We start from the raw sequence: 72,089 nt of genomic DNA on the forward strand, positions 1-72,089 counted from the left end.
AGAATTTTAATAACAAAGCAAGGCAATGTTTTTTTTTGGGTTCTATTTACTCTCAAGTAGTCAAAACATAACATTACTTACAATTCTCAAGCAATGAATTAATTTAGTTTCTAACATTGTTATTGATTGTTTTTATTTATTGATTAAAAGAAACCCACCAAAACAACAACAAAAAACTGGCCTTGTTATGTAGACTCGCCTTGATAAATATTGAGTTTGACATGTTCATTCCTTCACCACCAACCTACAGTGATAATTCCCTTTCCTTCTTCACGTCTTTTTAAAACAATTCCTTGACAATGATTTTAAAACACTAAGATTTTCACTTTTACATGCACTGCACTTTGTTTTGGCACATCTTTGGTGGCGTTTCACAAGAAACCCTAGCAGGCTTCCTTTCCCCTGACCTCCCTTAGTGGGCAGGGTGACACTTACTGTGTCTTCTATCCTCTGATATCTGTTATTCTACATGCTTTTTGTCTTTGTCTTGGAATGAGATTTCTTGGTTTTATCATGGCCCTGGCCGGATACCCTAGCTGTTTTACTTGTTATTATTTGCAAACATTTGATTGTATTCCTCTTAGTGGGGACTGCTTTTGTCTGGATGAGAAGTTTAGGTGATCTCAAACTAAGTACACTGATAATGATCTTTTGGAATCTACATCTCTTCTCTATTTGAACTAAATCTTCTTTTTTCAATGGGTACTTTAATTGTAATTCTAGAACTTTTGACTATCCCATTTTCTTCCTTTTTACTTTTACTGGCACTGATCTGACTTAAATGTGTCGCAAGCGCTGTAAAACCCCTAAAAACAACAAACAAGCAAACTTCCTTTCCCCCTCAACATTGATACTATCAATTGGAGTTTTGCCTATGTATAGCACACACTTCCAGCCTTTCTTGTCAATTTCAGTTTGGAGTCGGATGGTAACATAGACATGGTAGATACAATCTGACACAGATTATTGGAGTGATTTCCCTTGGTTGGCATGCCACAAATGTTTGAGCCTCTGACGTTGATGGCGTTTCTGACCCATTTATTGTCTCTTTCCTTCCTTCTTCTTGATGTGTTTTGTTCTGTGTTGAATAGAAAGAGAAATATGTCAATTTATTATCCTTGTGTTCAATTTTATCACGATATTTCAGTTCAATCCACAATAATCAAATCTTGTCATCATAAACCATTTATTAAAAAAATAACTTAATACATTTTTCTCCTTTTCCGTTTTTTTTTCTTTTACACTTTTAAAATGCTTTCTTATTGATTTTATAATTTTTTAAATACTGGCTTGGAGAGAGGAAACACATCCCAAAGGTACTAATAAAAAATGAATGCTGCACAACCTGTTCCAATGTTGAATTTCTTCTGTTGTATTTTTTTTTACAAAGCTTTAAGTTGTTGTTTTGTTTGTTTTTTTTTTGTTGGATGGGTGGGGGTGGTTTGTTTTGTTTTGTTTTTTTTTTAATGATTTTTTTTTTCTCAAATTTAGTTCAGATGATCAGATGTTCTGCTTTGTCGACTTAATGCCTGCATTGGTTAATCTAAATAAATCCTTCTGAATTCAGCATTACAGATTTTAAAAATTGTCCTTTTCATTTCACAATTAGAAGTTTTAAGGTGTATCATCAACCAATATTACTGTTTGACTGAATTTCACTTGACCAACGTTCTGTTTACTAGTTTTTTACATTTGTGTTTATGGCAGTTTTAGGTGATGATTTATTATTATAGTTTGTTATTTATTTGTTTATGGATTTGATTCATGGATTGTTTATGGATTTGATTCATGGATTGTTTATGGTTTCAAATGTAACATACGATTTACTTCTTAACAGATGAAAAATAAGCGAGTTTACTGGCAAAAGCAAGCAAGCATATTTCAAGATGTCGCTGTCATTCAAAGTAATTTATAAGATAAAGTGGGATTATTTCTTTTTAAACATTTTTTTGATGTAAATGAAGGATAGTGTAAGACTGTCTAAATTATCTTCCGTTTTACTGGCGCTGATGTGATCTAAATGTGTCGCAAGCACTGTTAAACCCTTTGATACAAATGAACTCCAGGATTCATTTAAGATAGATGATACTACAAATTACTTGGAACTGGGTGGGTTCCTGACCTCTCATAGAGGGCAGTGAGGCACTTACTGTGTCTTCTACCCCCTATATCTGTTTTCCAACATGCTGTCTGTCTTTGTCTTTGAATGAGATTACTTGGTTTTGTCCTGGTCCTGGCCGGATAACAATGACCTTATTGTGTTGCAAGCGCAGTAAAACCCTTAAAAACAAACAAACAATGTGTCTTCTTCCCCCCTATATCTGTTTTCCAACATGCTGTCTGTCTTTGTCTTGGGATGAGATTACTTGGTTTTGTCCTGGCACTGGCCGGAAACCCTAGCTGGGAGGAAAACGGTCAAATGTATAGTTAGAGTTTTGGGAGTTGATATTTTTTGTCTTGTTAATCATCTCTGTTATGCAATGTAGTGTTTTGTTGACATATTATATATGATGTGTAAACATTTGAGTGTATTCCTCTTAGTGGGGACCTGTGCTTGTGTCTGGATGAGACTTTAGGTGATCTCAAATAAGTATAATGATAGAGTGCTCTTGGAATCTACATCTGTTCCCTATTTGAACCAATTCCCCTTTGTATTGCCTTTTCTTGGATGTACTTTAATTGTAATTCTAGAACTTTTTACTATCCCATATTCTTCCTTTTTACTGGCGCTGATATGACCCAAATGTGTTGCAAGCGCTGTAAAACCCTTAAAATGCAAATACAAGCGCGGCAAAATCCTTAAAAGAAAACAAAACAAATGTGTTGCAAGAGCCATAAAGCCATTAAAAACAAACAAAAAATCACCACACAGCACCTACTATACTGTCCTGTCCTTATGATGCATGATTTAGGTGTTTTGGGATTATTTATTATTATTATTATTAGCTTTCATCCTTTGATATGTTATATTTGTATGAATGGTCTTTGTGTGTCTTTGTATTTATTATCAGTTGTAATTTTTTTAAAGTATATAAATTGTTTTTTTCTGACTTCATTATTTTCATGCAATGTGATATCCACATGCCAAAGATATTCTTTGTTGTTGTTTTACAAATGGTGTTGTGTGTCTGTGCTTTGCCAATATATTTGATACTTTCAATATTATGTTAGACAAGACAGATAGACAAACTAACAAAAAGAAATACCAGCATTTGGATTATTGTACATCATAGTCGTCAACTCACTGGCTGTTGATTCAACAAGTAATGAGTCCAATATTTAAATCCATTTTGATTTTTTTTTTTTTTTTTTTGGATTTTTGTTTGATCATGGTTTTGTTTTTGTTTTTTGTTGTTGTTGTTTGTTTTTTTTTGGGTTTTTTTTTTTGTGTTAAGGATGTTGATATCTTATCAGATTGTTGTTATCACTTTGAATTATCAACCAGATCTCATTCTGATCTCTATTTTGACCTGTTAGACATACCTTCACCTACGATTGAATATTTTGTTGTTTGAGAAAAAATTGTTACAATTATATTTAATGCAAAGAAAAGTTTGTACAGGCCGAGATGTTTGCACATGTTAGAGTTACCAGGTAAAGTTGTTTGTTTGTTTATTTATTTCAAATCACTATAAATATATCTAGTGTAATAATGATTTTTTTTTTTTTGGACTGGGCAGGGTCTTGTGTTTTCTAACCCCTTATATCTGTTTTCCGAGTTGCTTTCTGTCTTTGTCTTGGAATGAGATTACTTAGTTTTGTCCCAGCCCTGGCTGGTCCTCGATTGGAAGGGAAATAGTCAAATGTATTGTTATAGTTTTGGGAGATGATATTTTTTTCTCTTGTAAATCATCTCTCTGTTATGTATTGTTAGTTATGTATTCTGTAAACATTTGAGTGTATTCCTCTCAGTGAGATCCTGTGCTGGTGTCTGAATGAGACTTTAAGGTGATCTCAAACTAAGTACAGTGAAAAGTCAGTATTTGGAAAAGGGTTTATTATCGGTGTCAGCAAGGTATTAGTCTTGTTGTTGTTTTGTTTGTTTGTTCCTTTGTCAAGAATTGGGGTTTATTTAGATTTTATTATACTATGAAGTTGTAGTATTTTTTTTACCATCAATAATTTAAAGAACAAAGTCAAAATTCAAAGTGCCATTCGATAGATTATTTTATATTGTTTTTTTTTTTTTTTTAATTTGACATATTCATATCATGATTTACACCATTGTATTGATCATTGAGTGATATTTGCATTTATTATAAATTCCTTGACCCCTTCCATCCCGCCTCTCTAATTCGCCATCCTCTCCCCCCCCTCTTTCCTCTACCCTTCTGCAGCACCAGTATTGTTCCATCATTGCATTATTACTCACGAGGTATTTGTTTTTATATTTTGTACAATTGAGAATTAAGTGGTTGATTTTGGTTGTTTTGTTTTCCTTACAAATTGTGTATTTATTTTGGAAGTATATCCAGTGTACTATTCCCATAGTGGGCAGGGGGGGGGGGGGGGGTACATACTGTGTCTTCTATCCTCTGTTTTCCAACATGCTTTCTGTCTTTGTCTTGGAATGAGATTACTTGGTTTTGTCCTGGCCGGAGTCCTAGCTGGGAGGGAAACAGTCAAATGCATAGTTATTGTATTGGGAGATGATCTTTATTTCCTTGTAAATCATCTCTCTGTTATGTATTATTATATTTGTTATTTTGAATGTATAATGTAAGCATTTGAGTGTATTCCTCTTTGTTGGATTTTGTTGTGTCCGGATGAGACTCAAACTAAGTACATTGGTGATATGCTCTTGGAATCTACATCTGATCCCTATTTGATCCCAGTTCCCGTATGTCTTACTTTTTCTTTGGGTGCTTTAATTGTAATTCTAGAACTTTTTACTATCCCATTTTCTTCCTTTTTACTGCGGTGATATGACATTAATGTGTTGCGAGTGCCGTTAAGCCCTTAAAACAAAAACAAATTCTTTTTTTTTCTTGTCCTGCAATGAGGTGTCGTTCAAGATGGCCACTACAATATTATGATTCATGTAAATATTTCTATACAGCATCGTCAATGCATTTACTCCAATGAGATGCTGGCTGGGTGTGAATTCAGTAAGATGATTTAATCAGAAAGGAAATTTTGAGTCCTTTCATTGTAACTTTTCTTTTACTCCATATGATGGCCAGATTTTACGTAGTTATAATTCAGGGTGCAATGTATTTAACCCTACTCTACGCAGATTGCATTTTGTATAGCAGCAAATTTTTGTTGATGATCATTATGATTTCATTATTTTAACACGAAATATGTGGTGGTGTTAGGACACTGAATACATTGTCCTCCTCCTCCCCCCCCCCCCCCCCCCCCCCCCCCCCAGCACAATAAAGTTATAGAATTCCCTCCCTGATAACTTAAGAAGTTTGAACGTGTATGAGAAATTTACAAGTCAATTAGCAGGGGAAAAAATTCTGTCACAGGAGGAGCCATAACCTTACACCATCCCACACCATCAAAATGTTTTGTCTGTCGTCAGTATTGAAGCTGTAATAGTATGGATGGGATTGGATTGTGATACAGAGTCATAACCTAACACTAACACCATCCCACACCATGCAAATGTTGTGTCTGAATCTGTCGTCAGTATTGAAGCTGTAATAGTATGGATTGGATAGGATTGTGGTACAGAGTCATCACCTAACACTAACACCATCCCACACCATACAAATGTTGTGTCTGAATCTGTCTTCAATATTGAAGTTGTAATAGTATGGATTGGATTGGATTGGATTGTGATACAGAGCCATGGCCTAACACTAACACCATCCCACACCATACAAATGTTGTGTCTGAATCTGTCTTCAATATTGAAGTTGTAATAGTATGGATTGGATTGGATTGGATTGTGATACAGAGCCATGGCCTAACACTAACACCATCCCACACCATACAAATGTTGTGTCTGAATCTGTCTTCAGTATTGAAGTTGTAATAGTATGGATGGAATTTGCAATTTTTGAATGTTTTATTTCGGGGTTGGAGTCACGGCATGTTAATTATTGATTACCCAAGGTTTATTTTTCTCTTGTTTTTTGTCTCGTTTTGTTTTCTGTTCTTGGGGGGGGGGGGGGGGGGGGGGGGGGGTGGAGAGTTGTTTTTTGTTTGTTTGTTTTTAGTTCGATTTTATGATTCTTTATTAATTAGATTTTGAATTTATCATTAATCTTTGTTGGACTTGATGTTTTCTTTTTTGTTTTTCTGTTTTATATTTTATATAAATATTGTTGCTGTTGTTGTTTTAGTCATTTTGTTGGTTTGTGTTTTTTCCAATCCATAATACCGTTTTGCCAGTGTTTTTATCTCTTAAGAATACAGAAATTTATTAATCTACGATAGCTTAAAAAAAAAAAATCATAAAAGGAAATTTTAAAATAACACAGCACCCAAAAGTGAATGTTAAGATAGACACTGGTGGAATTAGTCATTCATATAATTATCCATTTATTTATGGGTAAATGAGAGATGTGGTTTTGAAGTGAGACCCGCTGGGGTTTTTGACTGAGAGGGAAACAGTCATATTTATGAATTTTTATGTGAGGTGATGTTATTTTTCTTTGAAGGCGTCTCTCCGTTATTTATTATTGTTACAATGGTCAGTTATAGATGTGTGTTAAGTTAGCATTTTTGATTGTGCATCTCTCTATGTGGGGATCCTGTGTACGTATCTCGGCGGTACGTTTACGTCATCCCACGCTGGACACATGCATAGGGGGTGGAGTAGGATCTACCTCTGTTTAATATCTGTTAGAACTAGTCTAGTCCTCTTATTATATACAACATTGTATGCTTGTACTTGTAAGCGTTGTCTGTAATCTTTTGACTTTCCCTTTATTATCCCTTATACTTATACTATATCTGAAATAACCTTGACGCGTTTCAACATCTGGAAACAAAACACAAAGCTCATAGTCATAAAATTGAATTTTTTGAAATAGAGAAATAAGATTACATTACATGGATTATTTGGGAATCCAAGGAATTTTTTGTTTGGGTTAGAATAGACAAAAGGCTACACTGTTTGGTTTGTAAGTCAAGCTCACCCTAAAGCCTTTGTATTTCTTTGTTTGTTTGGTGATGTTGTCCATTGATCACGGTTTTAATATATTTGTTACTATATTTATTATTATTATTATTATTATTATTATTATTAATAATAATAATTAATTAATAAATGTGAATTAATTTTTAAAATTATTATTATTGTTATTATTATTATTATCATTATTTTTATAGAGTACTGATTGATTATTGATACTTGCCTAAAGAGTTTGGACGGAGTAAATTAGCCAATTCCTGTGTTGTTGTCACTGTGGAAATAAAATAATTCCCTTAACTTGATCAAAGGAGACCCACCATTCAATCCAGAGCTAACCAGATGTTCAAAAAGGGAATTTAGATTTTAAATGAGTAGAAAAATTTCAATTTAGTTTATGTTTTTTTTGTTGTCTTTTTTGTTGTCTTTTTTTTTTTTTTTTTTTTTAAAGAATTGTCATTGATTTCTTAGGTTTTTATACAGCGTCTTATCCACCAAACCAAGTATGCCCAAAGCGCTTAACAAAAAATCCAAAGCCAACCTCAGCGAGAGACTTCTATGGTTAAACATGTTTATTTTAGCGGTTTAAATGAATTCTAACAAGCAAAACAAATGAAAAATCTGCTCCTTCGACATTGAACGTGGCAGTGAAATGCTTCAATTTACTTTGTTCTTGCCCTTTGTTTTTGTACACACTTTGTATTTATTTTGAGTTTATCATTATAATAATTACAATGAAGATGACGATTATAATAAATTGATTAGGGTTGATTTCAACTAAATTTTCAAAGCGTTTTTCGTCCTGTTGATTTATTTATTGTTTTCATTCATATTTGTATATTTTTAATACAGAGTTATCTCCTTTGGTGGGCGCGATCTTTTGACCTTCCATGGTAGGCAGAGAGAGGTCCTTTGCTGTGTCTTCTTTCCGCCATATCTATTTTCCCTTTCCATGATGCTCTCTGTCTTTGTTCTGGATTATGATTACTCGATTTTTTTCTTTTTCCTCTGGTTTCTGGGCAGGAATCCTGACCTCCCATAGTGGGGTGGGCAGGAGGTCACTTACTGTGTCTGGGTGGGGTTCCTGACCTCCCATAGTGGGAGATTTCTATCCCCTAAATCTGTTTTCCAACATGCTTTCTGTCTTTGTCTTGGAATGAAATTACTTGGTTTTGTCCTTTCCCTTGTCGGAGTCCTTGGCTGAGGGGGAAACAGTTAAATGTATAGTTCAAGTTTTGGAAGGAGATATTTTTTTCTTTGTAAAAATAATCTCTCTGTTATTTATTGTATTATTTTTTGTTTTGAATGTATAATGTAAGCCATTGAGTGTATTCCTCTTAATTGGATCCTGTGCTTGTGGTTTGATGAGACTTTCAAACAATGCAGTTTTGTAGTCACTTTGATTCAGATTTTAATCCCTGGGTGGGGTTCCTGGCCTCCCATAGTGGGCAGGGAGGTACATACTGTGTCTTCTATCCCCCTATCTCTGTTTTCCAACATGCTTTCTGTCTTTGTCTTGGAATAAGATTACTTGGTTTTGTCCTGGCCCTGGCCGGAGTCCTGGCTGGGAGGGAAACAGTCAAATGCATAGTTATTGTTTTGGGAGATGATAATATTTTCCTTGTAAATCATCTCTCTTGTGTTATGTATTATTATATTTGTTATTTTTGTATTATGTATAATGTAAGCATTTGAGTGTATTCCTCTTTGTTGGATTTTGTGCTTGTGTCCGGATGAGACTTATAGGTGATCTCAGACTAAGTACATTGGTGGTATGTTCTTGGAATATACATCTGATCCCTATTTGTTCCCAGCTCCCCTTTGTCTTACTTACTCTTGTGTGCTTTTATTGTAATTCTAGAAGTTTTTACTATCCCATTTTCTTCCTTTATACTGGCGCTGATATAACCTAAATGTGTTGCAAGCGCCGTAAAACCCTTAAAAACAAAACAAAAAAACAGGTTTTAATCCAATCATTAATATAGGGGTTTGCGTGTTGAATTGAGATAAAAATGTGAACAAGTTGCATGTGCAAATGCAAACATGATTAAACTTTTAAAACGAAAATAAACAAAAAGACATACTACTTAATGATCTTCAGGCCTGAAGACTGCTTCCCACTGTACACACCACGAAAATGAATGCTGGCAATCAAGGGACGCAACCTATCCATACAAATTCCTTTAAAATCTAAGAGTTGTATTAACTGGATTATCTCCCCTGCTCATAATAATATCTGATGGGTTGGTTTTCCTCTGTTCTGTTACTGTTACTCAACATAAGTGTCTGCTTCACTCACTTTGTTGGCGCTTTCCTACTCCATTTCTTGTTGTTATCAACACCAGTGCCTGCTCCACTCAATTTCTGAATTACAGCTAGTATCCAGTACATTAAAAAAAAAAAAAATTCTACTTCTACTCCCACCTCTACCTTTTCATAAATAAAACAAAGTAAAAAAAAAAACAAAAAAAAAAACAGATGACAATCAAGTAAGCCAGATAAAGAGTAGATGAATCAATGCTGTATAAGGGATTGTATCCACACAATATGTTTGTCACAATCAAACACATCTAGTCGCTATAATACAACATGGCATTATGTCATATGATGATCATTGCTTTTATAAAATATACATAATATAACAAATCATGATAAAGATTATGATCATCATGACGATGATGATGATGATGATGATAACAATATGATTGTAATATTTTTAAAACAATTAAAAATAAAATTAACACCAACAATTACAACAACAATATAAAAATAAAATATAATAAGAAGAAAGAAATGTATATAATAATAATATAATAATAATAATAATAATAATAATAAAATAATAATAATAATAAATAATAACAAATAATAATAATAAACAATAATAAAATAATAAATAATAATAAATAATAATAATAATGATAATAATAATAATAATAATAATATATAATAATAATAATATAATAATGATAATAATATAATAAAATAACAATAATAATAATAATAATAATAATAATTAATAATGATAATAATAATAAAATAATAATAATAATAATAAAATATAAAAAATAATAATAATAATAATAATGATAATAATGATAATAATAATAATATATAATAATAATAATGATAATAATGATAATAATGATAATAATAATAATAATAATAATAATATATAAAATAAAAATTAATATATAATATAAAAATAATAATAATATAATAATAATAATAATATAATAATAATTAATAATAATAATAATAATAATAATGGTGATGAAGATGGCGATAAATAACTAAAATGAATAAATTGTCTACAGACAAAACAAATAAATGATTGCTTCAGAATTAGAATTAGGTATAATCTAAGTCAAGCTGTCATGGTAAGAATAATTTTCCCCGACCACACCAAGTAGCGACTCAGTGTGCCAGTGACGTGTCATTTGGAGATATTAGGATGGGAATGACTTGAACATGCTAGACAATCACCAAATGAGTGTGTTACTGTAAATGACTGGAGATAGAAAAAAATAGAAAGAAAGAGAGAGAAAGACTCAGAGGGTCCATAATCCACGAGTTTATAATAATTTACAAAGAAAATGAGAAGAAAAATTCTTTGAAAAAAAAAAAAATTAAGAAAACCCCATTTTCCTTTCCAGTGCTTTTCCCACGGAAAAAGAACAGCCGTCATATCATAGCAGGGCTTTGGCAAAGAGCCAGGGATACGTGGACATCGATAAAGTGGGTAGAGAACCTACCACTACCAGAAGCTCCCACCACCAGCTGATGTACATAATTATCATTATAGGATGATATTTGCTTTGGTCAAATTAATATTCTATGGCAAATTATTTTTGACAAAAGTCAATTTTTATAAGAAATGGAAAAATTATGTAATTTTGGCATGTTGGATGGAAATATAATATATACTGTTGTGACCCATAATATTAATATATAATTGTATTGCTTTCATCACAAACTATTATAAACAAAACTCAGCTTTAAAACGTCATTACAAACCAATGTATATAAAACCAATATATCATACAATCTTATTACATGAATTATTTGGATTTGAGCTTTAATACAGAACATAATAACAACTAAGCATCCTGATGGTTTCCATGTCGCCCAAAACAAAACATTAAAAATAAAAAAAGAGAGAGAGAATTCGTTCAAATTCATGCCTTGACAGTTAGTAGAAAAACTGAGTTCTTGGGTTGCAACAAGAAATATTGTGATTGTGCTTTCAATGAGGACATTGAACATAATATTAATATGATAGTGACAGCTTAATGAGATCACCCAGCCCAGGAAGTAATTGACAACCTCAGTTCTGACCCACTCTGGAAAAACACGTATTTAAAATTTGCGCCAGAAAAATTGCCTTAAAATATGGATTGATTTAAATGGCTCATCTTGGCAAATAGTGTTTGACTGGTATAGCACCGGCATATCTCACAGATCACGTGGTCATGTGTAAATTTGAAAATTACACTTTAAGATCATGTAATGACCAAACGAAAATTTCGTAAAAAAGATCAAGAACAAAATTTGGTGATAGATCGTTTGCTTGTTTCGGCCCCAAGATTTGGAATGAACTACCACGTGGTCTGAGGGAGTGTAAGTCTTTACCTGCCTTTAAAAAGAATCTCAAGACACATCTTTACTGTATTTGCTTTTATTGACGCTATGAATCCTTGATTTGGCTATGAATTCATTGCATTGCATTTTTTTCACTCAAAATTGATAATTGATATTGTAAAGTGCCCAGAGCTTGTGTTTTACACGAGAATGACCGCTGTTTGTTTGTTTGTTTGTTGCTTTAGGTCTCTTCCAACACAATTGAGGTTATATGAGAGACCGCTGAAACAAAAAAACAAGCAATCTAACAAAAATAGTACAAATGCAAATCAAAATCATAACCTAAAGATATCATAAGCTAAATTATAAATAACCAAGAACAAACAGGCAGAAGATTTACAGAAAAAAAAATATCCCCAGTCAAAAATACAATCACAAACCAAAGAAGCAGGATAGGCTAGTAAAGAGAAGAAGAAACGACATCACTATCGGATCGTACACCCATGCGAACATCATAGGTATATGATTCAAGGGTGATGCTCCCATCCAACCACCCGCAATGACCGCTGTATAAATGTGTATTATTATTATTATTATTATTATTATTACTCTCAAACCTGGGACTTCATGAAATCCCAGGTTTGAGAGTTTTCAACAAGATGAGGGTCATTTGAATCAATTGATTGATACCAAACAGTAGGATTGTAACACATCAGATATACAGTAGGATTGTAACACATCAGATATACGGTAGGATTGTAACACATCAGATATACAATAGGATTGTAACACATCAAATATACAGAAGGATTGTAACACATCAGATAGACAGTAGGATTGTAACATCAGATATACAGTAGGATTGTAACACATCAGCTATACAGTAGGATTGTAACACATCAGCTATACAGTAGGATTGTAACACATCAGATATACAGTAGGATTGTAACACATCAGATATACAGTAGGATTGTAACACATCAAATATACAGAAGGATTGTAACACATCGGATAGACAGTAGGATTGTAACATCAGATATACAGTAGGATTGTAACACATCAGCTATACAGTAGGATTGTAACACATCAGCTATACAGTAGGATTGTAACACATCAGCTATACAGTAGGATTGTAACACATCAGATATACAGTAGGATTGTAACACATCAGATATACGGTAGGATTGTAACACATCAGATATACAATAGGATTGTAACACATCAAATATACAGAAGGATTGTAACACATCAGATAGACAGTAGGATTGTAACATCAGATATACAGTAGGATTGTAACACATCAGATATACAGTAGGATTGTAACACATCAGATATACAGTAGGATTGTAACACATCAGATGTACAGTAGGATTGTAACACATCAGATAGACAGTAGGATTGTAACACATCAGATATACAGTAGGATTGTAACACATCAGATATACAGTAGGATTGTAACACATCAGATGTACAGTAGGATTGTAACACATCAGATATACAGTAGGATTGTAACACATCAGATATACAGTAGGATTGTAACACATCAGATATACAGTAGGATTGTAACACATCAGATATACAGTAGGATTGTAACACATCAGATATACAGTAGGATTGTAACACATCAGATATACAGTAGGATTGTAACACATCAGATATACAGTAGGATTGTAACACATCAGATATACAGTAGGATTGTAACACATCAGATAGACAGTAGGATTGTAACACATCAGATATACAATAGGATTGTAACACATCAGATAGACAGTAGGATTGTAACACATCAGATATACAATAGGATTGTAACACATCAGATATACAATAGGATTGTAACACATCAGATATACAGTAGGATTGTAACACATCAGATATACAATAGGATTGTAACACATCAGATAGACAGTAGGATTGTAACACATCAGATATACAATAGGATTGTCATCATCATTGCCTTTTTCACCCTGGGTCAGGGTATAGGCCACAGACAAACAGTTTCCATCCTTCTCTATCCTGAGCCAACTTTTTTATCTCATTCCAGGTCTTACCACTTCTCTGTATATCAGCTTCTTTAATTCTTCTCCATGTTCCTCGTGGCCTTCCCTTGATCTTCTGCCCTGAGGGTTCCAGTCCAATACTTTCTTTGTTATAGTTGAGTCATTCTTTCTAAGTGTGTGTCCAATCCACCTCCATCGTCTTCTTCCTATATCCTCTCCCACTGGTTTCTGCTGTGTTCTTTTCCATACTTCTTCATTTTTTATTCTATCCATCCATTTTATTCTGAGTAGCTTACGCATGCACCTGTTTACAAAAATCTGTACCCTCCTTATACATGCCTGTGATGCGTTCCAAGTTTCACATCCATACAGTAGGACAGACTTCACGTTTGAGTTGAAAAGTCTTAGCTTTAGTTGGAGGGAGATATCTTTAGTTCTCCAAACTCTGTTCAAAGATGTGAATGCAGCCTGTGTCTTTCCTATTCGTGCTTTCACCTCTGCTTCCGTGCCTCCATCCTTGTCAATTATACTTCTGAGATAGCAGAAAGTGTCTATATCTTCGAGTTCTTGATCTTTTACTTTGATCTGCTCCCTTTGACGCGTACCTATCCTCAAGACCTTTGACTTTGCAGGGTGAATTCTAAGACCAATTGATTCCGAGAGGCTGTTTATAATTGTGGTTTTTGCTTGCATCTGGTCCTGGGTGTGGGACAAAAGAGCCAGATCATCTGCAAAATCCAGATCATCCAACTGTGTCCAGGGGGTCCACTGTATCCCATTTCTTCTCCCTTTGGAGGTTTCCTTCATTAGCCAATCAATGGCAAGGATGAACAGGAATGGAGAGAGCAAGCATCCCTGCTTGACACCAGTCTTAATTTCAAAGCTGTCAGTAAGCTGATCTTCATGTACAACCCTGCAACTTGATCCTTCATACATTTCCTTAATGAGGTTTACTATCTTTTCAGGGAGTCCATAATGTGCCAGAATTTTCCACAATGCTGCTCTGTCAATACTGTCGAAAGCCTTCTCGTAATCCAGAAAGTTGACAATAAGAGGAGAGTTCCATTCTATAGACTGTTCCACTATGACTCGCAGAGAGGCAATCTGGTCGGTGGTTGAACGGTTTTTCCGAAAACCTGCCTGTTCGTCCCGCAGTTTAGCATCTGTTGCATTCTTAATTCTCTCTAAAATAATACGGTTGAAAACCTTTCCTGGGATAGAAAGAAGAGTGATGCCTCGATAATTATTACAATTACTGAGGTCCCCTTTCTTTGGAAGCTTGATAAGATGTCCTTCCTTCCAATCCTTTGGGAATATCCCTTCATTCCAGATTCTCTCAAATAGTGGGTGCAGGGCCTCAGCATTTCTTTCCGCATCAACTTTTAGAGCCTCCGGTGGAATCTGGTCTGGTCCAGCAGCTTTCCCCCTTTTCATCTTGTTAATGGCACCCACAATCTCTGCTATCGATGGTGGATCACAGCTAATTGGTAGCTCATTCCTTGCAGGCAAAATTTCTGGCTGGTTGTCTGGTGGTGGTCTGTTCAGAAGGCAGTTGAAATGTTCCCTCCATCGTTCAGATTGAGCCTCTTTTCCAAAAATAGTTTTCCCATCTTTGTCTTTGACTGGTACCTCTGGTTTCCCATATTTTCCAGCAAGTGTCTTGGTAGTTTGATAAAGGATCCTCATGTGTCCTCCAGTCGCTGCTGCTTCTGCTTTCTCTGCAAGTCTGTTCATGAATGCTTCCTTGTCTTTCTTCACAGATCGTTTGACTTCCTTAGCTATGGCTCGATACTGCTCTTGTGCATCCAGTCTTGAAGCCCTTGTTCGGCTTGCATTCACTTGTTCCTTCCTTGTTCTCCTCTTTTCAATAAGGTCCAAGGTGGTTGGACTTATCCATTCTTTATGTTCCGATTTCTTTACCCCCAATACCTCGTGGCAAGTTGTTATGTAGACTTCCTTGATCTTTGCCCAATGTGACTCTACATCTATGTCCTCCTCGAGCTCAGTAAGAGGTTGGAATCTATTACTCAATTGTAGTTTGAATTCCTCATTCTTTTCCCCATCAAGTGCATTCACCTCGAATTTTCTTCTTGTATGTGATCTGGCCCCGTGTTTTCTGAGTCGGAGCTTAAGCTTTGCCAATAGCAGGTGGTGGTCTGATCCAACATCTGCCCTCTCCGTACTGTCACATCTTCCAATGAACGTCTGAATCTACGAGAGATACAAAAATGATCAATCTGATTCTCTGTCACACCATCTGGTGAGACCCAAGTTGCTTTGTGGATCCTCTTATGGGGGAACACTAATCCTCCAATCACCAAACTGTTGAATGCACAGAAATTTGCAAATCTCTCACCATTATCATTCATTTCTCCCATGCCATGACGTCCCATGATACCTTCATAGCCTACGTTATCCTGTCCCACTTTTGCATTAGCATCTCCCATCAATATGTTGATGTCTTTCCTTGGCAACTTGTCAATGACTTGTTGTAGCAGACCATAAAATGTATCTTTGTCCTCATCTGTTGCATCATTTGTTGGGGCATAGATCTGTACAATGTTCATGCTGATCTTCTTACTCCGTGTTGTAAAGGACGCCATGATGATCCTTTCTCCGCATTGTTCCCATCCTCTCAGTGACTTCTGGGCAAACTTGCTTAGAATTATTCCTACTCCCTGTGTATGAATCCCGTCCCCTCTCCCTGAATATAAAATCTTCTCCCCAGACTTGAGGTGTTTCTGTCCGGATTGTATCCAGTGGGTTTCGCTTACTCCAAGTATATGCAGCCTGTATCTTCTCATCTCAGTCACAACTTGAGAGCTTTTTCCTGCTTCATACATGGTGCGAACGTTCCACGACGCAATTCGAAGCTGCTTGTTTGGCGAAGACGTCATCGGGTCAGCAGAGTCCTTTCGGCTTTGTCTGTTGTCCTTCATAAATTCTGTAATTCCAGAAACTCTTCGGTCGCCCAAGCTAAAAAAAGGATTTAGTTTGTCTGTCTGTGTTTCTGTAACGGTTTGAGTTTAACGGAAAGGGGTGTTAACCCTTTGCCAACCCCAACCTGGAGGACCAGGTGACTCAAAGATGGGGGAATCACACACCATTAGTCGCCTTTTACGACACGCTGGCTTGGCGTTGGGCTATTCTTGACCCTCTCAGTTGAGGGACCCCGGACACCACACGGGGTAATAGGATTGTAACACATCAAATATACAGAAGGATTGTAACACATCAGATATACAGTAGGATTGTAACACATCAGATATACAGTAGGATTGTAACACATCAGATATACAGTAGGATTGTAACACATCAGATATACAGTAGGATTGTAACACATCAGATGTACAGTAGGATTGTAACACATCAGATATACAGTAGGATTGTAACACATCAGATATACAGTAGGATTGTAACACATCAGATATACAGTAGGATTGTAACACATCAGATATACAGTAGGATTGTAACACATCAGATGTACAGTAGGATTGTAACACATCAGATATACAGTAGGATTGTAACACATCAGATATACAGTAGGATTGTAACACATCAGATAGACAGTAGGATTGTAACACATCAGATATTAAAGGTCACATCCTTACAAATTTAGAGACATTCTGGGCACAAAATTTGTTTGGGCAACATTGATAATGAGACGCAAAGTCTTTAACGAGTAAACCATCTATCATATGCACAGTTCATTCTCCAATGAATGTAATACAAGGCTCGTTGAATTCTAGCATGCTCTTGGGAGGGAGAAGCCAAACAACGTGCTAAAATCTCAGCATGCCGAAATCTGATGCTCAAGGGATGACATATTATTATAGAGATAAAATTCAGTCACCCAGATCCAGTGTGTCGTTTTGCAGAGCTTGCTAGAATCCAGCGAGTACGGTAATAAAATGACAATAAAATTTTGGCTTTTGGATAACTTTGGAAAAATAGCCTATTTTAAATTAGCAAAGAAGAGGTAATATAAAGTTGAGTATAAAAATAAAATCCACAGTCACTTTAAAACATCACAATTGCAATGGAAGATTGTCTTTTTTCAGACAAAAAATATCTGAATTAAAAATATGAAAATAAATTTTCATCGGATTTTAAAGGATTGTTTTATATAACCGTGGCAAACCAGAATCAGCAGCAGATTTTTAAACATTTCAAATAACAGCAGTAACAATAAAATTGCTATCAATTCCTATACATAAACAGGTTTCTTTCTTTTTAGTTTGGAATCAGTGGATAAAATGAGGAAAAGATATAAACAATAGAAACAACCCGTTATGAGGCGATTCCAATAGGAGGTCAATATTGGTAAAATTCCAATTGCTTGATCATCCAATTTGAAAAATAGAATCATGATTGTTGCTACATAAATCGTTTTGTGATGGGATTTATTCAACTATTAAATCTTTCTTCTTCTTTTTTTTTTAAATCATCCATTTCTTACAGCATTGTAAGTTATCATCACCTCAGCACCCGTGTCATCATATGTGGCGAATCGTACTAATCTGGTATTATGTATGAATGAAAAAAAGTGAAGAGAACTTTAAAGCGAAAATGAATAGAATTAAGAAAATTAAGTTTTTGGGGTTTTGTTGGATTTTTTGTTTTCGTTTTTTTTTTTTTTTGGTTGATTCTTTTTGTTCTGTTTTGTTTTCGTTTTGTATCGTTTTCTTCACTGAATTAATTCTGACATAACATTAGATTACGATGTGGGTTACATTTGTCCTTGGAGCCTGAATCCCAAAAAGGTTGCATTACAATGGCTGTATCATCTCAGTCCACCTCAACCCACCTCATATTCTATTTTATTCTCCATACAAAATAATACGTAGATTTTCCGCACTCATCTCCTTGAAGGATTTCAGACAGTCTGGCGTGCACACTCGAAACATGAGAGGGACTTGCTTCACCTTGAACAGTGTGGGCATTGGTCGTATCACACGCAAGCCGGGACCGAACATGGGACCTTGACAACAGTCACACTTCTCCATTCTGGATGATGAGAGTGGAATGGAAGTCGGGGAGGGGGAAGAAGAAGAAGTAGTGAAAAAGAAAAAAGATTTGAATCATAAACTTGTTAATTTAACGATCATATTTTTTTTCAAAACTGATCTACAGTAAACCATAGCCAATAACAGTAAAAGTTTTCAATGTTTCAATAAATTAATGTAGAGACCTGTATGCTGAACTTAGTAAGTTATGTCAAATTCTGTCATCACACCAAAGATTATGCAATTCTGCACGATATACATAAAAGTAGTTTATCAATATCAACATGTCCATCCTGCTTTAGAAAATTATGCATATTCATTCTTGATTGCACTTGTACAAGTAATTTGAAATGCAGTGATTTATAAAGACAATCAAATCGTGTATGTTGGATTTAAAATTATCTACAACTAACGTCAAACAGTGATTTTAGTAAAGTATTTGAGCAATCAACTATCAATCTGAACTTTATAGTTTTTCAAATTCTGTATTGTTTGACAGAAGGATGTCATATCTGTGTCGATATGGACATTTAGTATAATTATTAGGTAATAGTACTGCATCATCGGCTTTGAGTTAAAAGTCAAATCATGATCATGAGGCACATTAAAGTTGTAGTTCATTATCTGTCATCGATCTGGACTTTAGTAAAGTATTTATGTCAAATACTGTCATCGATCTGGACTTAGTAAGTTTTATGTCAAATACTGTCATCGTCTGGACTTTATAAAGTATTTATGTCAAATATTGCATCGAATCTGGACTTTAGTAAGTATTATGTCAAATATTGCATCGATCTGACTTAGTAAGTATTTTGTAAATATCTGTCTCGATGACTTTAGTATAGTATTTATGTCAAATATTGTCTCGATTGGATTTTGTAAGTATTTATGTCAAATCTGTCATCGATCTGGCTTTAGTAAAGTATTTATGTCAAATACTGTCATCGATCTGGACTTTAGTAAGATTTATGTAAATATTGTCATATTGATTTAGTAAATATCAAATATGTCATACTGACTTTATAAGTATTAGCAATATCTGTCATCGATCTGGACAGTAAAGTATTAGTCAAATATCTGTCATCGATCTGGACTTTGAAGTATTTGTCAATTCGTCATCGATTGGACTAGTAAAGTTTTATGTCAAATTTGTATCGATCTGACTTTAGTAAATGTCATCGTCACCCTAGTTTTGTCTTCACGTCTGGACTTTGTAATTTGTCAAATTCATCGATCTGGACTTTAGTAAAGTATTTATGTCAATATCTGTCATCGATCTGGACTTTAGTAAAGATTTATGTCAAATATCTGCATCGATCTGGACTTTAGTAAAGTATTTATGTCAAATACTGTCATCGATCTGGACTTTAGTAAAGTATTTAGTCAAATGTATCATGGTTTTAGTGAATCTGTATCGTTGGACTTTAGTAAAGTATTTTGTCAAATATCTGTCATCGATCGGACTTATAAATATTTAGTCAAATTCTGTCATCGATCTGGACTTTATAAAGTATTTATGCAATATCTTCATCGTCTGACTTTAGTAAAGTATTTATGTCAAATATCTGTCTCGATTGGACTTTAGTAAATATTATGTCAATATCTGTCATCGATCTGACTTTAGTAAAGTATTTATGTCAAATATCTTCATCGATCTGGACTTTAGTAAGTATTTTGTCAAATATCTGTCATCGATCTGGACTTTAGTAAAGTATTTATGTCAAATATCTGTCATCGATTGGACTTAGTAAGTATTTATGTCAAATATCTGTCATCGATCTGGACTTAGTAAAGTATTTATGTCAAATATCGTCATCGATCTGGACTTGAGTTTATGAAAGTCTGTGATTTGGTTGTCAAATACTGTCATCGATCTGGACTTAGTAAAGTTTATGTCAAATATCTTCATCGATCTGGACTTTAGTAAAGTATTTATGTCAAATATCTGTCATCGATCTGGACTTTAGTAAAGTATTTATGTCAAAACTGTCATCGATTGGACTTTAGTAAAGTATTTATGTCAAATATCTGTCATCGATCTGGACTTTAGTAAAGTATTTATGTCAAATATCTGTATCGATCTGGACTTTATAAAGTATTTATGTCAATACTGTCATCGATTGGACTTTAGTAAATATTATGTCAAATATCTGTCATCGATCTGGACTTTAGTAAAGTATTTATGTCAAATATCTGTCATCGATTGGACTTTAGTAAAGTATTTATGTCAAATATCTGTCATCGATTGGACTTTAGTAAAGTATTTATGTCAAATATCTGTCATCGTCTGGACTTTAGTAAAGTATTTATGTCAAATATCTGTCATCGATCTGGACTTTAGTAAAGTATTTATGTCAAATATCTGTCATCGATCTGGACTTTAGTAAGTATTTATGTCAAATATCTGTCATCGATCTGGACTTTAGTAAAGTATTTATGTCAAATATTGTCATCGATCTGGACTTTAGTAAGTATTTATGTCAATATCTGTCATCGATCTGGACTTTAGTAAAGTATTTATGTCAAATACGTCATCGATCTGGACTTTAGTAAAGTATTTATGTCAAATATCTGTCATCGATCTGGACTTTAGTAAAGTATTTATGTCAAATATCTGTCATCGATCTGGACTTTAGTAAAGTATTTATGTCAAATATCTGTCATCGATCTGGACTTTAGTAAAGTATTTATGTCAAATATCTGTCATCGATCTGGACTTTAGTAAAGTATTTATGTCAAATTCTGTCATCGATCTGACTTAGTAAAGTATTTATGTCAATATCTGTCATCGATCTGACTTTAGTAAAGTATTATGTCAAATATTGTCATCGATCTGGACTTTAGTAAAGTATTTATGTCAAATATCTGTCATCGATCTGGACTTTAGTAAAGTATTTATGTCAAATATCTGTCATCGATCTGGACTTTAGTAAGTATTTATGTCAAATATCTGTCATCGATCTGGACTTTAGTAAAACATTATTATTGAATTTGTATTCTATTCTTGATTATGTATTTGCTCGAGGTTATATTATGTAAATTTTTAGTATACAAATTTATTCTTGCTGATGTGTAAATATGTATAGCATTGGTTAAATTCAAGTAGTGTTGAATTGATGTTATTATTAAAATTATCGATGCTAGATTATGTTCGTTTGTAATTTATCTTTTGATTTTAAATTCACGATGACTTATAAATTAGTATTATTGATATTTGATTGTCTATAATTTTAGAATCGTCATTGGACTAAGTTTTTTTAAATAATGGTTAAATATTATATGTAGTTATGTGTATTTAATTCATCGCTTAATGTAATTTTTATATTGTCAATGTTGTTATATTTGTATATTCATTGGAAAGTTAAAAACTCATCGATTGATTTAATTTCAAATTCGTGACTTAGTAGTATTGTATTCTGTCCTGCTAGAAAGTTTATTCAATTCGCAGACTTATAAATTATTATCAGTTTTTATGATTGTTAGATTAATGTAAAACGTATGATGGATTAAAGTTTTATCAATATTGTCATCAATTTATAGAATATTTTCATATCTGATTATAATATTATGTCATTGTCATCTCTGACTTTAAGTATTTTCAAATCTGTAATTAATTGGATTTAGAATTTATATTGTTGGTTTTTTTGTATTTGTATATTATTTTATGTTAAAGTATTATTAATATTTTATTATCGACTTATATTATTTTATCTTTGATTTTAGATATGTCATCGATTGACTTTATAGTTTATTCATATGTAGACGATTTATTTTTAATTAATGATTAAATTGATGATCTTTTAAAGTATTGTCAATATCTGCATGTTGATGAAGTTTGTCATATGTATGAGGTTAGTAGATTGAGATTTAGTAAATTAAATATGTCAGTGATTAGTAAATTATGCAATTGTGAAATAATAAACTGGATATTTAAAAATTCATCGATTGGACATAAAATTATTCAATTCTATATTGACTTTAAGTATTTAAAATCTGTGATCGACTAGAAAGTATTTTTAAATATTGTCACGATCTGACTTTAAAAGTTATTAAATGATGATGACTTTAAATATTTATTATACTGCAGTTGATTTAGAAAGATTTATGTAATTGTCATCGATCTGATTTATAAGTTTTGTCAATTATTGTATTATAAATATTATCATATTTATATTCTAAGTATAGAATTTATTATTAGTAATTTATGTAATTCATCGATCTGGACTTAGTAAGTTTATGTCAATATTGTCATCGATTGACTTATAAGTATTATGTCAAATTCTGTCATCGATCGACTTAGTAAAGTATTTGTAATATCTGCTCGATTGGACTTTAGTAAAGTATTATGTCAAATTCTGTCATCGATGACTTTAGTAGTATTTATGTCAAATATTGTACGATGGACTTTAGTATTTATGTCAAATACTTTATCGTTGGACTTTAGTAAATTATTCAAATATCTTCATCGATCTGGACTTTGTAATATTTATGTAAATATGTCATCGATCTGGACTTTGTAAAGTATTTATGTAAATATCTGTCATCGATCTGGACTTAGTAAAGTATTTATGTCAAATATCTGTATCGATCTGGACTTTTAAGTATTTTGAAATATCTGTCATCGATCTGGACTTTAGTAAAGTATTTATGTCAATATCTGTCATCGATCTGGACTTTATAAAGTATTTAGTCAAAATTGTCATCGTTGGACTTTAGTAAATTTTATGTCAAATCTGTCATCGATTGGTATAAAGTATTATGTCAAATCTGTCATCGATCTGGACTTTAGTAAAGTATTTATGTCAAATATTTCATCATCTGGACTTTAGTAAAGTATTTCATTCTCATCGATCTGGGACTTTAGTAAATATTTATGTCAAATTTTCGATCGATCTGGATTTAGTAAAGTATTTATGTCAAATATCTGATCGATCTGGACTTTAGTAAGTATTTATGTCAAATTCTGTCATCGATCTGGACTTTAGTAAAGTATTTTGTCAAATTTGTCATGATTGGACTTTAGTAAGTTTTATGTCAAATATCTGTCATCGACTGGACTTTAGTAAAGTATTTACAAATTCTGTCATCGATCTGGACTTTAGTAAAGTATTTATGTCAAATATCTGTCATGTCTGGATTTAGTAAAGTTTTATGTCAAATATCTGTTCGATCTGGACTTTAGTAAAGTATTTATTCAAATATCTGTCATCGATCTGGACTTTAGTAAGTATTTATGTCAAATATCTGTCATGATTGGACTTTAGTAAATATTTTGTCAAATATCTGTCATCGATCTACTTTAGTAAAGTATTATGTCAATATCTGTCATCGATCGGACTTTAGTAAAGTATTTTCAAATATCTGTCATCGATCTGGACTTTAGTAAAGTATTTATGTCAAATATCTGTATCGATCTGGACTTTAGTAAAGTATTTAGTCAAATATCTGTATCGATTGGATTTAGTAAAGTATTTTTAATTATATGTATCGTTACTTTAGTAAAGTATTTATGTCAAATATCTGTCATCGATCTGGACTTTAGTAAAGTATTTATGTCAAATATCTGTCATCGATGGACTTTAGTGTAAAGATTTAGTAATATTTATGGCAATATTGTCATATCTGCTGATATTTAGTAAATTTATGTCAATTTGTCGATTGAAAGTATTTTGTAAATCTGTCATCGATCTGACTTTAGTAAGTATTTATGTCAAATATCTGTCATCGATCTGGACTTTGTAAAGTATTATGTCAATATCTGTCATCGATCTGGACTTTAGTAAAGTATTTATGTCAAATATCTGTCACGATCTGGACTTTAGTAAAGTATTTTGTCAATATCTGTCATCGATCTGATTAGTAAAGTATTTTGTCAAATATCTGTCATCGATCTGACTTTAGTAAAGTATTTATTCAATATCTGTCATCGATCTGGACTTTAGTAAAGTATTTATGTCAAATATCTGTCATCGATCTGGACTTTAGTAAAGATTATGTCAAATATCTGTCATCGATCTGGACTTTAGTAAAGTTTTTGTCAAATATCTGTCATCGATCTGACTTTAGTAAAGTATTTATGTCAAATACTGTCATCGATGCTTTAAGTATTTATGTCAAATATTGTCATGATCGACTTTATAAAGTTTTAGTAATATCTGTCAGATCTGGACTTAGTAGATTTATGTAAATATTGTCATCATCTGGATTTGTAAGATTAGTAATTTGTATGTTATTTAGTAAATATTGTAAATATCTGTACTAGGATTTATAAAGTATTTATTCAATTCTGTATACTATTTAGTAAATTTTTGTCAAATCGTATCGATTATTAGTAAATTTGTCATCGATCTGGACTTAGTAAAGTATTTAAATATCTGTCATCGATCTGACTTAGTAAAGTATTATGTCAAATATCTTCATCGATTATTAAAATTTATGTCAAATATCTGTCATCGATCTGAAATTTAGTAAATATTATTCAATCTTCATCGATTGATTTAGTAAATATTTGTCAATATCTGCTGATTGATTAGTAAATATTTATGTCTACTGTCATGATTACTTTAGTAAATTTTTGTCTCTACGATCTGGACTTTAGTAAATATTTATGTCAAATATTGTCATCGATCTGGACTTTAGTAAAGTATTTATGTCAAATATTGTCATCGATCGGACTTTAGTAAAGTATTTATGTCAATATCTGTCATCGATCTGGACTTTAGTAAAGTATTTATGTCAAATATCTGTCATCGATCTGGACTTTATAAAGTATTTATGTCAATATCTGTCGATCGATTGGATTTTGTAAATATTTATCATTCTTATGAATTTTATTAAAATGTATTTATTAAAATATTGTCATACTTATATTATTTAGTAAATATTTTGTCAACCCGATCTGACTTTAGTAAAGTATTATGTCAAATATCTGTCATCGATCTGGACTTTAGTAAAGTATTTATGTCAAATATCTGTCATCGATCTGGACTTTAGTAAAGTATTTATGTCAAATATCTGTCATCGATCTGGACTTTAGTAAAGTATTTATGTCAAATTCTGTCTCGATCTGGACTTTAGTAAAGTATTATGTCAAATATCTGTCATCGATCTGGACTTTAGTAAAGTATTTTGTCAAATTTTCATGATCTGACTTGAAGATTTAGTAAATATTTATGTCGATTATAGTTTATGTCACTTATTTATGTTGGATTTAGTAAAGATTTGTCAATATTGTACGATGTTTATAAATATTTGTCAATCGATCTGGACTTTAGTAAAGTATTATGTCAAATATCTGTCATCGATCTGGACTTTAGTAAAGTATTATGTCAAATATCTGTCATCGATCTGGACTTTAGTAAAGTATTTATGATATTTCATGTCGACTGAAATATTTATAATATTTGTCACATCTGCTGTAGATTTAGTAAATATTTTATCTGACTTTGAATTTATGTAAAATTTTGTCACATTCTTATAATATTTAGTAAATATTGTCATCGTCTGGACTTTAGTAAAGTATTTATGTCAAATATTGTCATCGATTTGTAAGATTATTTCAAATATCTGTCATCGATCTGGACTTAGTAAAGTATTTATGTCAAATATCTGTCATCGATCTGGACTTTAGTAAAGTATTATGTCAAATATCTGATCATCGACTTGTGATTTATTAATATTGTCAATGACTTAGTAAAGATTTGAAATATTGTAAGTTATTAGTAAATATTGTCAAATATCTGTATGTGGATTTGTAAAGTATATTATATTGTAATATTACTTTAATTTTATGTCAACTGTAGATTATTGTAAATATTTGTCAAATTCTCTGACTGATTAGTAGTATTTATGTCAAATATCTGTCATCGATCTGGACTTTAGTAAAGTATTTATGTCAAATATCTGTCATCGATCTGGACTTTAGTAAAGTATTTATGTCAAATATCTGTCATCGATCTGGACTTTAGTAAAGTATTTATGTCAAATATCTGTCATCGATCTGGACTTTAGTAAAGTATTTATGTCAAATATCTGTCATCGATCTGGACTTTAGTAAAGTATTTATGTCAAATATCTGTCATCGATCTGGACTTTAGTAAAGTATTTATGTCAAATATCTGTCATCGATCTGGACTTTAGTAAAGTATTTATGTCAAATATCTGTCATCGATCTGGACTTTAGTAAAGTATTTATGTCAAATATCTGTCATCGATCTGGACTTTAGTAAAGTATTTATGTCAAATATCTGTCATCGATCTGGACTTTAGTAAAGTATTTATGTCAAATATCTGTCATCGACCCTGGACTTTAGTAAAGTATTTATGTCAAATATCTGTCATCGATCTGGACTTTAGTAAAGTATTTATGTCAAATATCTGTCATCGATCTGGACTTTAGTAAAGTATTTATGTCAAATATCTGTCATCGATCTGGACTTTAGTAAAGTATTTATGTCAAATATCTGTCATCGATCTGGACTTTAGTAAAGTATTTATGTCAAATATCTGTCATCGATCTGGACTTTAGTAAAGTATTTATGTCAAATATCTGTCATCGATCTGGACTTTAGTAAAGTATTTATGTCAAATATCTGTCATCGATCTGGACTTTAGTAAAGTATTTATGTCAAATATCTGTCATCGATCTGGACTTTAGTAAAGTATTTATGTCAAATATCTGTCATCGATCTGGACTTTAGTAAAGTATTTATGTCAAATATCTGTCATCGATCTGGACTTTAGTAAAGTATTTATGTCAAATATCTGTCATCGATCTGGACTTTAGTAAAGTATTTATGTCAAATATCTGTCATCGATCTGGACTTTAGTAAAGTATTTATGTCAAATATCTGTCATCGATCTGGACTTTAGTAAAGTATTTATGTCAAATATCTGTCATCGATCTGGACTTTAGTAAAGTATTTATGTCAAATATCTGTCATCGATCTGGACTTTAGTAAAGTATTTATGTCAAATATCTGTCATCGATCTGGACTTTAGTAAAGTATTTATGTCAAATATCTGTCATCGATCTGGACTTTAGTAAAGTATTTATGTCAAATATCTGTCATCGATCTGGACTTTAGTAAAGTATTTATGTCAAATATCTGTCATCGATCTGGACTTTAGTAAAGATTTATGTCAAATATCTGTCATCGATCTGGACTTTAGTAAAGTATTTATGTCAAATATCTGTCATCGATCTGGACTTTAGTAAAGTATTTATGTCAAATATCTGTCATCGATCTGGACTTTAGTAAAGTATTTATGTCAAATATCTGTCATCGATCTGGACTTTAGTAAAGTATTTATGTCAAATATCTGTCATCGATCTGGACTTTAGTAAAGTATTTTATGTCAAAATATCTGTCATCGATCTGGACTTTAGTAAAGTATTTATGTCAAATATCTGTCATCGATCTGGACTTTAGTAAAGTATTTATGTCAAATATCTGTCATCGATCTGGACTTTAGTAAAGTATTTATGTCAAATATCTGTCATCGATCTGGACTTTAGTAAAGTATTTATGTCAAATATCTGTCATCGATCTGGACTTTAGTAAAGTATTTATGTCAAATATCTGTCATCGATCTGGACTTTAGTAAAGTATTTATGTCAAATATCTGTCATCGATCTGGACTTTAGTAAAGTATTTATGTCAAATATCTGTCATCGATCTGGACTTTAGTAAAGTATTTATGTCAAATATCTGTCATCGATCTGGACTTTAGTAAAGTATTTATGTCAAATATCTGTCATCGATCTGGACTTTAGTAAAGTATTTATGTCAAATATCTGTCATCGATCTGGACTTTAGTAAAGTATTTATGTCAAATATCTGTCATCGATCTGGACTTTAGTAAAGTATTTATGTCAAATATCTGTCATCGATCTGGACTTTAGTAAAGTATTTATGTCAAATATCTGTCATCGATCTGGACTTTAGTAAAGTATTTATGTCAAATATCTGTCATCGATCTGGACTTTAGTAAAGTATTTATGTCAAATATCTGTCATCGATCTGGACTTTAGTAAAGTATTTATGTCAAATATCTGTCATCGATCTGGACTTTAGTAAAGTATTTATGTCAAATATCTGTCATCGATCTGGACTTTAGTAAAGTATTTATGTCAAATATCTGTCATCGATCTGGACTTTAGTAAAGTATTTATGTCAAATATCTGTCATCGATCTGGACTTTAGTAAAGTATTTATGTCAAATATCTGTCATCGATCTGGACTTTAGTAAAGTATTTATGTCAAATATCTGTCATCGATCTGGACTTAGTAAAGTATTTATGTCAAATATCTGTCATCGATCTGGACTCTAGTAAAGTATTTATGTCAAATATCTGTCATCGATCTGGACTTTAGTAAAGTATTTATGTCAAATATCTGTCATCGATCTGGACTTTAGTAAAGTATTTATGTCAAATATCTGTCATCGATCTGGACTTTAGTAAAGTTTATATGTCAAATATCTGTCATCGATCTGGACTTTAGTAAAGTATTTATGTCTTTATTGGTTTTTTGTTGTTGGCTGAAGAAGGGTTTTGAGCCAAAAGGTTACATCCTCTGTTGATTTTTCTGTATGGCCCAACATGAAGTGTAAGCCGCTATAGCCTCTGACCCGTGACACAGCAACATACAGTTGTCCGTGTGTGAAAACAGGTTGTGGTAAGAAAATCAACTGCGAAAATAAACCTGAAGTAGCAGACGTGAGCAGACTTGAAAGATGATCCTGGGATCGAGAACTAACCTTACAGTACAGTACTCTGGTGATCATGTTTGGTTGCGTTTTTATGCACCTCCGTTGGAGGGGTACAAAAACGCACCGTTTTTATGCACCTCCACTGGAGGTGTACAAAAACGCACAGTGTTTATGCACCTCCATTGGCGGTGCTGGTTGATTAATGAAAATTTTGCTGCTTGAAGCTCGAAGGAAAAAATAACGATAAGTGTTGAATTGTAAGCCTAATTTTAATAGACGAAGACATACTGTGGACGTTTCTGATTTCCCCTTTATCAACAAAACACGACGAATAAGACACTAAGGACGAATGAGAGATGTGTAGTGTGAATGGAGTAGATAAGGTAAATAGACATAAACAATGATGGGACAGTAGTTTTTGCAAAACAACAACAACAACAAAAAAAAGAAGAAAAAAACCCCAATAAAATTATAAAGATGCGGTAAACGAATACACTGATGATAATGATAAAATATAAAATAATAAAAATCGACGTGTACATATAAATGCACGTCAATAACACATTGAATGGTACCGATGTTGTTTGTTTTTTTAATATAATAAATAAGAAGAAGAAGAAGAAAAAGAAGAATAGAAGAAGAAGAAGAATAGATTAATTAAAGGTTTTAAATATATGTCCAGTAACTATAACAACAAAAATGATGTCTTTCTCAATAAAAGTAAACTTTAAAAAAGAAAAATGTCCACAATGGGATTGAACCCAGTACTTTCAAGGTTAGAGTCTGACAGTTTATCCACTGCGCTACGGAGCCACCTGACTGTTCATAACATTTAATAAGGTCTTTCTAAAATTTTATTTTACCTTCAATACAACTTCTATTTTCTGGTTTTAAATTTCGATTTTTTAGATTATTTTTATCACCCGAAACCATCACATTGAAAGCATCATAGGGGCAATAATAATACTTGACGTCATAATAAATGAAAACTGTTGAAAACTTAGTGTAGATCTGAAATCCTAAAAGTAATTAAGTGAATACATTATTTCGAATGCAACGATTGTGTAAAACGCCAAACTGACAACTTTTGACAGTGACGAAATTGGTTGTTTTTTAGAGAGTTTGTGTCGTCGGTACGTATTTTATGATATCTGTTTGACTTAACGAACTTTCAAACTGACTTTAAATTATAAAAGGAAATCAAGTTATCTGTTTATCTATCTGTAAAAAATACATTTCTAATTTTCAAAACTTTCAGTAGAGTTGTGCGCCGTATAATTTTTTTTATTGACTCATATAAGCACCATGTTCTCCAGAAGGCTATATTTTTTAAAGAAAGGATTCAAAAGAACAAATACAAATAATATCAAAGCTACACATGTCATGTTTCGTTTACTTTTCTAAAAATCTGTTACACACCATTGTACAGTGAGGGTCCTGATAGCTCAATTCGTAGAGCATTCGCTTCACATGCAAAGGGACCGAGATCAATCCCAATAGCAATCAAAAATTTTTCTGACCCCCCTGTCCACCCAGCGGTGATTGGGTAGCTGGGTCTGTTAGATCTGACAGAAAGTACTTTGCAATAGACTAGTGTCTTATCCAAAGGATCGCAGGCAACTGCTATTGTCTGTTTCACGCTATAGAAACCGGGATAAACTCCAGCTCCATGGGCCTATTGGCTTTGAAGGACTACTAATTGTGGCAGCGTTCATCAGAATGTCATCAACCGACCTGTGGTTTGTTCCGACTGTGTTCCTTCCAAAACAAGGGATGTAACAAGTTGTTCCTCAGGTTGACGTGCTGCAGCTGTTCCATGGACACCACACTACAGGGCAATGCTCCAATCTGGTTACCCTCTATGTCCAACACCTGGAGAGTTCTGAAAAAAAAAAAAAGGAAGAAAAGAACTTGTTTTAACTTTCAGACAGTTTTTATTCTTCTTCCATGTATCTATTATAAAAAAATTTTTTTTAATATGGTTGAGGATTCACACTGTTTCGTAAAGCCATGTTAAATATAGTGCACAGAATCAATGGCAAATCTAAAAATTATTAATCTATTTTTTACAGACTGATATACGAGCAACTTGCAAACCTTATTTTTTTATTTCAGGCTAATTCTATCATCCCCTTGACTCAAATTAATATGAAGAAAATCTACTAGGTCGTAATACTCAGTCTTTTTTGACATTTGACTCTCATTGCAAATATAATTTATTCTACGCAATTCTAGCATATCCACAACAAAAATTGATGACGTAATTTCAAATCTCTCTTGATACTACTAAGTAACAATAATCTCTCAAATAAATTCTTTTAAAAAATAGGGTTGGGGATCAACAATGTTCCGTAAAGCCAATGTTAAATTTTTATCATCGAGCACAGAATTACCAGCCAATCAAAAAATACAATACAGTTGTATAATAATTATAGACTAATAGATGATGACTGCCTATTCCTTACAGCCTTTATTTCTCCTCAAAAACTGCGGATTCTCCACTAGTACAGTTAATACTGTAGTGTGGTTTTATACTCTTGTGGTATGACAGACTGATAGGTCCCTGGTTCGAGTCTTGATCTGGGCAGCACAAAGTTGAGTCCTTGCAAAAGGCTCCTACTCCTTAGTCATATTTTCTCATTGGACTCAGATGTAAAAAGGATACCTGTCCAGAACTGTCAGGAAAAAATGTAATGGCGTCTCACAGGCTTAATGCCTCATCTTACATGCTAAGTGTTGCTGTTGGGTTGGGACCTTTTGTAAAGCACTTTAGTGGATATTACGTTATATAAAAGCTCAATTATTTTATTTGTTTGTTTGTTTTTTTTGTTACTCAGCTCTGTAGAAACTTTAAATACTTCAAACAAAACTCAGGTTAATAATTTTTCACAAGTCGAAGGTCATCATAATTCGTCCCTATCGACGTGCACGTATTTGCAGGTCTGATAACCCAATTCCTTATGGGCTCATTGTTGTAATGGAAAACTCAAAAAATGATGCAAAATATTGTCCATTACAACAATGTTAAACTAGGCCCATAAGTGAGTTCGGATGTCAGACCTGCATATATGTACACATCGATCCATATCTAAAGTCAAAATATTTCTGGCTAAAATGAAAAGATGTTTGATCGGTGGACACCAATGAGGCTTTGTGGAGCCTACAAGAATTCCACTAGCCTTGGACTTACTTGCAATTGGCGATTTCTGAAGGAATAAAAGTCAGTCTGTTGTAGCCAACACTCAAGTCTTCTAAGCCAGGAAGATCAAACAACCTTTAATAATAATAGACAAAATTTATATTTTTATATCATCAGCACTTTAAATCTTGACAAATTTTAGACTTTTTTACTTCCCAAAACTTCTTTTAAAAGTTGTAATTGAGACATTCCGAAAAAGGAATGCAGCAAATTTTAATAAAATGAACTTGAATTTCATGAACACTTGGTGTCAACAAGGACATAAAAAATCAGTTGTTTTTTGGGGGTTTTTTTGTTGTTGCTTTTTTAATTTTTAAAAAAATGTTTTGTCTCTTATTTTAAAAATTGATTGATAATAAAATAGCACACAGCAGTCAATAAAAGTTGGCCTCATTGACTTTGTTTTATCCATTCTGCACTGCATAGCATGTGTAATTCCTTTACGCAAATTTCACACCCTAAATTTGGAATACTCAATAAAGACAGGTTTTATACTTGATCTGAAGAAAACCGTGTGAGTGAGTGAGTGTGAGAGACTCGGGGGGGAAAATAATAATAATAATATACTTTATCCATCCAAAAAAATGGAAATTCGTTTACAGACGTGGCATGCATAAAAATGTATAAACACAAAGTTGAGAATCTATGGCGATAATGTATATATCTATATATATGCAAATGCACAAAAATGTAAAAAATAATACAACCAAGAACCAATAGCGACACTTTATATATTAATTTGACAAATTGAGATAGACCATGCCTCTGGCCTTCAGTCCGAACTTGTGTGTGTATATTTAAAAACTAATATTAAATTTAAAATACACTGGAATCCACATTAAGTCAAAGCTCTTAAAGTCAACACCACCTCTTGTTGGTCCCAACTTTTCTGTTCTTTATCCAAGTGTGTCCATTGACAATGGATAAAGTCAACCAATCTGTGTCTGGTCTGGTGGTTTGGGCACTTTGAGCACGTTTAGTGGATGCTGCACCATATAAAAATCAAGTTTTTGTTGTTTTTTTTTGTTTGTTTTTTTTGTTGTTTTTGTTTTTATAGAAAATCCAATAAACTCCAGCTCCATATGCCTTCTAGCTCTGAAAAACTACTTTTTAAAAAATTAATGAAACTATAGAATTCTTAAGGATCATGAAAAATGATTGAAGTTTGTTTTACTGTCCAAACAAAAATCAAAATATGTTGGAATTTTGATTCGTTTAGCTCAAAAATTCAATATTCCAGCAGAATGTTCATTCCAACAAATAATACTGTTTAGAAGCGATGCTTCACAAACACTCACGACACAGGAAGAGCTGTAAGCAGGCAGAAGGAGACGATTAACACTCTCAGTTTCTGTAGTCGTGTGATGTCCACTGGCAGCTCCACCATCGGGTTATTCCTCAGTTTGAGAACTTCCAGGTTGGAAAGGTACAATACTTCCAATGGAAAATTCTGGAATGAATGATGTCAATAAAATATTTACAGATACACAACAGACTAAATGGAACCAAAAAAAAAAAAAGGAAAACATCTCCAATGGGACAAGAAAAACACGTGCAAAATTATTTTTCTAAGGGCATACAATGAAGGTGCCTAACCACCAGCTCTAACCTTCAATTCTAATGTCGTGAGTTCAGGACTGTACCTATACCCCCAGGGCCATGCCCATGGACTTGGAATTTATTCCGGATTCAATAGCATGAGATGGACAGAAACAATTGCTTGCTACCCTTTGGATAGGATGCTAATCTATTGCAGAGTACTTTCCACTAGATCTAACAGACCCAGCTATCCAATTATTGCTTGGTGAACAGGGGAGGGGGGAGTCATAAGAAAATATACTTCACCTGGGATCAAACTCATTCCCTTTACGTGTGAAGTGAGTACTCTGCTAACTGAGCAATCAGTATGACTCTTTTGTCACAAAGTCATGCAATGTTGAACATCGTCAATGTTTGGAAGGGTGACAATGATTACAAACCTCTGGCCCTGGCACTATATCCTTGGGTAAGACATTTTACATCTAATTGTAATATTATCATACTCAGATTTGCAGCTAGATTGAGCAAATGAAATATTGTAAGAGATTTCGTACAAATAGAATGCTTAACAGGGGAGTTGAACTGTATAAAATAAACTTTTAGTTACTTTTGGCCTGCCAAAAGAATGAATTAAGAACGTTAAAAGCCATTGAGCATGGCAAAAACAAAGAAATGTTCTGTTCTATTCTTGTATAGTGATACTAAGCTGCTAGAAGCTGTAAACGGTAAAAGGTAGTGAAAGTGATACGAGGCTGTAGACTGTAAAGAGTAATAAACAAAAATGAATATAACAGGTTAAAAAAAGAACAAAATACCAAAGACGAAACGTTTCGGACTCAAAACCCTCCTTCAGCCAACAACACAAAAGTAATGAAAACAATTAATATAAAAACTTCAATAAAGAACAAAATACCAAACACAGAATGTTTCAGGTTCAAAACCCTTCTTCAGCCAACAACAAAAACAATAAAATCAAAAACATAAAAAAATAACTTAAAATCATGTAAAATCCAGGAGTCGGCAAAGAAGTATTTCCAAAACGCTACATTTTTGGTATTTTTGGAAAAAAATTAAAAATAAAAATCCCTTTTATTCATCCCAAAGGGGAAATTTGTCTTTAATGTCTATTCCAAAGGAAGACTGGAATAACCCAGGCATCAGCCGCAGTGCAGTGCCGCTAAGTGAGCTAGGGCGAGGTGACTTGCTCAGGCCACACAGCGCAGTGGTGGGTTATCGAAACTCAGTACATTTCGGGTACCACTAAGTCACGTTGCCCCCTGTTATATTTAATTTCTTATTTACTAACCTTGAAACAGTTAAAACAGAGATTTAAGTAGGTCAAGGTCTTTGTCAAGGGCGTGATGTCGGGAAGTTCCTCAATAAAATGGGCCTGGAAAAATGATAAGGCAATGACTGTAGGGATTCGAAATCACATGAATAGTTTCATAATACATAGAAAAATGCTTAAATCTTGAATTACACAAAGTCAGACAGTGTTTTAAAAAATTAATTTAATAACATCAATAATTATAAAAATGATTAAAATAATAACAATAATAATAACATTAATAATAATAATAATAATAATAATAATAATAATAATAATAATAATAATAATAATAATAATAATAATAGTGATGATGATGATGACGATGATGATGATGATGATGACGATCATGATGATGACAATGATGATGATGATGATGATGATGATGATGATGATGATGATGATGATGATGATGATGATGATGATGATGATGATGATGAATCTTTGTTAATTATTGTTAGACTGTTGTCACTTGAACATTAATAGGATGTATTATTTCATATTGTATAAAAATTTATGTTCATCGTTATCATTAATCTAATTTTTCTTTTCTAATTGCCTTTGAATGACATTATGAAAACTTGTCCACTGAAATGCCCAATCAATAAATCTTTCCTCCTCTTCATCTGGCCTGCTGTCTTTAATGATAAAATTGAAAAAAAAACAAAACTAAAACAAAATTTAAAACACCAGATGATCCGAGAAATAAATGTGTAACTGATCATGCGATCACCAATTAGTTATATCTTGCCCCGTACACATTTTATGTGAGGAAAAGGTTGGTTGAGGGATGGGGGGATGGTTGCCATGGTGATATCAAAATAACAACAACAAAAAATAAATAAGAGAAAATCATCCAGGAAATGGTAAAAGCCAAGTTTTATTCATACCTTCAAACTCAGAGCTGTTCCTCCATTTATCAAAGAATCCAAGATGGCGAGCTCTGAAGGAGAGATGGCCCCATCTTCAGGTACAGCTGTGTTAAGAAATAAGTAATTGATATAGCTGGTGATTCTTATACGATACAGACATTCTGTGAGCCAATCAATCTTGAGCTCTTGATTCTGCTTTGCTTTTTGCCCAGCTGAACAGAAGGCTGAATTTTAATTCTTGTTCAATTTACTGCAATGTGATTGGTTGGCAAAACAAAAGTAAGAAAAAGCACCAACAGTCAGCCACGTCTTCAAACTTTCTAAATTATTCTATAAAATGTAACTTTAGTTTCTTATTTTGTTGGAAAAATAAGAACGGCTGGATAATCAAACTTACCAAAAGGTGAACGACTCCTTCCAGAACCCTGGAAATACCTGGACCGGGCAGAGTGAAGAACTGCATCGGTGCCTGGAGCTTCTGATTCTCTGGAGACGAAAACGATTCGTGTAAGGATGAAATATCGGGTGTTCATTGGACTTGAATGGAAAATATCAACATTCTATCTTGAAGATCAAATGGACTGATAAACTTCCTAACAGTAACAGTGAGCTATTGTGCAGCTATGTGGTCTTGTGGTACGACACTCGCTTTCGGATCGCAAGGTCCTGGGTTTGAGCCTTGCTCAGCACATAGTTGAGTCCTTGGAAAAGACTCTTTACTCACATTCTCTCATCATACTCAGGTGTAAAATGAGTACCTGGCCGTCAACAGTGTTGTCTCTGTCAGAACAATTGTAAAATCGCCTAACAGGCCGAAATAAGCAAACATTCTATCACCAAATTTAGTTTTTGATCCCACAGTCAACAGGAACAATTAACATGCAGGATGAGACATGACATCTGAAAGTCGATATCACAATTTTTTTCAACAGAGACAACGCTGTAAACGGCCATGCTCTTATTTAACACAGACCAAAAAGCCTTTCACAGAACTCAACTTTGACTCGAAGCCAGGCTATACCAGTCAAAAATGTCATATCACAAGATCAAAAAGCAATTGAGGAAGATGGCCCAGAATCAGGTGTAGTGGAATAGACCCGTTACAGCTCTACGTCCCAATAGGAACCAATAAATAAGAATGTGAAATTGAATGTAAGCTTCAATTTAATATACGAAAACAGATAAAATGATGTTTCAGGTTTCCCCTTTATCAACAAAACAGGATGAATGAAACACTACAGACGAATGAGATATCTCATTCCACTAAAAGGAAAACACTTAAACTTAAATGTTTACAAATCATATGTTAAAAATAACAGTACATAACAGAGAGATGATTTACAAGGAAAAAAATATCATCTCCCAAAACTATAACTATACATTCGACTGTTACCCTCCCAGCCAAGGACTCCGGCCAGGGTCAGAACAAAACTAGGTAATCTCATTTCAAGTCAAAGACAGAAAGCAATTGGAAAACAGATATAGGGGGGATAAACAACACAGCCACCTCCATGCCCACTATGGGAGGTAAGGAACCCCACCCAGAGAGTAATTTTTTAAATTGAATCTTACTGCCGATGTCTTGTGGAGCCTCTAGTCCTTTCCAGCGTGTCGTCTTCATAAAGAATAATCTCAGTGTGTGGTTGAGATCCTGCCGTGTAAGCAGGGCTGTATTTTGGCATTGGTTTGATCACCGACTTGACGTCTGTGTTCATGACTTCACGGACGTGCTGCTTTATCATGGCTGCCATTTCGTACAGGAGTTGCCGTTGAGGAATACGGTTTTCTTTGATGGGGATGCCAGAGGCTGGAAAAAAGGTGAAATTTCAAAAATGCTTGTGGAAGCAGAATGTAAATTCATATCTCCAGATGAATGTAGTTAAAATTGGGTCTTTTTGGTGCGATGAGAAAATCTTCAATAAAGGAAGTGATGTGTGCTTACATAGGACAACACGCTTTGCCTTGATGATGATGTGGAAAGAGTATAGAAGGTAGAAATTGGTGAAGAAAGGAGAGAAAGAGGAGGAGGAGGAGGAAGAGGAGAGGAAGTAGAAGTAGAAGAAGAAGAAGAAGAAGAAGAAGAAGAAGAAGAAGAAGAAGAAGAAGAAGAAGAAGAAGAAGAAGAAGAAGAAGAGGAAGAAGAAGAAGAAGAAGAAGAAGAAGAAGAAGAAGAAGAAGAAGAAGAAGAAGAAGAAGAAGAAGAAGAAGAAGAAGAAGAAGAAGAAGAAGAAAAGGAGGAGGTGAAGGAGGTCAATTATTTTACCATCACCAATATCCTGAATTATGTCTAGATGTTCCTCTGCTGAAAATATAAGATAAAGTCTAAACTATGAATTCTAGGTTAACATAAAAACATTTCATAGAGGAGAAGTGAATTCTTTTTCTTTATCTGCAAATGAAAAAAAAAACAACAAAAAAACAACAAAAATCTCTATCAATTCTAAATCCTAATTATTAAAGTCAAATTTCACACAAGAAAATGCCAGAAAAAAGTTAAGGTTACAATTCCAAATGAGATAAAATTCATGGTACTTACAATCCATATTAATCAGATGAATATTTTCCTGATCACTCAAAGTCATCTCATTGGCCAAAATGTCTGTCAACTTCTTAACGTTATGTTTTGAATAAACTTGTTTTCTCACTCTAGGGACGGATAAATTTGCTTTTTCTGCTATTTTATATACAAAATGTTCCAAAGTAAAGGCTGGAGGTTCGTAAAATCGCTGATCATCTGCATCGTAAGTTAACATTATTTCTGGAATTCTTTTCGGCCCTCTTGTAGGAAGTGGATCTGGACCCCGTGGTTTAAACGGTTTCACCAGACTTTTTCCATCCACATAGGTACCCAAGCTTGTTCTGTCTCTAAATAACGGATCCAAGACATACTTCAAATCATCTCGACTGACAAAACTAGCACCACTCATAGGTGAGGTGAAAGTGTGTAAAACATTGACATGGACTGGATGTTTGCTTTGTTGGGACACAGTCTTTGGAAATTCGGGATTGGTAGGGTCAGATTCTGATGGTGGTGGAGGGGATGCCATGCTACCTGCAAAACTGCCTCTTTCTGTAGGAATCTCAGATTCTGGAACAATGCCTTGAAGTGCATCCAGTTCAAAGGTGTCCTGGAACATTTTGATAGCAGATCCATATCCGCTATGTTGTTTGCTTGATTCATCCTCATCCTCTTCATCATCAAGATGTTTTGAGTGCAATGGAGGAAGCACAACTGGAGCTCTTGGACGCCTTAAAAGTTTGTGCTTGCTGGGGCTTGACTTTTTCTTTGATGACAATCCTGGTATGACGACCACCTGAACAGAAGGAAATCTCAGAATGAAAATCATTATCAACCCAATTACCATCATGATTATTATCTTCACCATGTCATCATCATAATCTAGAAAAGATTACATCATCTTCAAAATAAGCTATCTACTTATAAATTTGCATCACCATTTGGCTGTAGCAAGTAAAAGATTTGAAACGGAACGAAAATATAAATATATAAATAATTAAATAAATAAATAAATAAATAAATAAATAAATAAATAAATAAATAAATAAATAAATAAATAAATAAATGAATGAATGAATGAATACATAAATAAGAAGTGTGACCAGCTGTTCAGTAGTAAAAGAAGTGACAATACCATCATTTTCAATACACTTATAAATCTCGCCAATTTGGATTCTTAGTATAAATTTCATGTTTGATTAGTTGTGTGAAATTTGAACGTTGGTTATTACTACAACACCTTTTTCAAAGATGGAGATTTAAATGTAGTGATAATCAATAGAGCCAGGAAGGTAGCAATGGAGTGATGATGATATTGTCAATAATTGTGCTATTGTGTGTCTATGTGGTCTTGTAGTATGATGACACTTGCTTTTGGATCGGAAGGTACTGGGTTCAAGCCTCGGTCGGCGTATAGTTGAGCCCTTGTAAAAGGCTCTTTACTCACATTCTCTCACCGTACTCATATGTAAAATGAGTACCTGACCATTAACAGCGTTGTTTCTGTCTGAAAAAAATTGTAATATTGCCTAACAGGTGTCGTGCCTCTTCCTACATGTTAAGTGTTGCTGTTGGCCAAGGACCCCTTGTAAAGCGCTTTGAGCACGTTTAGTGGATTTTGTGCTATATAAAAAAAGCTCAACATAATGATTCTTATGTTTGTTTGGCACGTCTGAGAATCTACACAAAAAAGCAAGAGGCTGACAGTTAAAGCTGAAGGACGCTAAATCAATTATGACTGTCTTCTCTACAGAGACATCAAATCACCATCAGACCAAATACAACTGCAAGCAGACTTACAAAATCTCAAACAATGGACGAACAACTGGGGCATGTGTTTCAATGAAAATTTTTTTTATAAAATGGAAATATCAGCGCTAGGTTTCATCAAATGGAACAACAAACATTGCCATGCAAACCTAAAAGAAACCAACTACTAACACTTGTAAGAGTAATCTTAGCCTACTCCTGTACAGTTTGGGAGCCAAACCTACAATCGGATATAAAAGCAATTGAAACTGTCCAGCATCGTGCTGCAAGATTTGTCTTCAATGACTACAGCCCCCATAGCAGCGTAACAGTAACAGACATGATCATACTCACACAGCTTGGATTGACTCCCTTACAACTCTGACGGAAAGAGCGACTAACTCTCATGTTCAAAATTACAAACAAATTGACGGCCATCTCACCAGAACAACTAGACATACAACGGCATTCACGCATTCTAAGAAAACCCACTCAAAAACTCCAATCCACAAACTCAAACATCTTCAAATATTCATTTGCACCCCACGCTATCAAAGACTGGAACGCTCTTCCCGAATCATGTGTGAACACAACAATTCAAGCGAATATTATCAAAATTCTTCAGCCTAAACACCAACAGTGGCTGTCACAATCAACAACTCTCTCCGCTCTCGAATACAAATAATCAGAATTGAGTCGACTTCGAGTAACATTCCGATTCAGATGACTGTTACTGTCATTATAAAGTTTTGACTACATCTAATCACTCAAAAGGATATCAATGAGTGAGTTTGAAAAAATATGATTCGAAATATGATTTGAACTAAATTTAAGAATTCATGGTACAATTATTTTTGAAGGTACCATTCGATTACTGTCACTAATAATTAAGATTTGAAGAACTCACTGGGCCGACAGCAGTAGACACAGGCGCCATTTTGATGCCTATGTTGTTGTTCGGGTAACGCGAGTCTCGTCTAATCACGCTCATTTTGTTGTTTGTCATTTCGCCATTTAAATATATTTCGCTTTTCTACACTTGTACAGATCAAAATTACAACACAAACTTTATATATATATATATATATATATATATATATATATATATATATATATATATATATATATATATATATATTATATATATATATATATATATATATATATATATATATAACCTCCAAGTCAATGCCAATAAAACCGAATTTACAACAATATCGAGGAACAAAGAGGAATGGAAAAGAACAAAGAAAGTCAGCTCACTAATTGGAGACACCGAGGATGTACAAAGAAGAAAACAGCTATCAAACGCCGCACTCAGTAAACTCACCAATGTATGGATTAGAGGTGACAAAATAAAGAGAAAAACCAAACTGAAACTGTACCATGCTCTTGTAAAACCGGTACTTCTGTATAACTGCGGCACTTGGGCGTTGACAAAATCCGAAGAAGAACATCTGGATGCCTTCCATCGCACACAGCTAAGAAGGGTACTGGACATCAAATACCCAAAAAAGATCTCAAATGAATCACTCTATAAGATCACAAAAGAAAGACCAATCTCCCTTGACATTTTACAACAACGATGGCAACTTTTCGGTCACATACTACGCAGGGACAAAAACATACCAGCAAACCAAGCCATGTCGGGATACTTCCAAAAACACGGGAACCTTTTCAGAGGAAGACCGATCACAACACTCCCTGTGATTCTAAACAAAAACCTCACAACACTTGGACAAAGCATTAGTCTCATAACGGCAGGGGACCTTGAAAATCTGAGAACCCTAGCAGAGGACCGGCAATATTGGAGACACCTCACACAGGAAATACTGGAAACAGCCAAGGCGACCCGATCTTTCGGTCGAGACGCGAAAGCATCTAAGTCAAGTAAGTCAAGTAGGTAATGGACAATATTTTGCGTCATTTTAAACAAAACATATTTCCAATACAACAATGAGCCCATAAGGAATTGGGTTATCAGACCTGCAAATATGTGCCCATTGATATAGAGCAATATCCATTAAGCGTGCTCAAAGAGCTTTACAATGGGTCCAACAGCAACAATGACGCCTGTTAGGCGATATTACAAAATTTTCTTTCGACAGAGACAACCCTGTTAACGGCCAGGTACTCATTATACACATGAGAACGGTGAGAGAATGTGAGTTAAGAGGCTTTTTTCCAAGGACTCTCTTATACGCGCTGAGAGAGAGGTTCTCGGCTTTCCACACGTGCGGGTCAGGGAGAACGTATCCAAGACAATATAAAATATTTATTACCTGCAAATGATAAAAATAACATTAACGTTTAGTAACCTTCATCAATATGCAGATAACAAACACTTTTTTTTTTTAATGTTTTGTACAAAAAGTGTATTGTACATTATTTTTTCGGTGGGAGTGAGGGGGGGGGGGGGGGGGGGAGGAGAGAGAGAGAGAGAGAGAGAGAGAGAGAGAGAGAGAGAGAGAGAGAGAGAGAGAGAGAGAGAGACTATGCACTGTGCCGCTAATCTGTCATACAGAGAGATTATTCTTCTATGCGGAGACAAGAGAAGTTATGTCGCACCTGTGACAGAATCTGAATTAGAAAAAAATTTAATAAAGATCGAAACCTGCTCTCGTCAATATAACTGGCATTTTATAGCCACGATCCCCGGTTTTTTTAATGCTTGATTTCCTGTTATTATAATAATTCATTTTTTTTTTGGTCTGTATTTGTCTCATTATTGTGGAGAGCAAAGAAGTTTGATATAGGCTATAAACGTCTGAATTAACATTGTCGTAATGGACATCCGCGTTCGGTTTATTGAGCGAAGTTGCTATGTGCCGCCCTATATTTTTCCGCATACCCAATAAACAATAAATCTCACTTTAAAACTTAAAAATAAAATTATAAATTTAGTAGGTACTGCTTTTCGTCATAAATGTTGGCATTTGCTGCTTTTCGTCACCACTCGCGCGTCACTCCTTACTAGCCGTGGCGTCAACACGACTGCTCTAAACTTTCCCTTGTTGCGACAATGTGGTAAGGTTGGGTATGGGGGCTCGGTACCAATGAGCCAAAACACGAGCGGCCGCCTTGTTATTTAATACAATCAACTGTTTTCTCCTCTTTGAAAAACAAGGTTTTCCATCTCCCCCCCCCCCCCCCCCCCCCCCCCACAAACAATTAATACGTTACACTACTAAAATAATTCGATCAGGCCGACATATCTAGTTTTGAACACATCGACGTCTTATTGGGATAAATCAGAACCAGTGGCGGTTCTAGCCTATTTATAGTGGTGGGGCAAAGGTGATTCGGTCATATATATATATAATTTTATATATATATAATATATATATATATATATATATATATATATATATATATATATATATATATATATATATATATATTTTTTTTTTTTTTTTTTGTTTTGTTTTGTTTTTTTTTTTTTTTGTTTTTTTTTGTTCACCTTAAAAAAAAAAGAATATTTCAACACAAATAATCACATTCACAATGAAATGACAATACCAGTAGATTTTAATTATACCAAACGTAATAAAAAATGAATCACGAAAGAGAATACAACAAAAAATAAAGCGATGAGACATAATGCGACAACACCTTGACAATACAAGTCCATTTCGTTCACTCGAAAAATTAAAGAGATGCTTTAATCCCTCAACGGCGAGATTAATATTTCTGTTATATTACTGGTTTTCAGTAGTACGTAGTAACTTTAAAGTTTTAATCGAGAAGCAACAACAGCGATATGACTCGAGTTTCATTCAGAGCTCAAATTGCATCATTTTTACTGCTCTCTTGGTGGTTAGAATGATTGTGCCGGTGGTGGTAGTGGTTGGAATATTGGTAGCGGTGGTGGTGGTGGAGGAGGAGGAGGAGGAGGAAGAGGAAGAGGAGACGGTGAGGGAGGATGTAATTATGATAGTGGTTTTGGTGGTACTGTTGGTTAGAATGATAGTTGTGGAGACGATGACGGAAATTATATGATGATGTTGATATTGTTTTTATTGCTATTGTAGTACTTGTTGTTAATGTTAATTGTTTGTTGTTGTTGTTGTTGTTGTTGTTGTTGTTGTTGTTAATGATGATGATGATTATGATGACAACGACGATGTCGTCGACAATGATGATTACTATACGATATTACAAAGTTTATTCAATCTTAGGCTTTCGCCAATAAATCATACAATTTGATGACAACATACATGAAAGTGAAAAAAAATGATAAATGGAACCAAACAATAAACTGATACCATTAATAACCACACAAAAAAAAATCAAAAAACAATCGTAATCCCACCAATACGTACAATAATAATAATAATATAATAATAATAATAATAATAATAATAATAATAATAATAATAATAATAATAATAATAATAATAATAATAATAATAATAATATAATAATAATAATAATAATAATAACAAATGATAATAATAACAATAATAGTATTACCATCATCATTACTACCACCACCATCATTATTACGTTTGCAATCAGTTTTTCTCGTTTTTTTAAAAATTTGATACCTATAATAGACGAAAATTCCGGTGATTTTGTTAAAGGGTAGTTAAAATATCTAGGATTTTATTAATCCTGAAAACTACGATTTTTATTTTCCTATTTCAAGTAGGCAGGTCTGCTATGACAAGTATCAGTTCCATAGTAAAAAAAAAAAGACAAACAAAAACAAAGTTTATTTAATCTTAGGCTGTCGCCAATAATTCATACAATACAATTAAGACAAAACAATGCTACCAATCTCTCCTCATGCATTCGTTAGACTATAACAATAACGACCGTGTTATCTTTACTCCTTACCCAACCCCTAGCTTCCCGCCTCTTCATCACGAACTATCTTATGTATGTATTAACTACAGGACGGGCAAGTACGGAATCTGCCCACCCTTCCTTTAAACGTCTTTATTTCCTCTATAACTTAGAATTCAACTCTCTCTTTTCTCAGAAGAGTATTTCTCGTATACTAATTCAAGTGTTGAGAAAACCAAACTGGTGGTTGTATTTTATACATTTATTTAGTCTTGACTTTTGAATAAAAATGTTTTGTTTTATTAAAGGAAATACAATAGAAAATTACATTGTTTTGCAAAAATATTTAGTCTGGAAATAAAAATACAGCGGTAATTACTTTAAGAATTGGAGAAAAAAGAACTAACAAATTAATTTGTTAAAGAAAAACAAAACCAAAAAAAAAAAAAAAAAAAAATCAAATAAGAAAACAATTTTAATAAATGAGTTTTGAGAAGCACTAAGGAAAACGAGAAAAAAAATAATTTAAATGGATAAACAAATATATAAAAACAACACAAGTTAATACTAAATTGATATATTAGTAAATTAATAAATTAAATTCACTACTGAAAACTTCCCAATGTCATTACATCAATGGTACCAGCACAAGTAAGGCAATAAATAAGAAAAAGTACGTTTGCCAAAATCTCTATTTAATTTAGTGTTCACTGGTTTATAAGGTGGGCTCATTTGAATTAGCCCGACCTAGTACTAGAGAGGCCAGACAACAAAATCGGAGTTCACTGTCAGGCGACAAGACGATGAGATGACGATGTGGGCGGAGTGGAGTGGTTTGAGGGGTGGGGGGGGGGGGGTTGATAAAAAGAACAGGAGCGTATCCTGGTTTATGTATTACGGGGTGCATGGTGATTCCCAATCTATCAAAGATACACCCAAATTGTTTTCAGTACGAAGTATCAAGTTTAAGTACTAACTTTTGAAATTATCTAATTTAAATTAGATTATTTCGGACCTGGTAATACGGCATATAACTTGAAAAAACAGGCTGGTATTTGCCCACCCTGCCCATTATTACCAGCCGTCCCTGATCAGAACCATGTCTGTTTTATCATTGAAAGAATGAGGCTTGTTGTAATCAAAACATACGGAAGAAGAAAATAACAATAAATACAGATTTTATTGATGTTCGTTTTGCTTAAATGGATATTAATCATCAATAAGGATATTTTGAAAATCATTCATCGAGTAGAGCCCCACCATCAACCCAGCACACACTGCAGTTAAACTTGTAGTTGTAGTCGGCTATGTAGTATGTTTCGTCTTAGGAGCAGATACGAGTAATGGCTTGGGGTTGGATTTTCAATTCATTCTATTAAATTTGACTGTTATCATTGTTGATATTCAAAGGAAGAAGTTTGGCGTGCCTGCATAATTGCTAATTTTATTATATTCACCCATCTCAATGCGCTGACGACTATCGCAATCCATGATAGGATCAGTGATCGAGCGATGATATACAATTTTGCTTTGGCGAAATATCGACAAATGGACCTCTTTTACATAGTATTAGTATAGTAAATGCCAACTACGTGAGTACATCAAACACACATGCCCCCCCCCCCCTTTTTTTTTTTTTTTTTGTCACCTACACACAATAATAAACACATTCTCTCACACATATTACTTGGAAATCAGTAAAACAAACAAACGGCAACAACACCAAAAACTAGAGCATTGATATATTATGCAATATCCACTAAATGTGATAAATCATTATAAAAGGGTCCCAAGCCAAAAGCAACACTTAACATGAAAGACGAGACATGATGCTTAGTTAGGAGACAAAATCTATTTTTTAGACACAAACGACCGTGTTTACAGTTACTCATTTTACACCTGAATACGGAGAGAGAATGTGTTTTCGATCCAAGACACATAGTGATTTTAACAGATGCTAAGAAAATTCTGGAGGATATAATGATGTCCTTTGCGGATGATATAGACACCTTGGTGGAAGACCTCATGAAGCTAAGCAAGTTTACCAACATGGTACTGCAGTGGATTCCAGGACACTGTGGGATACTTGGAAATCAGATCGCTGACCAACTGGCAAAGGCAGCAGTCGCATGCAGCAACCCTCCCCAATATACTCAACAGGAGAAATTAACAAAATGGCCAAATTTATCCAGTCTCAGAGATGGAGAGAGAAGCACCCAGAATACAACATGAATGACCCAATCAAGGTGCTCGACAGAAAGGAACAGGTCATCATCTTCAGACTGAGAACTGGACACAACCAGTTAAAGGAACATATGTGGAGGATGTCCAGAGCAGGTGCCTCTGGACAATGTGACTGCGGACTTGAAAATGAAAATGGACATCATGTCCTAATGGAATGTCCAAAGTACAACCAGTTGAGAAGGAACTTCTGGCCTGACCCAACCCCATACTCAAAGAAGCTGTACGACAGTGAGGACGACCTCAGGACCACTGTGGGCTTCATTCACCAGACCGGACTGACCATGTGACGTGACGGGAACGAAGAAGAAGAAGAAGAAGATTCATACCACAGATTACTTGTACTAGGACTAGGTCCTGTATTCTCTATGATTCATACCGCCCTAAATAAACCGTGACCAACCACTCCTGGTAATGGACAATATTTTGCATTGATTTGAGAGAATTTCCGTAACAGCAATGAGCCCGTAACAATTTGGGTTATCAGACCTGCAAATAAGTATACGTCGATATTGAGGGTTCTATAATATACAGGGCCAATTTAGTTCTCTCACGCCATGCGAGCGGGTAATTAGGTACACTCAATCATAACGGAAGGCAATGGGTTTGTTTCACCTCTTATAGATTCTCTCTCTTTGGTAAAATTAAGGTCTCGTCTCGCGAGACTAGGAAGGTTGGGATTCCAAACACTAAACATGGCAAGCAGCTGCTGTGGAGTGAAGAAACAAAAGCTAAACAATTCTATGCCGTCTATATGTAACGGTTCCTCTTCTTCAGGACATTGTGGTTTTCACAAAAATGGATATTCTGTGATTCTTCCAGAGATGTGTTACTTTTGTTTTGATGTACTCCACAGCCATCTTCACAACTACGATTTGCCTAGAACTCCCCCTCCTTTCACAAATGAGGCATAGTAAGTCAGTCTAAGTTGACCTATTTAAAAGCCTGTTTTGGGGATGGATTTCTTACACACCCCACCGTTTATTAGCAACATCTGAGATTTATAATCATTTTCATTAAAGGTCGATGGTTCCAGAATAAGATCAGCTGTTTTGTTCAAGAATATAGAATATATTAATCGTTGGCGGCTTTAAAGAGTACATTATGCCTTTTCCCAGATCGGGCCGTTCCCATTTTTTGTGGAGGGGGTGAAGGTTCTGTGTTGCTAAATACCACTGACTTGTTTCCTGGAGAAGCCCTTTACGAAGCATTTTATTTAATATGTCTCATGAATCCTTTTCCTACTCCCATCAATTTATTATTTCTGTTAAATGTAAATCTTTTTACTTTCATTCCCATTATACTACCATCAAAAAGGGTTGTCTATCACTGCCATCATCAGCAATGGGTGTGTGTTGTGTTGTCCACCAAGTGAGTAATGTGTAACGTTACCTTTTACACACAAAACGATCTCTCGTCTTTAAAAATGGATTTGAATCTTTCTAATGACTTGATCATTCCGTGTTCTTAAGCCTTTCTTGATATTACAACAGACCACGATCGTCTGCGATAGGAAGATTATGAGAAAGAAAAAAACGGAGACGAAGAGTACACACCTTTAAACAAAGACTACGGTGGACAGGTTCTTGGTGTCAGATTTATTTTTAGATCTCTCCTCCCCATTACTTGACCCATAGCACAACAAAGAAAAAAATGATAAGTTGAAGTTTTTACCAATTTTTGTATTATTCGTTACACATATTTATTTATTTATTTATTTATTTATTTATCAAGTTTTATAATAATAATAATAATAATAATGCTGAAAACTTATATAGCGCTATAACTCCGAGACACCAGACTCTAAGCGCTTAAATTACAAATTACTTTGGCTGAAACATACTCATTCACACACACAAGCACACACACACACACACACATACACACACACACAATACAACACACAACACAAACCAAACCTATCTTGCTTCTCATACCATCTACTAAAATCGAAACAAATATGTTTTAAGCGAACGTTTAAAAATAGACAAAGATTCTTTTTCACGAATGCTCTGCGGTAAGGCGTTCCAAATAGAGGGTCCGAAATGAGAAAAGGATCTCATTCCAGCATTTTTCCGAATTCGAGGGACAACTAGTTTTGTGGAATCACTGGCCGAACGTAAGGGGCGGGGTTTTGAATATCTTTCAATTAGTTCTGAAAGGTAGGAAGGGGCAGTACCTTCAAGACAACGATACACTAAAACACAAGCTTTGAATTTAATTCTTTTCTCAACAGGCAGCCAATGCAGGTCATGAAGTAGAGGTCCGGCAGAGTCGCACCTACGCTTCATAAATACTAGTCTGGCAGCGCTGTTTTGGACAATCTGTCTTTGCTCATCCCTTAAAAAAACAAAACAAATTTTACTTTTTTTATTTAATTATTTTAAATAATGAAAGGAAGAAGAAGAAGCAAAGAAAAAAAAAATAACAGCACTACTACAACTACTCACTATAATTTTACCAAATAACTACAGTATTGTTATTGAATTGAATAATATTATAAATTATACTCCTCAAGCCAACAGGTGTAAAGTAAGTGTAATAAGCTGTGTAAAGTAAAGCTTTACCAATGCTTCAAATAAACCTAGAGCAGCTGACAGGATTCAGAATGTTGTCATTATGGAGTGTAACTGTAGACTTTTCAATCAATAATCAATGGCATTTCTCATATCATATCTCAATTCCCCTTAAGGCCCAAAATATGTTAAAATGGGAATGTTGTAACTACACAAACTAATATATATATATATATATATATATATATATATATATATATATATATATATATATATATATCGGGGGGGGGGGGGGTGGGGGGGGGGGGTAATGAAAGTGGAAGATTGAAGTAAAAAAAAAGAGTTAAAAGTCATTGTTTAATTAGATATAATCTCCAGCTAAACGTAAATCCAAGTAGCCAGACAGATGAATGCCACAGGGACTACATGGATTCCCTCCGTTCCACCAATTTGATGAATCTCCATAAAAAATCATCGAAATGTTTAGTTTGAAAATTGGACCCTTGCATTTGTTGGAAATATAATTTTTAATCAGCCTAAATATTGGGGGATAAATATGACAAATCCTTTGAAATGATTGAGGTTGGTTGGCAAGTTTTGTGTGGTCCATTGTGATTATTTAGCATGTCGTCTATAGCGCCTATTTCTACACCCATTCAAATGGCAGTTTGGTGAGCATGCAATTTGTTTTTGAACTCAATTTATCACAGACAAACATCCACTCTTGCATAGCTGTACTTAAACTGCTCTCTCTCTCTCTCTCTCTCTCTCTCTCTCTCTCTCTCTCTCTCTCTCTCTCTCTCTCTCTCTCTCTCTCTCTCTCTCTCTCCAGGCAAACCTGTAGCGGCTGAGTATCTCAAATTAATCCAGAATTGGTTGCATGTTGGTGTCAGTGTCAGTATTGGTTCAGCTTGGGACTTCCTCATTTGGTTAAATTTGAATTGATTAGATACTCTGACATGAATTTTTCTTCTCTATTTTTCAACAGCCCCTTGTTTGTGACATGGAAGGTCGGTCGAGACCGTCGACTAAGAGGTTGTATTGGCACATTCTCTCCCACCTCCCTCCATAGTGGTCTTAAAGAGTATGCAGTCACCAGGTTGGTATTGTGGTAACAGTGCAATAACAGTGTTGGAGAAAAAGTTATCTTTTTGTTTAAAATGTTTTTCTTGAACAGTTTATTATTGGGTTTTTTTTCGTATTAAATTACCACTAAATTAACAGAAGGGCTTCTAGTTCTAGTTTTCTTTTTACGTGACTATAAATTTAAAATGAAAAATTGAATTTTTGGAGCCTTTAATTTGATTAAGCCATTTTGCCTTTTTAGAAATGTAAAGTTCACACCCTTGTGCATTTAAGATGAGATAGAAAATTCTAGACCATTTTCATTAAGCTAAGATTTATCAAGATTTAGGCAGGCTCAAATTTCATTTCTTGTGTTTATTTCAGTGCAATGAAAGACAGCCGATTCTCCCCCATCACCCAAGACGAGTTTCCCAGACTGCACTGCTCTGTCTCTCTCCTCACCCACTTTGAAGATGGTGTGGATTATCTAGACTGGGAGGTGAGTGCTTCTACCAACTCTCATGCATATGTAAATGTACCTGACGATTATATTTATACAATTGCAAGGCTACCACCAATTGTGTATGATTGTACGATTTTCTTCTTTCCTAATTGTACAGTTTTTGACACCTGTATCATTTCTAAACATTGCATTGTCTTAAGATATTTTAATTCTTGTTCTCTAATAATTTAAGAGTGTTTTTGTTCATTTTTATGTTTTTTTACACATTTGCATCATAACACTTTGGTTTGTAGCATTGTTTGTTATTTCTGTCAGCAATTGTAATGATTTGTGTGGTTGGCTGAGAAAACCCGGAAAAATGCGCAAATTTCATAAATTGGGTTATATATGCATTGTTGTAGACCACATCTTTCTGATCGTTTACCACTTTAAATTTTCTTTCTATGTCTATTAAACCCAAATTATGAATTTTTTTCTGAATAAAATTTGTTGCTATGAGAAACACTTTATCTTCGATTTTGGCTCATATCTCGAATCGAAGCTTGCCGCATCTTCCTGGGTTTTCTCGGCCAGCCACACATATCTTAAATAGATAGGCAAGCCAAACTCATGCATGTTTGTTATTTTTTTCTTTCCTTCCACTTATCAGCTTGGTGTTCATGGAATCCGTATAGAGTTTATCAATGAGAAAGGCCACAAGAAGACAGCCACCTATCTACCAGAGGTGGCAGTGGAACAAGGTAAGGGTCGTTGGTACAAAGTAGGGAGCAGGTACCGACGTAAGGCAAAAATATGAAAGGTGTATGTGATTCAGTGCAGGACAAACAGCAAGAAAAATACTAGAAAAAAATTCAGCCTTCCTAGAGAAAAAAAACTGTGAAAAATTCATCCAAAAGTTTAATGATAAATCAAGTATTGTGGTGCAGAAATTCAGCCCTGCAGCTTCAATTTTTAATTTTTCGTTGAATTTCATTTCAGACATTGTAAATATTTGTTATATTATAAATATCAGTATCACGCAGTGTTTTTTTCTAAGATATTTATTTTAGTTGATTTTCCGTCTTAATATATTTTGCCCCTATTCATTGTTAATATATGATTCAGTCATTTTCAGGTGTTTACCACCCCTTACCCCCACCTCATTCAGCTCAACTCAGATGTTAATGAGTATATTATAATCTTCAAAGGCTGCTGATTTTAGTGGTATAGGTTTTTCACCAATAACAAGAGAAAGAAAAACTATTCAAAGAGACCTCATTTTTGATGATTTGTGAAGAAACATTCACCTGTAAACATCAGTAGTTTGGGATACCTATTGTAAAGGGCATCAAGCTTGCTGGGTGTATCCGTGGAAATGCACTTTATACATGTTCATATTTATTTGAGTCACTGCTGTCACTGGATTCTAACACGCTCTCGGAAGAAGCCAAAAAGCCTGCTAGAATCTGAGCATGCCAAATTCCGATGCTCATGGGAGGTGACGACTGATTATTTAGATAAAATTTTGTCACCCAGCTCCAGCATAACATATTGCAGAGGGTGCTAGAATCCAACAGCTAGTGTAATGGCTAAATGTTCTATTTGATTAGGTTAAGATCAAGCTCTGCTTGTAAACAATGAATGTAGTTCCGCACTTTACATTCTGTTCTGTGCATTGTCTCCGTCTTGATACAAATGATAATTCTTTGTATTTTTTTTTTTTTCTTCTTTCTTCTTCCCCGTTCCCCTTGCCCCCATATTGGTTTAAATCAGGTTGGGACCGTATTCAGACCATCGACTCATTACTACGTAAAGGGGGCTTCAGGAGCTCCATCACGCCAGAGGTTCGCAAGTCTATACGACTGACCCGATACCGTAGTGAAAAAATCACCATTGCCTACAGCGATTACGTGGCCCAAAAACAAAATGGCCACGCATGACGCTACGCTTGGCTCTAACCATAGGCAGCAAATTTTTAAGACCATCAGCGTTCCATCATTGTCAGTAATTTTAACATTTTTTATTTTTTTATTTCACATTTGTGTGACAGCGCAGAAAAATGAGTTACAGTAACTGTTTTGTTTTGGTTTTTAATATCTTTTAGAGGACATTTAAAAAAAAATGAAACTATACTTCTGTAAATATATGCACTACTTTTTGATAGAAAGTACAAAAAAACTACCCTTAAGTTTGAGGAGGCTGATAATAACTTTATCATTTCTGACAGTTCCTTGCACACACAATCTTACTTATTTTCCTGCGTCACCACACATTTTTCATTGTATTTTAATTAGAAATGATTAAAATTTGTACAATTTTATTATTATTTTTTTTTACATTAGGAATTAAGAGTGGATATAATATAATTGCAACATATTTTTTCTCACTGTAAGATATATAACATACATCATTTTTAAGACCAATGGTAGATGTATAAATGGTTGAGTATTTTTATAGAGGCGAGATTTTTTGTTTCCTTTGTTTGTTTTTAGAAATAATTGTATATCATGTGCATAGTGCATAGATAAGTGCGAGAGGCATTGCCATAAGATTGAAGTGTTTGAATAGAATATTAAATGACATTAGTAGCGTTTGTCGCATTTTGAAAAGCATTCATTTTCACATCCGATCAAAATCCTACTTGTAAAAAATATAAGGAGAATGAGGGCAATGTTGGATTCCATACTACATGATCGTTTTATCATTTTGTAGCTCATTGAGTGAATCGTTTCTGGCAGCTATCGGATTGGAACAAATGGTGGGAATTCAAATTTTTGAGATATTGTTGCAGATAAAAACAAGAGGTTTTGACATACGAGAGAATAATTCAGATATATGCTTTTGAAGTTTGGTTGTGACAGAGTTACTATTTTTGTATGGAGTTAGTGAATGAAAAATTTCAGTATTCTCTTGTAGAAGATAAGAAAATATCTGAATCTTGAATGCACATTTTTTTGGACCTAAAGATTAGACCAATTTTTTTTTTCTCTCAGGGTTTGGAATATTTTTAACTCTTTTAGATGAAGGCTTATGGGAATAGTTTTTTAATTACCAGTAGATCTGTTTTTGTATTCAACTACACAAGTAAATTCTTGATTTTTTAATTGTATTATTAAAGTAAAGATGGCATTCAAATCGGAGATCAAAATTTTATATTCTTGAACTTTGAATTTTTTTATCAAGAAAAATCCAAATTATTCTATTTTATTGGCTTTAGTCTTAATATTACAACAATGCTTGAGTTGAAGTTACCATATTGGCTATTTTGGTGTCATTTCTATTTTATCTGGACCACCGTGAAACCAATATCTGTGTCTATGTAATGTCCAGAATTTTGTACAGAAAATTTTGTGGCATCAGTAGGTACTTTTCAACAGCAGAATTTTTTTTTTCCCCTTAAATTCTTTATGATGGCGAGAGTTGATAGAATATTATTTCATGTCAAATTTTGTGAAATTCCTTTTAAAACCGAATACTCTTTGGTTTTTATTACGCTTTATTTATTCTTATTGGGGCTACAATTTAAAATTTTGGGTGAGAAAATCTGTAAGAGGTCATCTGGACTGTAATTACATTTTTTACCTTGATTTATATTTTAAAACTTTGTTTAATTTTGATATTGGGTTCCTGTACAATAGTTGTTTTATAAAGTGGACCTTACTATTCATCAATTATTATATTACAGCTACTAACACGTGACACTCCAGATACTTTTCTTTTTTTTTTCTGATCAAATGTAACCACTTGAAAATGATTGCACCTATTTCTTATGATTGCTGTACTGCTATGATTATCATCGATGTCACAAGATGTGAGGAGTTTGATTCTAATGTGAACCATACGCCAAGATTCTATCACAAGATTGTTCGGTGATAGGAATTTCCCTGTTGTTGGTCCAGGCGTAGTGGATGTTTGAGATGGTTGGTTCTACGACAGTCCACATATTGCAACCCCTTCTACCTGTAACCTTTGTTTTTGCCATCTGACGTTGTGTCCTTGTTCTAGAATTTGACCATTTGGTTTTCCTATGTCGTGCTTGGAGTCTTTTGTTGATAGGGAAACATTCAAATGGATTTTTTGTTTTATGGGAGAGTTTTTTTGTATTTTTTTCATTGTAAATCATCTCTCTGTCTTAAATTGTTTTCCATTTTAGGTTTTGATATAACATTAACATTTGATTTTCTCTCTTTTGGCTTTGGTCCAGATTCTGTAACATTGTGGGAGTATCAACAATTCTATAGAAATTCGATAGTGCAATATCACAACGTAGGGATCTAAATCTTTTGTTTTTATGGAGTACAACTCAACTACTTTCCTTGCACAGGGACACAGGATTTTCTTTTTTTAAAAGAAAGGTCCACTATCACTCGTCCAGTTAATGGTCAATATCAACATTGCTTGGCTTTGTTACAAGGCCAGATACCATACAGCATAGCCATGTATTACTTAAATAAATACTTTGGCATATGAGTCCCTCGGGAATCAAACTCTTCACATAATATTTGTGTCTTTTTTATGTCACAGCTTATTGCACAGACAGCTTTTTGTGTTTTGTTTTTGATCCCCTTTAATCCATGGAAATCCGTATGATCGGTTGGTTTCCTCTCTTTTTATATCCAGATGTAATCAGATCGACATATTGTATTCAATAGAATCATTCGTTTTCGCATATTGCAATGCAGTTCTATTTCTCAATTCTGGGCATTCTGTTTAAATTTTTTTTTTTTTGTCTGTTTTGTTTTTATTAATTACTTTAAGTTATATGTCTTAGGAAATGACAGTTACCGCTATGACGTGGATATGAGCGGATGGTGTGGAGGTCAATCAAATGTTCTCTTGTTCTGCTTGTCAAAACAAGCACATAGACTTGCCACTTTTACAGATTTAATCGAGGCTGTTTCAGAAGGTCGTTTTGTAACATTCACCACAAGAATATTCTAATTAAGCCATTTTGAGAAACAAATTACAATAATTGCTCTCATCCGTTTCTTTGGGTTGTAATACTGACAAATAAACCAAAAAAACTGATGATCTAGCATAGATAGAATAGTGGAAATAGCTTCTATAGTGTGGACAGAGTGTTATCTTTGTTCTCACTTTTTCGACACATTAAATGTCTAACCTCCTTAATTGTGATGTTAGAACCTCAGTCTTTGGTTTATTTTTCATGATTTATTCCTTAGTTTTTTTCCAGATAACGGTATTAGATATTTTTGTGGGGGCTATCACAAAAATATAGTTACACATATACAGATTTTGGAAGCCAAATTCAACAAACCAGATTTTTCGACCAAAATTTTATCTGCAATTATTGAAAAAGTTGTCACTTTACCCAGAGGTGTAAGAGCTAATTTAACGACACTAGATCCCTTCCAAAGCCTTCTAATGTGACGTATTATATAGATAATTGTTGAATCTATGATTTTGTGGGTGATACAAATAAAACATTCGGAATTTAAAATATTTATACATGAAAATGTATAGATTTTTGGTTTATTCCTTGTGGCGTATCTGAATCACGTTTCGGGCTGTCTGCATTTTATTTATAGATATCCTAGATTGGAATTCTCCACTTATTAGAGTTTTTTGGGCTTTTTTTTTTCCTTTTAAAAGGGAACATTGAAAATCTTTTATCCTGATCGTAGAGGTAGAGAGAGAGAGAGAGAGACGTGCATCAAAATTAGGCCCAAAATGCATTTTTAAAAATAGAATTTTCATCCATATTTTATTCAGAAAATCTTCTCTATTGGTAACCAATGCCTTGTTTTTGTCTATGAAACGATTTTTTTGGTATTTTTTATGTTTAAGAATAGGTTTGGTGTCATCTCGTCGCTTGAGGCAATTTTAACCGTAAGCAATTTCCGATTTTAATCTTTGAAAGTTGTTTTATAGTATAGCAGTACGATGTCCAATATTGTTTTATTTTTCCTGTCATAGGTTGATGAATTTTAAGATGATATTTACCTTTTTGCCAGATTGATAACATTTATTGTGTTGCCTTTTTAAATTTGGGAGTGTTTTTACATTGGGGAGAAAAGTTAAACTGAATGAGATGAACGGTTGGGTGTGAAATGAACACTGCATTTTAAGTAGGATGATGTAAGTATGTCTGGTGCTGATAGACTGCTGCAAATTGTGAGTGTTGATCATAGAATGTAATGTTTTAGATTAAATATAAAATAGGAAGCGGCATTATCAAATTTGTTCTTTCTCAGCTTTTTTTTTTCTTTTTTTCTATTATTTAGTGAAAATATTTAAAAGTGTTTTATTTATGCATTTCATTAATAATATGAGTCCGTGTTCAGAAAGATTTAGAAATTGCTTTTGATCTAGAAAGATGTTGCTATAGATTGGGATGCAATGATAATCAGTTAAACCAGAAACAAGCGAGTTATTATTTTTCCCTAGAAACTCATCTCAGCAATTTTTAAAAAATCAAATAATTTGTATAACCTTGACAATTTGCTCTCTGCTCAGGCTAAATTGTAATCATTTTCTATGTCTGATGCTCATGAGTGAAAACCCTTCAGTAACCGTAAATCAATTTAAAAATCGTTATGTAGTCTGCAGAGTGGATGCATAAAATGAGCATTTAAAATCGGCTGGATCAGGTTGTCTGTGGAATGTCTTGGTTTCTTAGTCTTCATTGATTAGATTCATTAAATCTATATATCTATTTTGTTTTAACAGTGATTATTTCCCTTTATGCTATTTCACTGTTTGGTTTCAAGAAGATTGAGTGATTTAGGTAACTTAATTCATTGTGCACGTTGCTTTTCAAACAATTATTTTAAGTGGACACTTTGCACGTAGGAGATTGATGTTTTTATTTTCATTAGAATTTGGTGGCATTTGGGAATTGAGTTTGCAATGGTAACAACAAATTAGGTCCAGAGGGTCTCGGTCAATTTGGTAACGGTTAAAAGGTTTACAAGAGAGTTGATGATATTTTATAGTTATTTGTGTGTGTCTGAGTTTTTTATTATTGATATTGCCATTAGCATTATTGATACAGTGAAGATAATTATATAGTAATGGTTCTTATTAATATGATCATGATTTAACATGTGTTTATAGTGGTAATGATAATATTAAGAGTAATAATAATAATAATAATAATAATACATAGAGAACAATCTGCCAAACGATTTCAATAGACCAGAGCCAAGAGACTAAGGTGTGCTCTAGCTTATATTAACCATTTCTTTTCCTTTTTTTTTTTTTCTTTCTTATCTATAAAATTTTTTAATGTTATCTGCATTTCAAGATATTGCCTCAAAACAAATAACTTTGGAAGTAAAATTGGGATTTTATCCTCAATTCATGTTAAAATCCCATTTTGATCGAGCTAGATGATTTTCTTCTGTTTTCTGTTATGCTTTAATTTCGTCCAATAGTATTCAATGAATCTCAATACATATCCAACCATTTACAGCACTGCATGCATCTCTTCGTGACCATAGACAGATTAAATGAAGACTGTGATAGGACGTGTTTGGTGTATTGTGGTCAGGGGGTTGGACACACTTATGGCCAGTGACATGGAAGGCCTATTCAATTTGTACATCGAACTGGTGATTTGACTGGGGGGGGGGGGGGGGGGGGGGGGGGGGGGTTCAGCTTTTGAATGTATTCCTTCTGGCAGGGGTCATGTTCTTATGTCTTGAGGAAACTTCAAAAATGGTCTGAAACCCCAAATTGAAAAACAATTTAAGCTTTTGGGTGTTTTCCTTCTGGCAGGGGTCATGTTCTTATGTCTCGAGGAAACTTCAAAAATGGTCTGAAACCCCGATCCTTGGATAGATCACTCCTGAATCTGCTTTTTTTTTTTTTTGCACATTCTTTTACTTTGTCTTTTTTTTTTCCTTGTACGCTAATTCCTGGGCTCTTCTTATCTGATATCCCACCATGCCAGAAATGCCCTGAGTATGGTGATATGTATGGTGTTAGTTTTGGGATATGATATTTTTTTCCTTGTAAATCATCTCTCTGTTACTGTTATTGTTATGTAGTGATAGCTATATTATTTTTCTTTTGTTTTAATCAATTTTTGTAGACATTTGTGTGTATTCCCTTGAGTTGAATCCTGGTATCTAGATGAGACATTTAGATGATCTCAAAGTGATAATGTGCTCTTGAAATCTACATGTTTCCTATTTCAACCAATTCCCCTTTAAAATTTCTTACTTTTCTTGGGTGCTTTAATCGATTGTAATTCTAGCATTTTTGGACTCTCCCATTTTCTTCCTTTTTACTGGTGCTGATATGACCTTAATGATCTTAATGTGTCGCAAGCGCTGTAAACTCCTCAAAAAAAACCCCCAAAAACCTTCACATGTAACAGAGTTTTATTGTCTAGAGGCTGACTGACATGAATGCAGTGCTGCAAATTGTTTTTATAATAATAATGATTATAAAGGTAATGATGACCCTATTTTATCATTTTTTAATCTGTTCATCATCATTGACACATGATCGCATGTCCCAAACTTTAACTCAGGTGAATTGTTAGTGCCCGGAATATGTATTATTATCTATAATATTTTCTTTGTTAGAAAGTGTTGGTTTGAAAGTGTTTTTTTTTTTTTTATAATTGTGGTAATTGTGTAATTATTATTCTATCAATAATTGTGGAAATTGTGTAATTATTATTCTATCACCGATGATACGTTTAAATGAACTTTGCGTGAGAAATGGAGAGAGAGAGAGAGTAGTGGGTGAATGTGTGGTGAGGTGTGATAATGATAGTTTTAGATAAACGATTTTATTATAATATTATATATTCAATCTGTCTCTGATATGTAAGGGAGTGTCTGATGTGTTTTGTATACCAAAATATTGGTAGTAGTAGAACAAGTATCAACAGTTTACATATGGTAATATTATTATAAATACAATCTCCTCTTTGGAGGATTGAAACAATTCAATAAGCATTGTGATGATTATTCCAAAATCCATGCCTTATTAATACATTGTGCTCGCGTGTGTGTGTGTTTGTGTATATATATATAGGTGTGGGTGTGTCTTCGATTTTCCATTCAGTATAGTTTCTCCCATTTCATTACACTTCGAAGCGCCACCAATGGGGAAAAATAAAACATGGCATTTCTCATCAACATCTTAATCATATAATATGCTGGGTGCAAAAGTCAGATTAGTAATATACACAAATTAAAAGTTGAGTCAGGGCTATTGATTGTCTCACTCCTACTCCTAGAGATGGATGATGGGGTTCTGAGCGGCAGGAAGGTTGTCTGACATTTTTAATTGTAAGTCTTTTAATGGGTGGGGGGGGGGGGGGGGTAAGTTACGCATGACACATTAGTTCGGAAAATGATCTAGTGTTGATACCAAATTTTTACGGAATTCAGTATGTTACAAATCCTCAGTATATTTATCCAATCACCTGCTGGGAAGTGGGGGGGGGGGGGGGGGGGGGGGGGGGGAGTCAGTACTTAATGTCTTTTTACAGGAGGTCAGCACTCAGAATTGGGTCAGTCTCTTTGTTTGTGTAGTGTAAGGGTTCAGTAAATTTTTGCCTCTTAAATTGGCAATCCTGATAAATCCCATCTTTCATGCTGATTTAGTCTGATACACACACACACACACACACACACACACACACACACACACACCAATTATGAGGACAGTGCTGATATTTTTATCCATACTGTCGTATTTCATATTCTCTCACTATTTGAGTCCATTAGATGGGCGTGAGTCCGTGTGGTGTGTGGGCGTGAGTCTATGTGATGTGTGTGTGTGTGTGTGTCTACGTGTGGTTTGCGGGCTTGAGTCAATGAAGTGTGTGGTTGTGAGTCCATGTGGTGTGTGTGGATGTGAGTCAATGAGGTATGTGGCCGTGAGTCCGCGTAGTGTGTTTGTGTGTGTGTGAGTCTACATGTGGTTTGTGGGCGTGAGTCAATGAGGGAGTCCGTGTGATGTGTGTGTGTGAGTCCATGTGATGTGTGGGTGTGAGTCCATGTGATGTGTGGGCGTGAGTCCGTGTGGGCGTGAGTCCATGTTTTTGTGTGGACGTGAAAGATTGCAGATCTGATTACCATGTATCGAGTATGGCGGTGTAATTATATAAATATTATAAATAACAATAACATTCAAATTTTATATTATATATCTCTATGGATGGATGGACGTTTTGGATGTATGCACCTGTATGTTTTAGATGGCTATGTATGTTTTGTATGTATGGATATGTAGGTAAGTGTGTTCTGTGTTGATGGATATGTATGCGTGTTTTGTATGGATGGATATGTACGCTATATATGTATGTGTGCTTTGTCTAGCTGGATATATATGTGTGTATGTAGGTTTGTGTGTTTTGTATAGCTGGATATGTATGGATGGATGGATATACATATGTGCGTAAGTATGGATGGATAGATATGTATGATGTATGTATGGATGGATGGATATACATATGTGTGAATGGATGAATATGTATGTGTGTTTGTATGGATGGATGTATATGTATGTATGGTTGTATGGATAGATATGTATGTATGGAATGATAAATATATATTTGTGTATGTAGGTATGTGTGTTTTATATGGGTGGATATGTATGTGTGTGTGTAGGTAAATGTGTTTTGTATGAATGGATATGTATGTGTTACATTAGGATGGATGATTATGTATGTGTATATGTAGGTATGTGTGTTTTGTATGGATGTAAGCATGTATACATTGTCTGTATCAATTCTAATGGGTTTTTTTAACGGCACTGCACTACATACTACATTCATAGATGTGAGTGCATATAATTATGTACTAGTGGAAGTTTGCATTCATACTAAATTAAAAAAAGACTTTTAAAATGATTGTGAATTCGTGTCTTGTTGTTCTACTTGACCTACGCGCTATCCCAGTCCCAGAAGTCTGGAACCGATAACAAATCGTATTTATTCTGAAAATAATGAATATCAAATGATGACAGAGCAAGCATATGTTTGCTCAAAATTGGATACCGGACATCATTCCACCAACACTACATGGAACGCATGAGAAAAAAGGTATGTATACCCAGGCAATGAATATCTGGGATAATTACTAGTTGGACACCCCGAACTTCCATCACCATAATATAATATATGTGGGGTTGGAGAGAGGAACAGACGATTCTACATGGTCCCAATATTGGTACACTCTTACAGAAGTTGGGTGGGGTGTTTTGACCCCCCCTATGGAGGGCAGGAGGTCACTTGCTGTGTCTTCTTCTATCCCCCTTTTCTGTTTTCTGAGTTGCTTTCTGTGTTTGACTTGGAATGGGATTCTCCCATAGTGGGCAGGGAGGCACTTACTGTGTCTTCTATCCCCCTAAATCTATTTTCCGATATGCTTTCTGTCTTTGTATTGGAATGAGATTACTTGCTTTTGTCCTGGCCCTGGCTGGGAGGGAAACAGTCAAGAGTATAGTTAGAGTTAGAGTTTTGGGAGGTGATATTTTTTGTCTTGTAAATCATCTCTCTGTTATGCACTGTATTCTTTTTGTTTTACATACATATGATCTGTAAACATTTGAGTGTATTCCTCTTAGTAGGGACCTGTGCTTGTGTCAGGATGAGACATACGTGTGATCTCAAACTAAGTACTTTGATAGTGTGCTCTTGGAATCTGTGACGAACGATTTACTTTTACTGCATGATTTCTTTATCATTCGTCAGCGTCTCATTCAAAACCACTTCAAATCTAGTGGACGATATATATTTGCCAAGGCAGACTAACACCTCCAGTTAAGATACTCAAAACATGGACAGTCTTTATCCAATAAAGATCTAAATTTTCCTAACGGAAATTAGGTGGGAAACCTTCCCATTGTATAACGGAACACTCACTTTCAGCTTAAGGCTTATTTACCTGTTCAAATTGTCTGCCCATTGTATCCATACCTCCTGCTAATTACATGCCTTTTCCAAACAAGACTCCAACGTGCATATGCCCTGAGGTTCTTGTCTCGTTCAAGAGTAGCTAAAATTGCAATTAAGGTCTAGCTCTCCGTTAATTCTCCGTTATTCTTTCTTATCAAAGCATCTGAATACCATTGGCTATCTTAAACAGGAACATTCTTCTGATTGGCTATTCCCATAATCCCAACGCATCATTATATTTCATAAAATCAAATTCATCTCTGAACTGAATCACACACACGCTAAGAATCCCAAGGAGCTATGCCTCCAATTTCAAACTTGTAAAAGTTCTTCATCCCTCGGCTGAAGGTCCTTGTCCTTGAAGCACCCAGCCCGTGCCGAATCCCTGCCTCCCAGTCCTTGCCTAATGGAAAACCCCTGATGTCAGTCAGTCCATAACTACAACACACTGTTGTGAAGTCCAGAAAACCCTGCAAGCAGGAGCCAACCCTGGAACTAGCTGATACATTTGCCTCAATCAAGCAAGCCGGCAGGATAAAGATAAGCCAAACGGGCTTATACCATTTTCAAATGTATTTTCCACAGACACAGATGATTAGAAACTAACTCAATCAATCAATCATAAATGAATCAATAAATAAATCAATAGATAAATAAATAAATAATAGATTAGATCCACTCAATTAGAGCTACTCTACCTGATATTAAATAAATACTTATTCTATCTTTTCCTGTAACAATCTAATTAAACTTTATGTATAGAATTGTTATTATTGTATTGGGCCTTACTATTGTCTTGACTCACTTGTTATTAATACAATTAAGTTATAAGGGACCCTAAGGCAATTCTTAATCACCCCTAGATTAAACCTGAGCCGTTTGTGGTATAGGTTGAGTGGCGCAGCTGGTAACGAGAGCCATAGCGCGCATACTAGTTCGAATCCAGACCATTGAGCTATCGGTTGGTCTCGATCCCACAAATATAACACACAACCCGCCACAGAATCTTCATCTGTTCCCTGTTTAAACTAATTCCCCTCTGTCTTCCTTTTTCTTAGGTACTATAATTTCAATTCCAGACTTTTTATTATCCCATTTTCTTCCTTTTTACTGGCGCTAAAATGACCTAAATGTTTTGCAATCGCCGTAAATCCCTTAAAGACAAATTGGAATGGGATTACTTGGTTTTGTCCGGGCCCTTGCCAGTCTTTGGCTGAGGGAAACGGTCAAATGTATAGTGTTAGTTAAAAAAAAAATTAAAATTGAGCTTTTATATAGCGCAATATCCACTTAATGTGCTCAAAGCGCTTTACAAGGGGTCCCTGGTCAACAGCAACATTTAACATGTAGGACGGGACATGACGCCTGTTAGGCGATATTGCAATTTTTCGGACAAAGACAACGCTGTTAACGGCCAGGTACTCATTTTACACCTGAGTACGGTGAGAGAATGTGAGTAAAGAGCCTTTTCCAAGGACTCAACTATGCGCCGAGCGCGAGGCTCGAACCCAGGACCTTCCGATCCGAAAGCGAGTGTCATACCACTAGACCACATAGCCGCACATAGTTATGGGAGGTGATATGTTTTTTTCCCTTGTAAATCATCTCCCTGTTATGTACTAGATAGTTTTGTCTTAAAAGGATTATGTGCTGGTTTCTGGGTGAGACTTTTAGGTTGTCTTAAACTAAGTACATTGAAAGTGTTTGAACCATTCCCATTTGTCTAACTTTTTCTTGGGTGATTTAATTGTATTTTTAGAACTTTTTTGACTATCCGATTTTCTTCCTTTTGACTGGCGCTGATATGACCTAAATATGTCGCAAGCGCCGTAAAGACCTTCAAAACTTAATCTCAGAGCAGGACTCGAACCCTGGACCTTCCTATCCACCGGAGGCGAGTACCCTACCTCTAGACCACACAACCGCACTGTCTTCAACACTAAGTTTATCAGTATCAGTTACGTTTAAAATTGAATTTGGAACACCCGATTCTCAGCCCGATATATTTCCGATTTGAGTAGATATCACAAACTACTGCTGTTCAGTAGGTGAATTTTTCTTCACAAATCATCCAAAAGGAGGTTTCTTTGACCAGTCTCACTTTGCCTTGAATCTACGTTATACCCAAGGACAACTATACTGTATAGTAATCCTTGGTTATACCATTAAGATCAGCAGCCTTTGAAGATTACAATAATATATCAAAAATCTGATCTGCTAGCTTGTTCCAACCCAAAGCGCCAGCCATGCGTACAAAGCCAATTTTTTTTTTCTTCCCCTAAACAAAATTGATTTTTCTTCACAAATCATCATAAAATGACGTTTCTTTGAAACTTAAAAAAAAAACATAACTTTTATATTTTTTAAAAATTTCTTGTCCGATTTTTATAAATAAAGTTTTAGTTTCCATGGTTTGGATTTGTAATTTAATTTTGGTTATTTTTGTACAACGAAATTTTACTTTGTGACGCCTACTTTGAGATCGCTTGATCACCAATGTGGACAAATTGGGAAGCAGTGGGTTGAATCGTAGCCATCGTGAACCTATAGTTATAGCCTGACACTTACCAAAAAATGATATCAAAAGACAAGTCTTTGGCCGAAAAAGAAAACAAATCGTGAGTTGTATTCAACAGTTCCACCAATGCAATCACTTGTTTCCTTGAGTTTTACTAAAGACAACTCTAGACGGTGCAAAAACTTTTTTTTTTAAATGACGTCAAACTATGTCTTAGTGAGTTCTACCGTCGCCATCGTTATCTTATAGCCTGACACTGAAATCCAAAAGGACTTGCAGTTTGACGTCATTATTGTGGTTTTTGCACCGCGTAGTGAGTTGTCGTTAGTAGTGCTCATGGAAACAAGTTATTTCATTGGTTGAACTATTGAATACAACTCACGATTTGTTTTCTTTTGTGGCAAAAGACTGGCATTTTGAGGTCATTTTCTGGTCAGTATCAGGCCATAACTTTACGAAGGCCACGATTCTACTCGAGTGTCAGGCTATATTATGTAAACGATGGCTACGGTTGAATCCATCTGTTCGGACACCATTGAACCGACCAAATCAGGGTGTTAACCTACATGGCAGGCGTGTTAGTAATGTTAGCCCTCGGCCTGATTTGACCTTAAGGCTCTGACCGTGGCCTTCGTGAAGAAGAAGAAGAAGAAGAAGAAGAAGAAGAAGAAGAAGAAGAAGAAGAAGAAGAAGAAGAAGAAGAAGAAGAAGAAGAAGAAGAAGAAGAAGAAGAAGAAGAAGAAGAAGAAGAAGAAAGAAGAAGAAGAAGAAGAAGAAGAAGAAGAAGAAGAAGAAGAAGAAGAAGAAGAAGAAGAAGAAGGAAGAAGAAGAAGGAGAAGGAGAAGGAGAAGGAGAAGGAGAGAGGAGAAGGAGAAGGAGAAGGAGAAGGAGAGAGGAGGAAGGAGGAGGAGGAGAGGAGGAGGAGGAGGAGGAGGAGGAGGAGGAGGAGAGAGGAGAGGAGGAAGAGAAGGAGAAGGAGAGGAGGAGGAGGAGAGGAGGAGGAGGAGGAGGAGGAGGAGGAGGAGGAGGAGAAGAGAGGAAGGAGAAGGAGAAGGAGAAGGAGAGGAGAAGGAGAAGGAGAAGGAGAAGGAGAAGAGAAAGGGGAAGGAGAAGGAGAAGGAGAAGGAGAAGGAGAAGGAGAAGAGAGAAGAAGAGAGAAGGAGAAGAAGAAAGAAGAAGAATTGACACAGAAGTGTGAATACACACAACACACACTCACACACACACACACACTCGCGCACACAATGCACACACACATACACACAAACTCCTTGCAGACAGACAGACACACACACACCCACACACCCACACAGACCCACAAATCCACACACATTTCCTATAATAGTTTACATAGATTATAAATATTTGCATACATACATAAATCAAAGACGTACAATCATTAACAAATAATCTCCTCTACACAGAAATCAGTATATCGTCGTACACAAAAGCCCCAATGACTGCCATGTTGTTGTCAAGAACAACCATTACATAGTCGTCTCCCCTGCCACCTTTTCTGCTTATGCTGGATGCATGCTGACAGGGGGTAAGACGGCGAGTAATTGTGTTCTCTTATTTATTTATTTATTTATTTATTTATTTATTTATTTATTTATCTATTTATTTATTTATTTATATGTTTAATTATTTATCTACTATTTATTTATTCATTTATCTATTTACTCATTTAATTTACTTCTTCGTTTGTCTATTTATCGATTGATTTTTAATTCCTTTTTATCTCCTTTGTTAAGATTAGAAAACTTGATGTGCTGTGACAAGAATATCTCCTAGAGAGTACTCTCTCTCTCTCTCTCTCTCTCTCTCTCTCTCTCTCTCTCTCTGTGTGTGTGTGTGTGTGTCTGTCTGTCTCTCTCTCTCTCTCTCTCTCTCTCTCTCTCTCTCTCTCTCTCTCTCTGCCTCCCTCCCGCTCACGAGAGATCAAACTTCCTCGCTCTTCAAATTTAAAAATATATTTTGGGCGAAAGGTATTGCTTTGCTTTTATTTTCTTTTATTATAACAAAAACATTTGAAATGTTATTGACTTAGGACCGATTTAATTGGGTTTGTTTTTGTCTGAAGAGGAGTTTTAAGCACGAAAGGTTCCACGTTAAGTATTTTGTTCTTTTTATTTTATGTTGTAAAACTATTATACAAATTCACTGTTTGTTCATTGCCCACTTCTTGCACTATAATTAAAGCAGGAAAATATCCGTTGATCCTTTCCTTAATTGAGATTTTTATACAGCGCAATATCCACTAAACGTGCTCAAAGCACTTTACAAGGGGTCCCTGGTCAACAGCAACATTTAACATGTAGGACGAGACATAACGCCTGTCAGGCGATATTACAATTTTTCGGACAAAGACAACGCTGTTAACGGCCAGGACTCACCTGAGTCTGGTGAGAGAATGTGAGTAAATAGCCTTTTCCAAGGACTCAACTATGCGCCGAGCGCGAGGCTCGAACCCAGGACCTTCCGATCCGAAAGCGAGTGTCATACCACTAGACCACATAGCCGCAACTTACCAACCATTTTCAGAATTTTCCCCAAAACTTCACACCCAGCCAACATAAAATTATGTATTTCTTACTCAAACAGAAAAGCAACAAATACATTCTTTGCAAAATGAACTCTACAACACAGTGTCATGTTTTTATAGCTATAATAAAACATTTTTTCTGTAAATTATGTGATTTACAAAAGAAATCTGAATGATAAAAGTGCTGGTTGGATGTTAACGAATGTGACGATTTTCCTATGGTTGGCACGGAGAGGGTTAACTCAAAAAAAAATATTTTTATCACTCAAACACAATAGCAGTAAGTTCTTGTGATAAATAATTTCTTTAGCAAAACATACTCTACAACACACTGTTCATTTTCTTAAAATGTTATGATGTACAAGAGAAGTTTGAATAAGAAAAGCGTTGGCTGTATCGTAACGAATGTGACGATTTTCCTATAGTTGGTAAGTAGAGGGTTAAACCAAAGAGGTCAACCCCCTACCTAACACCTGGCCTAATCCATCTTGCACGACCTCCACGCGTCCCTTGTTCCAGTTTGTCGAAAAAATTGTAATATCGCCTAATAGGCGTCATGTCTCGTTTTCTACATGCTACTTGTTGTTGGGACCCTTTGTAAAGCGCTTTGAGCACGTTTAGTGGATTTTGTAGAAAAGCTCAATTGTTTTCCAGTTTGTAAACGTTTATTTTTTATTTTTGTTGTTGTTTGTTCTGTTTTTCTATTGTGTGTCTTTCTTTTCTTTCGGGGATTTTTTTTGGTGGGGGGGGGGGGGGGGGGGGGGGGAGAGGGCAGCTTTCATATAGCGCGATCACTCTACAATATCCACTAATATGCCAAATGTTGAATCTATCTGAAATATATTATCACGTCACGGAAAGTATGTTGAAACGGGCTATCTCATCCAAAACGGTTTATAAACTCGTTAATCCGAAATAGGGGGTACCCATAGCTCAGTTGGTAGAGCACTCGCTTCACGTGCAAAGGGACGGAGATCGATCCCAGGTGCAGTCAAGATTTTTTTTTTCTGATCCCCCTGTCCACCCAGCAGTGAATGGGTAGCTGAGTCTGTTAGATCTGAGGGAAAGTGTTTTGCGATAGACTGGCGTCCTTTCCAAACGGTAGCTAGCAATTGTTATGGTCTGTTTCGCGGGATAAGGCTGCCTCTATTCACAACCCCCCCCCCCCCCCCCGGCCGATTGGATTACCGAAAAAAACGTCGCCGGCTTTTTGCGATTTGGATTTGATTGATTTGTTTTTTTTTAAATTGTGCAACTTGTGACAAGAAACTTAACAAATTACTGCATTACAACCTTTGGATTAAACATACAACAATTATGGACTACTTTTTATACTATTATGAAGAGTAGCATCCCGGGGATGAGAATAGTCACTTCGGCGGGGATAAACTCCGGGTCCATGGGCCAATTGGCTCGGAAGGACTACTTTCTTTCTTTCTTTTCTTTTTAAATCCGATATCAAATTTACAAAGTCGCAGTTCTGATCATCAAAATATTACTGTACACATAATTACTATATTTTTTTTTAAAAAAAGAAGAAGTAACCAAAAAAACAAAAAAAAAACAAAACAAAAATAATAATATACGCAACATGTTATACAATACAAAAGATAGACCAAAAAAAAAAAAAAAAAAAGAAAATACATTTCCAATGCAGTTTAAACGTGTCAACATAATGTTTGGTACACGAACACGTGACCCCATTGCTTAAATAAATAGATAATAATGAATAAACAAGAAACAAAAAAAAAAAAAAAAAAAAAACAAAAAAAAAAAAAAACTAATTAATTAATGATTACACAAATTGTTGTCCCGCGCACCAGACCCGACCATGAAACTGGGTTAAAAGCCAAGGGAGGTGAGAATGAGGCAGACGTTACATTGTTATCTCCCCTGAGACTTTGGAATCTGTTGAGCTGTTTGCTCGGATAAAAGGTTGGTTTGTCTCATTGTTACTTTATTTATTTATTTATTTATTTAATTATTTATTTATATATTTATTTTTAGTTTGTTTTGGATTTTTTTTAGCTTAACTTCATCAATAACTTTCTTTCTGCATTCATTTCTAAACATTGAATTTTTTTTTTCACAACCTGTTTGTTTTTTTGTTTTTTTTTTTCTTCTCATTCATTGATGTTTGAATTTATTTCAATAGGTATAATGTTTAAATTTATTTATTTATTGACCTATTTGTTTATTCATCTTGTTTGTTATTTATTTATTTATGTATGTACCTATGCGTTTGCTCATGTTGTTCTTTCTTTATTTATGTATTTATTTACTAATTTGTTTATTTATCTCTTTATTTGTTTATTTACTTATTTATTTATCTACACTTTGGTTTATTCGCCTAATAATTTATTTATTGAGATTTAAAAATTGTGCTTTATATAGCGCAATATCCACTAAATGTGCTCAAAGCGCTTTAAGAGGGGTCCCTGGTCAACAGCAACATTTAACATGTAGGACGGGACATGCCGCCTGTTAGGCGATATTACAATTTTTCGGACAAAGAGAACGCTGTTAACGACCAGGTACTCATTATACACCTGAGTACGGTGAGAGAAAGTGAGTAAAGAGCCTTTTCCAAGGACAACTATGCGCCGAGCGCGAGGCTCGAACCCAGGACCTTCCGATCCGAAAGCGAGTGTCATACCAGAAGACCACGTATCCATCTATTTAATCTTTCAATAATCGAACTATTCATTTCTTTATACAGATCTTCATTTATTCATTAAAATACTACACAACACTTGACCCAGATAACTCTTAATGCCATGGAGGAGAGTGCTTCATGACTCTATGTTGAATCTATAACATGATCATTCGTTGATTTTCTTCTGCCTCCCTTGTAATTTCGCGGACTTTTTTCAGAACGTGGCGTGGGCATGATTAATTACAAAACTATTAAACAGGAACATGAATATTATTGGATCAACACCAGCAAATATAGACATCATACAAAATACCCTCATGAAATATAACCTCCAAGTCAATGCCAATAAAACCGAATTTACAACAATATCGAGGAACAAAGAGGAATGGAAAAGAACAAAGAAAGTCGGCTCACTAATTGGAGACACCGAGGATGTACAAAGAAGAAAACAGCTATCAAACGCCGCACTCAGTAAACTCACCAATGTATGGATTAGAGGTGACAAAATAAAGAGAAAAACCAAACTGAAACTGTACCATGCTCTTGTAAAACCGGTACTTCTGTATAACTGCGGCACTTGGGCGTTGACAAAATCCGAAGAAGAACATCTGGATGCCTTCCATCGCACACAGCTAAGAAGGGTACTGGACATCAAATACCCAAAAAGATCTCAAATGAATCACTCTATAAGATCACAAAAGAAAGACCAATCTCCCATGACATTTTACAACAACGATGGCAACTTTTCGGTCACATACTACGCAGGGACAAAAACATACCAGCAAACCAAGCCATGTCGGGATACTTCCAAAACCACGGGAACCTTTTCAGAGGAAGACCGATCAC

The 72,089-nt window shown here is 34.5% G+C and overlaps 2 protein-coding genes across 2 annotated transcripts; one reads left to right on the forward strand and one right to left on the reverse strand.

Moving 5' to 3' along the window:
* Positions 1–18,277: 18,277 nt before the first annotated feature.
* LOC144956032 (uncharacterized) lies at positions 18,278–41,545 on the reverse strand. Its single transcript, XM_078886322.1, has 10 exons — positions 41,496–41,545; positions 38,858–39,635; positions 37,894–38,128; positions 36,719–36,807; positions 36,340–36,425; positions 35,429–35,512; positions 33,882–34,033; positions 32,575–32,658; positions 31,060–31,266; positions 18,278–18,672 (listed from the first exon to the last, which is right to left on the reverse strand). Exons 1-9 carry the CDS (start codon positions 41,523–41,525, stop codon positions 31,110–31,112), a joined length of 1,695 nt encoding a protein of 564 aa, XP_078742448.1. The 5' UTR covers positions 41,526–41,545; the 3' UTR covers positions 18,278–18,672; positions 31,060–31,109.
* A 6,736-nt stretch (positions 41,546–48,281) lies between these two features.
* LOC144956034 (nuclear protein AMMECR1-like) lies at positions 48,282–57,101 on the forward strand. The gene is made up of 5 exons (XM_078886324.1): positions 48,282–48,530; positions 51,122–51,232; positions 51,583–51,697; positions 52,311–52,401; positions 53,414–57,101. Exons 1-5 carry the CDS (start codon positions 48,313–48,315, stop codon positions 53,578–53,580), a joined length of 702 nt encoding a protein of 233 aa, XP_078742450.1. The 5' UTR covers positions 48,282–48,312; the 3' UTR covers positions 53,581–57,101.
* The last annotated feature ends 14,988 nt before the right edge of the window (positions 57,102–72,089 follow it).

This window comes from Berghia stephanieae, chromosome 10 (assembly GCF_034508935.2).
Source record: "Berghia stephanieae isolate SIO BIC M18660-M18661 chromosome 10, UCSD_Bste_1.3, whole genome shotgun sequence".
In the NCBI taxonomy this organism is placed as follows: domain Eukaryota; kingdom Metazoa; phylum Mollusca; class Gastropoda; order Nudibranchia; family Aeolidiidae; genus Berghia; species Berghia stephanieae.

What these genes read in the sequence shown, in the direction of transcription:
- LOC144956034 (XM_078886324.1), top strand. Translation starts at nt 48,313, where the DNA reads ATGGCAAGCAGCTGCTGTGGAGTGAAGAAACAAAAGCTAAACAATTCT. An exon ending in CCTTTCACAAATGAGGCATA is followed by an intron (nt 48,531 to 51,121) that starts GTAAGTCAGTCT and finishes ATTTTTCAACAG; the next exon opens with CCCCTTGTTTGTGACATGGA. An exon ending in AAAGAGTATGCAGTCACCAG is followed by an intron (nt 51,233 to 51,582) that starts GTTGGTATTGTG and finishes TGTTTATTTCAG; the next exon opens with TGCAATGAAAGACAGCCGAT.
- LOC144956032 (XM_078886322.1), bottom strand. Translation starts at nt 41,525, where the DNA reads ATGGCGCCTGTGTCTACTGCTGTCGGCCCA. An exon ending in AAGGAGTCGTTCACCTTTTG is followed by an intron (nt 36,426 to 36,718) that starts GTAAGTTTGATT and finishes TTCTTAACACAG; the next exon opens with CTGTACCTGAAGATGGGGCC. An exon ending in TCTGTTTTAACTGTTTCAAG is followed by an intron (nt 34,034 to 35,428) that starts GTTAGTAAATAA and finishes CATTCATTCCAG; the next exon opens with AATTTTCCATTGGAAGTATT.